This window comes from Lactuca sativa, chromosome 8, assembly GCF_002870075.4.
Source record: "Lactuca sativa cultivar Salinas chromosome 8, Lsat_Salinas_v11, whole genome shotgun sequence".
Lineage (NCBI taxonomy): Eukaryota > Viridiplantae > Streptophyta > Magnoliopsida > Asterales > Asteraceae > Lactuca > Lactuca sativa.
In genome coordinates, this window is record NC_056630.2 from 1218442 (window position 1) to 1290530 (window position 72089).

The 72089-nt window shown below is 37.6% G+C and overlaps 2 protein-coding genes and 1 non-coding gene across 11 annotated transcripts; all 3 read right to left on the minus strand.

Annotated features, from left to right (window-relative positions):
* Positions 1-21853: 21853 nt before the first annotated feature.
* LOC111915152 (small nucleolar RNA R71) lies at positions 21854-21960 on the minus strand. The gene has a single exon (XR_002858082.2). It is a non-coding gene; the product is annotated as a small nucleolar RNA R71 (small nucleolar RNA).
* Positions 21961-39272: 17312 nt separating this feature from the next.
* Positions 39273-42645, minus strand: LOC111915143 (uncharacterized). 9 transcript variants are annotated; one of them, XR_008225910.1, is made up of 6 exons: positions 41833-42193; positions 41627-41683; positions 41151-41208; positions 40939-41065; positions 40721-40796; positions 40545-40613 (listed from the first exon to the last, which is right to left on the minus strand). XR_008225910.1 is itself a non-coding variant. In XM_042897759.2 (6 exons), the coding sequence occupies exons 1-5, from the start codon at positions 41907-41909 to the stop codon at positions 40760-40762; spliced, it is 417 nt and encodes a 138-aa protein (XP_042753693.1). In that variant the 5' UTR covers positions 41910-42161; the 3' UTR covers positions 40545-40613; positions 40721-40759. The 9 variants fall into 9 exon arrangements, 3 of the variants coding, with proteins under 3 accessions (XP_052622990.1, XP_042753693.1, XP_023766590.1); XR_008225909.1 differs by having other exon boundaries at positions 40707-40796; positions 41833-42190; XR_008225906.1 differs by adding an exon at positions 41411-41520 and having other exon boundaries at positions 40707-41065; positions 41833-42190.
* Positions 42646-42846: 201 nt separating this feature from the next.
* Positions 42847-43939, minus strand: LOC111915142 (mitogen-activated protein kinase kinase 9). Its single transcript, XM_023910820.3, has one exon. It carries the CDS (start codon positions 43904-43906, stop codon positions 42959-42961), a length of 948 nt encoding a protein of 315 aa, XP_023766588.1. The 5' UTR covers positions 43907-43939; the 3' UTR covers positions 42847-42958.
* Between the last annotated feature and the right edge of the window lie 28150 nt (positions 43940-72089).

Consider the following 72089-nt stretch of genomic DNA (forward strand, 5'->3'; position numbering starts at 1 on the left):
TTTATTGTTTTAGGATTCAGCGGATGGCCGCAGGTAGGCGAAGGGGTGACCGTATACTTCCTTGATTGACGATCATGATTTCTGGGAACTCTGATATATAAACAATTTTGAAAACAAATTGTAATAATTGAATGGTTTCAATGATTTAAAATTTTTTAAATTGGCTCGAATTTTGTGGGTGTTACAAGTTGGTATCAGAGCCTTGGTTTGAGTGAATTGGAGGAACACTCGTGTGAATCCAGTCTCAAATTAGGGAAAGATTTTCGAAATGATTTTAAATGGTTTTCAAAATAAGTAAAAGAGGATGCGAAGTGTACGATCAACCGGAGCTAGTAAGTAGACCCCAAAATACCATACGGTTATTTGATATTGTGATATGTTAGAACAACATGCTAGTACTAGGCTAGGGTTCTTCAGGAATTGCATGAGTACATGCCTGTTAGCCTAGGGTTTTCCTTATATGAGATTGACATCATTGCTGTGGTTACTTGTGTATGCATCACAGTTGTATATACTTAAGATCTTATAGCCTGAAAATGTTTGATCTGGCCTTATGTTATGTTCTTATTGATTAGGGCTTAGGGTAGGATTGGATATTCGAAAGTCTATAGGGTCCATCGTTATGTATGGCTAGCATACACTAGTGCTGCATGGGTTGGTGGTAGTTTCATGGATGGGTGGGCAGTCAGAGGCCGGGATGCCAGTTATGAGATATTTAGCATTCCTCTAGGAGTGAGGATTTATCGCTCGATGTGTATATGTGTATTGTTAGGGCGTTGTGATGATACTTGGGACAAATATGGGTAGGTGTGGAAGGTAGTATGGGTCCGTACTACTGAAAGCACAAGACCCATACGCGTATCAAGGAAGTCACAACCCCTAGGGTTTTGGTTGGGAGTCGGTTCCCTGTTATGGTATGGATTATTCGAGACATCTTGAGATCGGATCCGGATCAGGATCGAGGACTGGCAGCCAGGATAGGCCAGTTTTGTCAGAGGATCGTGTCAGGGAGATCATCCGGGAGGAGGTGATCGAGATCCTTCGGGGATAGATTCCAGAGATGTTGGGTCTATTAAGACCGCCATGGTTGAGTGTTTCGATGAGCGCTATGCAGCCATTGCCGAGACGGTTGTTGCGGCAACTTAAACAATTGTAATGACGGCAAGGGGAGGAGTTGGTCGAGCTTCCCAGTTTTGAGTTATATTCTGATGAGCAGAGGGCTGTATTTATATGGGATCGGAAGGATGATCTGTACTCGTTATATTTCCGCGAGTTGAGTGGGGGAGACCAGCTCATGAGTTCTAGATTTGAGGCTCGGGGGTTTGCTCGAGTCCGGATTATGAGTTGCGGGGACTCCGAAAGGGAATGGTGATTATGTTTAGCTGGGATTTTGCAGCTGGAAGTGGAATGGTTAATTGATGGATTGGATTGTCTTTTGGTAGGGCAAGGATTGTGCCCTCTCAGCCTTTCGAGATTGAAGGAGTGAGCCGACTTGTGACCCCATGATCAGGTTGTATTCTAGCTCGGGGTCAGTTGGTTGCAGGAATAAGCAACATTATTCAGCACCGGTGAGCGTAGGACGGTCAACGTGGCATAAGTATTTGTGAGGATTGGTTTGCCTGGGATCTCTTGTATAAGATGGAAAGGATTGGTTGTGCAATCTATTGCACTTTCAGTATTGTAGACTATGTCTTGGGAGTAGTTTGTAGCCCGATTTAGAGCAGAAGTTGTTTCAGCTGCTGCAGTTCAGCTGTGGGCGTTTGAGCTGGTATGAGAGTCAGGGTGCGAACCCTGAAGAGAATGATTTCTAGAGCTCGAGAGCGGGAAGCTTGTTTGGGACACCTTTGGAAAAGGGGGTATTATGTGGGAGGCCTGTGGATAGGGTCCCACAGAAGGGTTATTCAGCATTGTTAGGATTCAGTGGTTGGCAACCGTTAGTGATTGACGGACATGGAAGGGGTTCCTTGCTGAGGTATTAGTTGGAGCATTTATTTGTTGATCTTCAGAACAAGAGTGTGGGGTCATTCAAGCATTAGTGGCCGACAGTTTCACTAGGATTGAAGAAGTGTTCATCTGGTTCTTATATGTGATCAGTTGGGATTATCTAGCAATAGAGCACTAGTGGGAAACAGTTGGTTGTCATCGGATCGATCGTTGGGAAGTGGGAAGGATTGGGAATCCTCCAATTTTCATGTGTTATGAAGGCTTAGGCGAATCGAAGTGGGGGAGTGTTACCCCGAGATGCGGAAGTGGGAGAGGTTTTGAAACAGGGATAAGTTTCACAACCCGATAGGGAGAATGGAGGCCCTAGTGGCTGCTTGGTTTGAGGGTTGTGTTGATTGGGGGTTCGGCAAAACTCCCCAGCATAAGAACACGTCTTCTGGGTGCTTGATCAGAAGTTGGGAAACCAAGTTGGAGTTCTAGTCAAGAATCGAGTTCAGTTCGAATATTCGGTCGAGGGCGTGCTCGACTCTGAGGTTATTTTTGGATTGATAGATTGAGGGTTTTGATAGCTGCCAGGGCTCAGCAGTGCATTCAACACGGGAGTACGGGTTATTTAGCGTATGTGGTGGTCACACGGGTCAGGGATCAGACCATGGATTTTCGAGTGGGTGGATGATAGACATGAGGCCTAGGGTTAGGTTGGGGATATAGTCCACAGAGTAGATCTGGAGTTCGAAGCCTCAAGTGGGTGAGAAGAGGATGCATGGGAGAGAGCATTAGGAAGGGGGTCCAGGGAGGTGCTCAACGGGTTAGAGCGGTCTGGATAGACTGAAGGCCATTGGGGCGTACCAGTCAGACCGAAGGCTCGGAGAATGGTCTAGACATGCTGAAGGTTATGAGAGTGGTCCAGATAGACTGAAGGCCTTGTAGGGCGATCTAGTCATGCTGAAGACTCTGTATATGTTTGTAGATCTATGCCCGAGTATTGAGTGGGCTGCTATGCTATAGCAATCAATAGGTATGTTCCAAGTATTGAGCATGCTGCTGGAGTGGGTTAAGGACTCCGGTGTATTTTGGTTGATCGGAAGTTGTTACTAGTGGTCGGACGGAGTTCAAAGGATCTTGGTGATCTCATCAGTTTGGAGTGTCTCCGAGGTTTCATCTTCTTGGATTACTCCAGTTGGGGACTGAGAGTGGATCTGAATGGGTATCCATCAGTTTTGGGAAGGTTTGGGATTAGAATATCCTATCATTCAGGTTCTGGGAACCGGGTTAGACCTTTCTCATGATCGTCAATGGCAGTTGGATAGGGTTGAGGCGGTCCTGCTCTATGCAGTAGGCCAAGATACCCGGTGCGGGCCGACTGTAAGTCGTAGGCACTATGGCTCGAAGGGAGCGGTAGGGTTGTGGCGGTAGGCCAAAAAACCCTAAGAATTTCGACTCGATAGTTGAATTGATTAGACATGTTGGTATTCTAACCCGAAGGGGGTGATTTGGGTTAGATATGAGTGGTGGGCCAGTAGTGATAGATATGTTGATGATGGTTTGAATTATTGTGATGTGTCTTGGGTTGATTTCATCTGTGATAGAGCCATAACGTGTCTAAAGTAAAGAAAAGATGGGTCACTAAAGACCAGGTAGGTTGGGAGGCTGACGTGGGTCATGTAACATTCATTATGTTGGCAGGAAATGGTGGCAGGGCGTGGAAGCAGGTCCAACCAGTCGGTTTCCTTTAGGGAAGACATGTGGGACTGCCGTTTGTGTGTGTGTTTTGGTTCAGTAATCGGTGAGGGGTCCGATATTCGGGTTGTGGGCAGACAATTTGGGACCAAGGAGGTTCGACTTCGCTTGAGAAACGTCATATGGTAGCAGGAAGATTCGAAGTGGGTTTATGGCTTGGGATTCATGTGTGGTGGTAGTTTTTGTATCGTTATGTTGCTCGTTGATGAGAGGAGCGTCAATTAGGCCCTTCGAGTGGTAGAGGAAAGTGGATATTCGCCGGGTCGGTGTGACATCCCCAAAATCTCGGCCAGAAAAGACCGATTTCATTTATGCTTTTTAAACATTTTCAGAGTAAATCCGTTTGATTTTAAAAGAGATGCGGAATTTGTCCCCAAAAACAAAACATGATAAAATAGATATTTATCAAAACATTTCATATAGAAATATGATTTCATTTCATAATCAAAAGTCGGGATGTCATGTTCCGATATAAATCATAAAGCATAAACGATAGCATTACAAGTCATTCAACAAATATATACATATACAAACTTGTAAACAAAAACATCTTGATGATTCGCCCATCTTAAGCTCTTGCGCCACTTCCTGTAATACAAATCAACTGAGTGGGTCAGGCTTGGGAGCCTGGTGAGCATATAGGGTTTTCAAACCCACAATAATTATATTTAATTACAACAATCAACAATAAACCCGATTACCCATTCCCGTTATCCTCACCTTACGTTCCTAAAAATAACGTCTATTATAAGGAACTTATTTCAGGATTTTCATCGGGACGGACATTACTGCAGAGGGGCTTCCTCAACAATAAGTGTCCTAAAGGCAACCATGTGGGGGATAGAGTACACCGGTGAACACGTCGTTCACAACACCTATAGGTAATGAGCCTGCTAGTGTTCCACAGGACAGTCTAGAATAGTCCGTGGTCGTCATCCATACTCTGCTGAATGACTAGAATAACACCAATAACACCGAGGCCTCTCATTTGTTTATTTCACACCAATTATCTACCCATGTTCTACCCAACATATTAGTAGATAAAAATATACATTTTTATACATTGTTTAAAAACCTGTATATCATGCTTTAATCAATACATATTCCACATAACAGATGAGGCACACATATAACACGTATTTCATAGAGAATATACATTCACACATATAACCACAAAATATAAACACGTAGCACGTATTTTATATTAAATACTTCATAATATTGCATTGGAAAGAAAATAACTACACACTCACGTCCTGTATTCTTAAATACGTTTAACGATTACTTGTATAATATCGCGTATTGAAAAGGGACTATACACTCACCTGATCAGAAGATGATCCGACAGCACTACGGCTTGCAGAAGTAGCGTCTCTCCGTAGATCTGGAAGATCTTCACAAAAACCGGACTCCTCGCGGGCAGAGCTTCGGCTCGGGAATAACGCTCTTCGGGATTCTCGGGGCTTCGGATCTCGCTTCGGGGCTCGGGAATAATACCGGGGCTTCGGGGTACAAACAGCATGCAAAACGAGGCAAAGGACTAGAGAGAAGGAAGAAATTGTGAATGAGAAAAGAGCTGCCTTCGGATCCCCTTTTATAGTGTTGAACCCTCGCACGTACGCGGAGCGTACGAGGCTACGCGGGGCGTACGCCTCGGTTCGTAAGCGCTTGCGTCATCGGAGGTACTCGAGTGCTGACTTCGTCATCCTTCGTTGTATGCGGGGCGTACAGCAGTACGCGGGGCGTACTTCGGATAGACCGGCTGACCCCTCTTCGGATAATATCGGAGTTGAAATTAAAAATAAATATTAAATATTTATTAAACTTCAAAAATTCATATCTCCTTCATACGAACTCCGTTTTCGACGTTCTTTATATCCACGCGAAGGTGAGACTACGCTCTACAACTTTCGTTTAGACTCCGTCGGCTTATTTTGACTTTTATTTTTATTAATTATTTTTAGGAGGCCCGGACAGGAAAACTTCGTTATAAAATCATAACTTCTTCGTCCGACGTCCAATCTCGCCTATCTTTTCATCGTTTCGCTACTAACAATGAGATCTTCGATTCTCATTTAGATTGTTTCAGCTAAAAACTGCTCGATCTCAAATCGAGTATTCGGGCTGCATATTGCCACGTTGAAACTTCAGAAAATCATAACTTCTTCATACGAAGTCAGATTTGGGCGTTCCTTTTATGCACGCTCTCGGTTTAACGAAATCTACGACTTTTGTTTAGATCGCTAAGGCTAAATATCGCTCTATCTTAAATTCATATTTTACGTCACTCGGCGTCGTGCCTGTTCTGTCGCGAAACTTCGACAGATCATAACTTCTTCGTTATAACTCGGATTTTGGCATTTCTTATATCTCCGGAATCCTTGTTTCAACCACTACAAATTTATGCAAAGATATCGGGCTTATCTCACACTTTAATTTTGACGCTTATTTTATTCTTAATTTAATTATATTATAATAATTAAGAACACACACCTAAATCAAATAATTCACATAATTCACAAATAATACATTTTTATTATTTCAAATTGAGGTTACAAAGGTTAACCTAGACTATTACATTGCCAAAAATGGCAAGCCCAGAAACACGGGCGTTACAATTCTCTCCACCTTAGAATGATTCCGTCCCCGGAATCACACACCAGCAAACAAATGCGGATAGCGACTCATCATGTCACTCTCCGTCTCCCAGGTGAGATTCGGCCCATTCGTGTGTTTCCATCAGACAAGCACTAACTCAACCATCTTACGTCGCAATTTCTTAGTCTTTCGGTCAACGATTGCCTCTGGTTCCTCAATCAACCTTTTGTTCTCATCGATCCTCAACTCCAAAAGTGGAATTATGTTGGGAACTTCTCCCGTGAACTTCCTCAAGTAACACACATGAAAAGTGTTATGAATTCCATTCAGTTCTTCTGGTAGTTCGAGCTTGTAAGCTTGGTTCCCAATCCTCTGAAGAACTTAAACGGTCCAATAAACCTTGGACTTAACTTTCCCCTTTTACCAAATCTTATAAGTCCCTTCCACGGCGAGACTTTAAGCAAAATTGAATCCCCAACTTCAAAAGTCATCGGTCTTCGCTTTTTGTCAGCATAGCTCTTTTGACGATCCTGAGCTGCTAACATTCTTTCCCTAATTATTTTCAACTTTTCTGCAGTTTGACGGACTATCTCCGGCCCCATAAACTGCTTTTCCCCAGCCTCAAGCCAACAAGACGGCGTACGACACTTCTGTCCATACAATGCTTGATAAGGTGCCATCTTTATGCTCGAGTGAAAACTATTATTATAGGAAAATTCTACCAAAGGTAAATGTTCATCCCAATTACCTATGAATTCCAAGGTACACGCTCTCAGCATATCTTCAAGTGTTTGTATTGTTCTTTCGCTCTGACCATCAGTCTGTGGATGGTAAGCTTTACTTAAACACAACTTGGTACCCAATTCCTCTTGTAGACTTTTCCAAAATCGTGAGGTGAAACGACTATCACGATCCGACACAATCGTTAGCGGAACACCGTGAAGCCTCACAATTTCCTTCACGTAAGAATTCGCAAGCTTTTCCATAGACCATTTCTCGTTGGCTACTATGAAATGCGCACTCTTAGTGAATCGATCAACAACCACCCAAATCATGTCGTGACCACTTTTTGTTCTGGGTAGTTTAGTGACAAAATCCATAGCAATGTCTTCCCACTTACACATAGGCACATGTAAAGGTTCTAAACTCCCGTATGGTTTCTGATTTTGTGCCTTGACTCTTGCACAGGTTACACACTCGGCCACATACTTCTCAATGTCGAGCTTCATCGTCGGCCACCAATAATAGGGTTTCAGGTCCCTATAAATTTTTGTGCTACCGGGATGAATCGAGTACATGGTTTTGTGAGCTTCTTCCATCAGAAGATTTCTGACTCCTCCTGTCTTAGGTATCCAAATCCGATCTTGGAACACCTTCAGTTCGTGACTGTTTACACCGAACATCAACGTTTTGCCCAAACGTTCCTCCTTCCGGTCATTCTTCTCAGAAGCTTCGCTTTGAGCTTTCGTTATACTTTCCAAAATAGTCGAGACAACTTCAATTCTCAACGCTCTTGGCCTTCTCCTTTGAAGATTGACCTTCCGACTGAGAGCATCAACAACAACATTGGCTTTACCGGGGTGGTAAAGTATCTCACAGTCGTAGTCTTTAAGTAACTCTAGCCAGCGTCGTTGTCTCATATTCAATTCCTTTTGACTAAAGAGATATTGGAGACTCTTATGATCAGTGAAAAGTTTGCACTTCGGGCCATAGAGGTAATGCCTCCATATTTCAGTGCGAAAACTACCGCTGCCAACTCTAAATCATGAGTCGGGTAGTTCTTTTCATGCTCTTTCAATTGTCGAGACACATATGCGATCACCTTATCTCTTTGGGTTAAAACACAACCCAATCCAACTCCAGACGTATCGCTATAAACAGCGAAGTCTTCAACCCCATCGGGTAGAGAAAGTATCGGTGCCTCGCATAGTTTCTTCTTTAGTCTCTCGAATGCTTCTTTATGCTTATCACTCCAAGCATAAGTAGCTCCTTTGTGGGTCAAAGCTGTTAATGGACTAGCGATCGAAGAAAAGCCTTGGATAAATCTTCGGTAATATCTGGCTAATCCTAAAAAGCTTCGGATCTCCGTGGGACTTTTCGGTTGTTCCCACTTCATCACAGCTTCGATCTTCGCTGGATCAACCATTATCCCTTCTTGGTTGACCACGTGATCCAAGAATTGGACTTCACGAATCCAAAAATCACACTTAGAGAACTTTGCATACAACTTCTCCTTCTTCAAGACTTCTAACACTTCTCGCAAGTGTCTGCCATGCGCCTCTTGGATTTTCGAGTAAATCAGAATGTCATCTATGAACACTATCACAGATTTATCAAGGAACGGATTACAAACTCTGTTCATCAAATCCATGAATGCTGCTGGAGCATTGGTCAGTCCAAACGACATAACCAAGAACTCATAGTGTCCATATCGCGTTCTGAATGCAGTTTTCTCTATATCCTGCTCTCTTACCTTTAGCTGATGATATCCTGACCTCAGGTCGATCTTTGAAAAATAACTTGAACCTTGTAGTTGATCGAATAGGTCATCAATGCTTGGCAACGGATATCTATTCTTTATTGTTGCCTTATTCAGCTCTCGGTAATCAATGCACATCCTCATGCTTCCATCTTTCTTCTTTACGAATAACACCGGAGCTCCCTAGGGTGATGAACTAGGTCTTATGAAACCTTTGTCCAATAACTCCTGAAGTTGCATCATTAGCTCCTTCATCTCCGTCGGTGCTAATCGATAAGGTGCTTTTGCAATTGGCGTTGTTCCGGGCAACAAGTCAATACGAAATTCTACTTGTTGCTCGGGCGGTAATCCAGGAAGATCTTCGGGAAGTACTTCCGGATAATCACACACAACAGGAATATTCTGCATCACCTTCTTTTCCTTCTTAGCATTAATCACGAATGCTAGATATGATGTACACCCCTTGGTCAAACATTTTCTGGCTTTCATCAATGAAATGATTCCAGAATTCACTCTGCGTTTGTCCCCATACACCATAAACGAATCTTTCCCAGGCGGGTTTACTTTGACTATTTTCTTCTTGCATAAAATTTCGGCATCATTGGCGCTAAGCCAATCCATTCCCAAAACGATGTCGAAACCATTAAGTTCGATAGGCAATAATTCCTCGTGGAACTTATTCCCATTCAAGTCAATTAAAATGTTTTTCATACGATGGCTAACAGGTACAAACTTGCCACTAGCAACTTCGACTAATAAAGCATTATCTAGTCTATCAACAGGCAAAGCTAGTTTTCTACCAAATTCATGCGATATAAAGGAGTAGTTGGCTCCATAATGTTGGGTCATCTAGTCTATCAACAGGTAGCTTCCAGTGTCATCTAGAATGCTCTCGCCTTTGGCTTTGGCGGAATGTTGGGTCTTGCTGCTTCCTTATTTTTCGGACAATCCCTTGAGATGTGCCCCTCCTCACCACAACCATAACAAACATTCTTGGTGAAGGTGCAGTCATTGGCATAATGCCCTGGCTTTCCACATTTAAAGCATGTGGTTTCCCCGCCACACTTCCCATGATGCTTCTTCTTGCACTTGTCGCACCATTTCGCCTCTACCTTTCCTCCACTTCCTCTCGAACTAGTCTTCGAGAATTTACTTTTCTTGCTGGACCCTGAAAATCCATCGATTTTTCCTCTTCTCACCAACCTCTGACCTTTCCAGACCTTTTTCCCTGATCTGGGTCTCAACATTTCTAGTAGCCCAGATGGCGGCTTTCAATGTGGTTGCTTGCTTAACCATTGGACCATAGTCTGCTGGTAGTCCAAGGACAAACTTGTTGACCTTAGAGAGTTCTGTAGGCACCAAATATGGGATAAACTTCATCTTTTCTGTGAAACTTGCAGCGTATTCAGTACCGCTCAATTTCCCTTTCTTCAGATTCTGAAACTCATTACTGATTTCCAGAAGGTCCTGCTCGGAGCAGTATTGCAGTTTTAGTTGTTCCACAAAGTCTTCCCAAGACATTTTTCTTGCTTCTCCCTTGGGCATAGAGTCAGCTAACAACTTCCACCAACTTAACACGCCAGATTTTAGCAGAGGGATCGCAAGTGCGGTCTTCTGCCTGTTGCTGCATTCGCAACTTTCAAACATAGTCTCCATTTTGGAGACCCAATCCATAACTTGCACCGGCGTCGGGCTTCCGGATAGACATGGTGGTTTGGATGCCATGAAATCCTTATACTTGCACCCACGACCATCATTTCCTGCATACTGGTTATTGCGTCTAACCACTGGTTGTTCGTCTTGACCAATAATCCCACTAAAGTTTTCTCCTTCAGACTGCCCTCCATTCTCCTTGGGCTCTTCCGCTTGAATTGACGGTTCTTCACGATTCTGCCTAAGCAAGCGCCTTGTTTCTTCCATCTGACGATCCAACATCATTTGAATCATCATTTGTACACCAGCCATTGTTATCAGCTCAGGTGCATCAGCTACGACAGGTACTTGTTGAATTACAGGTGGTTGATTCCTGTTTTCATCAGCATTTCCAACTCCGCTTCTTGTTCTCACCATTTTTGATCTACACACCGAATAATTTCACTTTATTACTCCAAACGATTACATGCTAGTTCTAATATCGTATACATAGGCTTAGAATCCTAAACACATAAACCTTCAGATCCGGTTGGCAACAAACCGTAGATCCGAACAAATAATATCATATATGGCAACATATAACATTTAGCACATAAAAGCATTTTAGGCAACTCTCCTAAAATAAGCTAGTGCTCGTGTCTAAAATTTATCAGACACACATCTCACAATCTCCACTTAGCATCTTAAGTTTAAGTCTAGAAATCCTACAAATTCCTAGTTCGCTTAAACTAATCCTCTGATACCAACTGTGACATCCCCAAAATCTCGGCCAGAAAAGACCGATTTTATTTATGCTTTTTAAACATTTTCAGAGTAAATCCGTTTGATTTTAAAAGAGATGCGGAATTTGTCCCCAAAAACAAAACATGATAAAATAGATATTTATCAAAACATTTCATATAGAAATATGATTTCATTTCATAATCAAAAGTCGGGATGTCATGTTCCGATATAGATCATAAAGCATAAACGATAGCATTACAAGTCATTCAACAAATATATACATATACAAACTTGTAAACAAAAACATCTTGATGATTCGCCCATCTTAAGCTCTTGTGCCACTTCCTGTAATACAAATCAACTGAGTGGGTCAGGCTTGGGAGCTTGGTGAGCATATAGGGTTTTCAAACCCACAATAATTATATTTAATTACAATAATCAACAATAAACCCGATTACCCATTCCCGTTATCCTCACCTTACGTTCCTAAAAATAACGTCTATTATAAGGAACTTATTTCAGGATTTTCATCGGGACGGACATTACTGCAGAGGGGCTTCCTCAACAATAAGTGTCCTAAAGGCAACCATGTGGGGGATAGAGTACACCGGTGAACACGTCGTTCACAACACCTACAGGTAATGAGCCTGCTAGTGTTCCACAGGACAGTCTAGAATAGTCCGTGGTCGTCATCCATACTCTGCTGAATGACTAGAATAACACCAATAACACCGAGGCCTCTCATTTGTTTATTTCACACCAATTATCTACCCATGTTCTACCCAACATATTAGTAGATAAAAATATACATTTTTATACATTGTTTAAAAACCTGTATATCATGCTTTAATCAATACATATTCCACATAACAGATGAGGCACACATATAACACGTATTTCATAGAGAATATACATTCACACATATAACCACAAAATATAAACACGTAGCACGTATTTTATATTAAATACTTCATAATATTGCATTGGAAAGAAAATAACTACACACTCACGTCCTGTATTCTTAAATACGTTTAACGATTACTTGTATAATATCGCGTATTGAAAAGGGACTATACACTCACCTGATCAGAAGATGATCCGACAGCACTACGGCTTGCAGAAGTAGCGTCTCTCCATAGATCTGGAAGATCTTCACAAAAACCGGACTCCTCGCGGGCAGAGCTTCGGCTCGGGAATAACGCTCTTCGGGATTCTCGGGGCTTCGGATCTCGCTTCGGGGCTCGGGAATAATACCGGGGCTTCGGGGTACAAACAGCATGCAAAACGAGGCAAAGGACTAGAGAGAAGGAAGAAATTGTGAATGAGAAAAGAGCTGCCTTCGGATCCCCTTTTATAGTGTTGAACCCTCGCACGTACGCGGAGCGTACGAGGCTACGCGGGGCGTACGCCTCGGTTCGTAAGCGCTTGCGTCATCGGAGGTACTCGAGTGCTGACTTCGTCATCCTTCGTTGTACGCGGGGCGTACAGCAGTACACGGGGCGTACTTCGGATAGACCGACTGACCCCTATTCGGATAATATCGGAGTTGAAATTAAAAATAAATATTAAATATTTATTAAACTTCAAAAATTCATATCTCCTTCATACGAACTCCGTTTTCGACGTTCTTTATATCCACGCGAAGGTGAGACTACGCTCTACAACTTTCGTTTAGACTCTGTCGGCTCATTTTGACTTTTATTTTTATTAATTATTTTTAGGAGGCCCGGACAAGAAAACTTCGTTATAAAATCATAACTTCTTCGTCCGACGTCCGTTCTCGCTTATCTTTTCATCGTTTCGCTACTAACAATGAGATCTTCGATTCTCATTTAGATTGTTTCGGCTAAAAACCGGTCGATCTCAAATCGAGTATTCGGGCTGCATACTGCCACGTTGAAACTTCAGAAAATCATAACTTCTTCATACGAAGTCAGATTTGGGCGTTCCTTTTATGCACGCTCTCGGTTTAACAAAATCTATGACTTTTGTTTAGATCGCTAAGGCTAAATATCGCTCTATCTTAAATTCATATTTTACGTCACTCGGCGTCGTGCCGGTTCTGTCGCGAAACTTCGACATGTCATAACTTCTTCGTTATAACTCGGATTTTGGCATTCCTTATATCTCCGGAATCCTTGTTTCAACCACTACAACGTTATGCAAAGATATCGGGCTTATCTCACACTTTAATTTTGACGCTTATTTTATTCTTAATTTAATTATATTATAATAATTAAGAACACACACCTAAATCACATAATTCACATAATTCACAAATAATACATTTTTATTATTTCAAATTGAGGTTACAAAGGTTAACCTAGACTATTACATTGCCAAAAATGGCAAGCCCAGAAACACGGGCGTTACAGTCGGAGTGTTGGGCAAACGAAGTGGCGACAGTGGTGTCGATCGGTCATCGGGAGCATTCCAGTCATGTGCTAAGGTCCGGGGAGGGCATACCAAACTCATGTTGCGGGCTCAGAGGGAATGCATACCTATGTTGAGGAACACGTATGGGTATTCCAGTCATAGGCTGTGGGCATAAAGATTGTGTTGGTTATGTCTGTTGTAGGAGCGGGTTCGGATTGGATGTATTGTTGAAGATTCGGGGGAGTTGCACTTGGTTGTGACGAATCAGATAATGGTGGATGGGACGCAAGGATAGATCCTTGGATCTCAAATATGAGTAGACCCGAGTTATGTTCATAGAGGTATTCCAGTCTAGGGTATTCCATCCTAGGGATGACCGGACCCTGTGATTGATTGGACCTGATATGTTTGGTATTCCAACCCGAGGGTTGACTGGGCCAAACATGTGCGGGATGCGAGGGTATTCCATCCTAGGGATGACTTGAGCCATCTAGGCATACCTGGTATTCCAGCCCGAGGCTGATTGGGCCAGGCATCAGTGTTCGTGTTTTAGTGGGTTGATTTTGTATGATATTGTGGGACAAATGTCCTGTCAGCGAAGAGGGTTCACTCCAGGAAAAAGGGAAAGTTGGGTTTCTGATACTTTGGACCATCAGAATTTTGTAAAAGTTGGCAAGGTAGCATGAATGATAGACCTTATGAAAAGGTCCGATTGGGATTCACATCACCTTTCACGTTTCGCACTTGCGAAGGTGTGTCATGGACCAGGAGGAGGTAGTATCTTTGGATGACATTCAAGTCGGTGAGCACCTGGATTTTATGGAGAGGCATGTGGCCATTCTGGAGAGAAGGGTGAGGGTTCTACGGGACAAGGAGGTACCTTTGGTAAGGGTACAGTGGGAGCACCAAAGAGGGTCCGAATGGGCGTGGGAGCCGGAGCCAAAGTGTGGGAGCACGATCCGAGGATGTTCACTGCAGCAGACTTCAAGGACGAAGTCTAGTTCAAGTGGGGGAGAATTGTAACGCCCCGAATCTCGAATACCAATTTATGGTTATAAATTCTCATGAATTCAAGGTCTACTCGACGAGTTGTTTGCCTGACTCGTCGAGTAGCAGCAGGTTTGGGCCATGTGTTTAAGTGACCAACTCGCCGAGTGGGAAGAGTGACTCGGCGAGTTGGAGCTGGAGGCTGAAACCCTAAATTCTGGGGGTTGGCACCCTATTTAAGGGATCATTAGCCTCCCTTAGTTCCTTTGCAGCCCCTTGAGAGTCCAGAAACCCTAATTCGTGTGAGTGTGCTCCATTTGTGTGTTTTAAAGCTTTGGAAGGTGTATCTTTGTAAGAAGAACTTGAAGAGCAAGTGACTAGTAGCGAAGGACATGTGGGGATCTGATATCTACCTCAGATGGCATCTTTTGGAAGGTATCAAGTCGTTACCTTGACCTCATTTCATTCTAGATCTCATTTGGTTAAAGTTTTGGGCTTTTCTAGCATACTGTGAAGCTATTTTTGGGTATGAGCTCGGATATGAAGTTGTAACTTCAGATTTGAACTCTCCTTGGTCTCTAAATCCGTAAAGCTATCAGCTTTGGCAAGCATGAACCCCTCCTTAAGTTTAAAACCCCATTTCAAGCTTGGTTTTTGCATTTTGAGTCATTAGAGCCTTGCATGCACGTAAAGTTTGCAACTTTACGTGATAAGCATGCCTTGGGAGCTTGGATCTATAGTATGGAGCCTTGGCATGGCTTAAAAAGCATCTGTATGGATGAAGGACTGAAGGGACTTAGAGAGTCGCATGGTAGACTCGACGAGTCATATGAAGATGGTCATGAACTCGATAGGTTGGATGAACAACTCGACGAGTCTGATGAAGATTGCCTTGGACTCGGCGAGTGGCATGGTAACTCGGCGAGTTGGCAAGTTATGCAAGGAACTCGGCGTGTAGCTGAGAGTACTGGACGAGTTGAGGTCAACATGGACTGTTGACCTTGATAGTTGACTTTGACCTCGAACTAAGGGTTGACCAGTTTGACTTTTGAGAGTAATTGATAAACGAATATTTATGATTTGGATCATTGATGGTTATAGGTGTTGGAGTTTGGGGCAATGTTTTGGGAGAGTGATTTCGTGGTTCCGTCCGGCATTGCAAGGTGAGTTATCCTCACTTTACTCAAGGGTCTAAGGAACCAAGGCCGGCCCTTTGATTTGTTATTTGAGATAGTTACTATTTGTATATGTTAGCTTGACATCCTAGTAGATAGGATGGTTATATGCTAGTATGATCTGTTAGATCGGTATCCTAGTAGATCGGATGTGGTTAAGCTTAGTGACCTATAGTTAGTCTGACTGTGTGCATGCTAGTTGGTATGCCAGTTAGGTAGATCTGTAGCACTACCTATAGTATGACGTGATTATCTGTATGTGTATTAGTTGTGTTATATGTCGATATATTATATGGGATGGGTTGAGGTGAAACTGCTTCGTGCGGTAACCAACAAATCCAGGAGCATTCTAGATACGAGCTGACGGAGACTCGTACTGTGGACTCGATGGCAAGCCATATGTGAGTTGTGGGCCCGGAAGGCAATCCAGACTCACACTGCTTGCTCAGGGTAACCCAGTCTGTAAAGCTATGGACCCACTACATGCTGTTAGCTGTATATGTGTTATGTGAAGTGTATCGGTATGTTGGCATTCCAACCTAATGGTTGAGGGCCTGGGGTATTCCATCCCGATGGATGATTAGACCCATAGTATGTTGTTCATTGTTGTATGTGTTGTTGGGTTTTGAGCATTCTAACACTCCTAAGTGTACATGCAACCCTAAATACCTTGGATCTATGTTTTCTCTATTATACATGCAATTATGAACATCCAAGGTATTATCCTAATCTAGCATACAAAAATAATGAATATAACAAGATAGAATACATACATCTTTGATGTAGAATTTCTTCATGAAGCTTGAGTGCCTAATGCCTCAAGTGTGACACCTCAAATGGTTCAGACAACACCAAATACACTTGGAATAACTTGAGAGAAACTTGAACACTCCTAAAATCGGCCAGCCCTTTCTTATTATTCGTAGTGGCCGATTTTTCCCAAAGAATATGATCTTATATCCTTGTTACAATTAGGGTAAACCCTAATTGTCATGGCCTTCCATTTCCTTGGATCCATGGGTTTAAATACGCCATGGATCATCCATGGACTATCCTATGGGTTTTAGCCCAACTTGATTATCCATGGAGCATTAGCCCACTATACAAGTATGGATGATTTACACAATCAACCCATATATTTAGTTAGTCTTCTTTTGATCACTTAATTAATTCTAGATTAATTCTTGATTAATAATAATTAAATAATTTTATTAATATATTAGAACTTATAATATATTAATAAACCTTAGGTGTTATTTCTCTCATTATAGTCTATCCAAGTGCATGATGCCATGCAACCCAAATGGACCATGCCGGGTCGGGTCAAGTCTTACCAATTATAGTTATGGACTTAGACATTAATCCAACAGTCTCCCACTTGGATAAGTATAAAACTATTATTGCAAGTATGACTTCAAGAACCGACTGACAATCGTAGCTCTCAAAAGCTTCCGTCGAACTCTGACTTTGCCGATGAACTTTGACCCTTGTCAATGACTTTTCCATTAGATAAGTAATCATATATTCCTCCATTCTGGATATCGTATGGACTAAGACATGGATTATCAATCATTCTCTATGTCCATTTGTTGTTTCCCGATTTCCAATTCATGACGACTGACTGATTGAACAAATCAAACCAGTCCTGGCTTGGCCAAGCACTCACATGTATCATCATTAAATCATCGAGGGGCCCACAGATATCGCTTTTATCCCAAAGGTAAAAGGAATGGATAAAATTAGACTCATACGGCTTATTCTGCTACTTGTTGAATCATACACAAAGGCACGTTTTATAGCATCGAGTTACCAATGCGTTTTCGTGCAATCAATGTACTATCAACTCATAGTAACAACTCATATCTCTAGGTTTGAAGAATATAAGATATTATCATCTCATGATCACTCGCGATAAAATCCATGAAGTGATTCAAATGAGTGCAGGTTGAATCCAATACTCAGAACTTATGAGCACTCATGAGTGTTGTAGCACAACTTTGTCCACCAACTTGGACCTCTACAAGCCAACCCATGACAGTCTTGATTCATATCTACTTCCAACATATGGCCGACTGTGGATGGTTTGAATAACTTAGTCATTCCGGAAGAATAACCTAGTTATTATGGAAGTCAAAACATGCAAAGTGAAACACAAGAATAAATGAATCTAATATGGTCTAAAAAATTATGAATATAAATAAAACACCTTTTATTTATCACCATATGATTGCACATTATTCATTGTATACTGTTTCAGCTATCAACTTTATTCTTGAATTTAAAACAATAGTTGTCCCATGCTCCAAGCATGTACACTATGTTTTCTAAACACTAGTCATGCCATACACCATGTATGAATACTATGTTTGTCTATGACCCTTACTTTGTGAAATAAACCAAATAAACAAACTTTCAATGATTCTAATTTCACACTCCCAAATCGAAATATGTTAGACTTTTTTAAACGTAAATGCATTACCCTCTTGCAATGAACGTGTACAAAGTCACAAAGACTTGTCAACAACCATTACATGGTATTCCAATGAAGACCTACTCCATGGACACAAAGCCTTATGTTCAAAGTATGCATTGCTTTAAACATGCTTCTTGCACTAAGTTTTTCTAATCTTACACAGATTGCTCCTATCTATGGAGACACCTCCATATTCCCATTTTTACTATCATTTCTGAACAAGAGTTGGCTCTTTTTAGAATATGTCAATATGGTCCTTCCAAAAATTAACAATATTCTTCCAATTGTCCGTGAGCAACCAATCTTTGGTAAACCTTAGATTGTCCTCAATAATTGCTTAATTGTTTTATTCATATCCAGTTCTAGACCTTTTCCCTTCTTAATGCCCCAGGCATCTGGAAAATTTTAGACATGATGAATATAGCACATGTGATCGATCCTATATCCGAAGCATATGGGACATGATTCATGATGCCTCACATAAAGACTAAACCAGTCTTTTGCTATAATATTTTCATTTCTATTTGCCAAGTTCTCATAATTCAGATTATGAAAAAGGATGCCGTAATCATAATCGAATTTTAGAACGCAAATAATGAACCCATATATAGAATTTCCTTATGTTGAGTCATTCCAACATGAAATTCATATATATTCTTGACTAAATTTGATTAAAATCTCAATCTAAGCTTTTAGAATTGAAAAGAAGTATAATTTCCTCTCCCTTAATTATAACAAAACAACTTTTTCAACCACTGTAGCCTCACGAATTGAAACTTTTGTTTTCTATAATTAACATTGCTAAGTAGCAACCTTTATCATAATTATCATGCTACCACTAACATGATGATTATTAGAATAACACTTATACTCCCACTAGCTTTGACATGTATTCAGAAATCAGCTGGACTTCTAGAAATCAATACTTTATTGACTTTCTTACCAAAGTTCAGATTTCTGATACTAGATTGCTTTGATAAAACTTTATCAAAATCATACACCTTGCCTTAGATAGCTCACAGGTGTATCTAAACAATTATGAAAAGGGATGCCGTAATCATAATGTTTAGACCTTTTGTCATTCCCACAATTGCTATCTACTCAAAATCTACTTAGTGAAAGAGTTTCGTTACCATCATTTTCATGAATCGAAGATAAACCTTATGACACTTAGATTTTATGGTGTAAGTGTTCATATCCATGTGAATTTGTCAAAACCATAATCACAGGACTAGGTTAGTGACAAATCCTAACTCATATGGATTGAACTTGTGCAATCTTTACTTCTTGCCACCTGGTAGCTCAAGGGCCTGCCATTGCTTCCAAGTAGCTATGCAAACAATTGAGAACATGTAGAACTCAAATGTAAAGCCAACTTAACTAGAATGGGCACAGAAATGTCAACACGATAGGTTATTGATATTGCCATATTTATACCTATTTTAGGCAATATTTAAGTACATTTTTATTTATAAGTTGGTAATTTATTTAGAATAATGGTACTTATGAGCTTAAATGTTATTTGCAGCCAAAAAGAAGACATTTTGAAGAAAAGGGACTAAAAGCGTTAAAGAAAGAAACTTTGGGAATTAAAAGATTAAAAGAGAAGAAAATCTGGAAAAAACGTTCTCACGACGTGAGAATTAAAGGATTCACGACGTGAGAGTTGGTTCTAGAAGATATGTATGCGGGTGAAGGAATCCTTGACGGGCACAATTATCTACAACTCATGACGTGAATATCTTATTATTCACGACGTGAACTTATGGATATTAGCAACTATATAAACCCTTGACCATTACGAATAGAGGAGACTTTTGGCTAGAAAAAGGAGTTCCAGAAGACGATTTTGAGCAGAGAAAAGTTCTGAGAAGAGGCTTTCAACACCAAAAAGAGTGAAGGTCCATAATTTAGTTTAATTTTGTTAATTAAGAACATGTTTTATATCACTTCAATGTGTGTTAGTTTGTTAGTTGCTATGATGAGCAGCTGAATCTAGCTACTCTTGTTTAGCTAGATGAAGCTTCTAACTTATGAATAGCTTAATTTTTATGGATTTACTTAGTTGGTAAAATTGCTTGTGTTCGATTTGTATTACCTATCATGCTTATGTTTGTTTCTCTAATTGCTTGATTGCATGTTCTGCGTAGCTTAGTGACCATTAACTGCATGAACTTGTTTACCTAATGATTTAGTGAACATTGAATTGTTAGAGCTAGGATCGACCAATCTTAGTTAGTATTTAGAGTAAATAAACTTAGCTATGTTAGAGAACGTGTACTGTGACTATAATTGCGTTTATACAACAAATCTTACATAGCATATTTACATTCATAATTAATTCTGTGTTTAATTGTGTGTGAACATACATAGTTTGACATGAATTAGTTAATTATTGGTAAAGTTAGAACTAAATTACTAATATAATTAAAACCAACTAGATAATCCATAAACATTAGCTAGCCATAAGAAAGAAGTGGATTCAAACTAAACAAGAGTGTGTTTTTACTTATTGAATTTGAATTAAGTTCATCTGATCTTGTAAAATCAGATAAAACCCCCTTTTAAACTTGTTAATAATTAGGTTAATTTAATAGTAAGTAAATTAATTAGTAACACCGTTCCCTGTGATCGACACCCGACTTACCCAAGCTATACTGTAATCCAACTAGGTACACTGCCTATAAGTGCATAGTTAGTTTAAGTTTGTTAGGTTTTGAATATTAAAATTAGTGGGTACTTTTGTGCACATCAAGTTTTTGGTGCCGTTGCCGGGGAACGACACGTTTATTAGTTTATTTAGTTGCATTAGATTAATCGACCCCTTTTTGTGGAATAAAATCTGCAAAAAAGGTTAATTGGTTATTTATTTTTGTTTATTAGCTTAGCTTAGTTGATTAGCATATAACAAAAAAAATTGTTTTCTGTATCTGTCACAGAATTCACGACGTGAGTTTGAATAAACTCACGACGTGAAAGCTGCAATTTCAGTTTTTAGTATTTTCTTATTTTAGTTCAGTTTTACGTTTTTAGTTTAGCGAGTTGCAGGAGTTCATGACCAGAGGCTTAAACACACCCTTGGTGCCACCACTTGAAGATCTCGAGTCTGCAATTCACAAGAAAAAGACGCCCTTACAAGAATTAAAGTCAGCTTTTTCAAGGAAGCCGGGAAAGAAGACAGGAGAGTCAAGTTCATCCGCGAGGCACAAGAGCAATTTTGAGCACTTGGATCAAACACCCGTCCAAACCGAATCCGAATACGATACCGAGCCGGAATTTGAAGAACATACGAGCGAACCCGAGAACGAGCCAAGGAACGAGATGACATCAATTGAAGAGATGTCCATGGGAGCTTACAAGAAGCGGATCCGAGAAGATATGGGTCCCAGTTTAGTCCAACCCGCAATACCTGCCACTGCCACATTCGAGTTGAAGGGGCACATCTTGACTGCACTAAAGGATATCCCATTTTTTGGGAAAGATCATGAGGATGCTTTTAAGCATCTAGATGAAGTCAACGACATTGTGGATTATTTCAATGTCCCAAATGTCAACAGAAACACCGTCTTGCTTAGGATGCTTCCCATCACTTTCAAAGGAGCTGCTAAGGAGTGGTTAAAGTCACTTCCACCGGGTACAATTACCACTTGGGCTCAAATGCGTGAGCAATTCCTGGACCAGTTTTTCCCTCCATCCAAGATAGCCAAACTCAAGAAGGCAATAGCCAACTTTGAGCAACAACCATGGGAGTCATTATACGAAGCATGGGAGCGGTACAAGGGCTTGCTCAGAAATTGCCCTCAGCATGATCTAAATGTGCAACAAGAGATGTCGATCTTCTATGATGGGGTCAACGTTATGACGAGACAACTCCTTGACTCTCAAGGACCTTTGACAAAGAAAAATCCAAGGGAGGTTAAGGAGCTGATTGAAGAATTCGCGAAGCACTCTCGCGAATACGACAACCCTAGGCAAGATGGAATCAAAGGCGGTGGAGGGGCCCAAAATGAAGAAATAGCAACTGTGATGGCTATGCTGAATAATTTGGATCGAAGGATAACACGAATGGACCAGTCAATACATGCCATAAGAGTGGGTTGCGAGAGATGTAGTGGTCCACACTTGACCAAGGACTGCAATTTAGATGAGTTTGGGAACAAAAAAGCTCAAGTGTGCTACTCAAGTGGGGATATGTTTGATGAGGACTGGAGGAAACCGAAGGAGTGGCTGCCATATGAAGAGTATAAGAAGCAAAAGGAAGAGAAGTATAGGCAGACAGGTCGAGGCTTCTATCAAAAGGAGCAGCCACCAGCCGAGAAGAAACCTGATCTAGAGACTATGTTGATGAAGTTTATGGAAGCTTCGGAAAAGAGACACGATGCCACTGATTCTGCTATTATGGAACAACAAACTTTAATAAAGAATCAGCAAGCCTCCATCCATAACCTTGAAGTACAAGTTGGTCAACTAGCCACTCTAGTTCGTGAGAAGTTATCCCCAAAAAATATCGAAACAAAGACCCAATCTCATGTAATGGCCATAGACACTGAAAAAGAAGCCATCTCTGAGTTCATGGAGGCATTGGAAGAAGAACCACAGAAGCCCGATCCAAAGCTGAAGAAGACCAAGCTCAAAAATCTTGAAGCTACTGAACTCCAGAATTCATGACGTGAACCATATAAGTTCACGACGTGGGCCCGTCATAAACAGAAAATTCTGTAATTGGTTCGGTTTATCAGCCGCCTTTGCCTTTTCCTTCCCAAGCTACCCTTAGTCCACTGGAAAGAGAGTATAGAGAGTTTGTCAAGCATGTGAAGGGGATCCTGATTAATACTCCCTTTGTCGTATCCTTATCCAAAATTCCCGAGCATCAGAAATTACTGCAAGATTTGATAGACACTCGCAAGCAATTAAAGAAGCATTCTAAGGTGGTTCTAAGTGAACAAAGCTCAAAAGCTGTGTTGGGAGAGACACTGAAGAAGATGGGAGATCCTGGACGCCTCACTCTTCCGTGTGAATTTGGCAACAAAATGAAGGTTAATGCTTTAGCCGATTCTGGGGCTAGCATTAATTTGATGCCTTATTCATTTTATCAGAAGTTAGAAATTCAGAAGATGAAGGCTACAAAAATGACTATTCACATGGCGAACCGTTCAGTGACACAACCCCGGGGTATCGTGGAGGATATTTTGGAGAAAATTGGAAAATTTGTTTTTCCAATAGATTTTGTAGTTTTGGATATGAAGGAAGATCCCGATGTTCCAATTATCCTTGGTCGTCCATTGCTTAACACTGCTGGAGCTTTGGTTGATATTCGCGAGTCTAAGCTCACCTTGAGGGTTGGTGATGAAAAAGAAGTTTTTGGGATAGAAGATGGCTTTCCAAAGGAACATGTTCAAGAAGAGGTGTTCACAATCAATGAAGATAATGAACTTGAAGAATTGGAAAAGCTTATGGAAGAAGAGATCAAGGCAGTTCATCAAGTCAAAAGAACAAAACCAAGAGCATCTGTTCCATTTTTGGTTGAAGTCATAGCTTACAAGAGTCCACCTTCTTGGGTGAGCAAAGAAGATGATGAGATGAAAAGTGATGAAGAGGAGGTCACTTCAAGAGTGACAAAGCCGGTGGTGAAAGAGGAGGAGGATGCTATGGAGTGCAAGGAAGAAACTAAAGGGACCAAACGCAAGCTTGAAGAAGAGGTGAAAGCTAAAAAAGAGAATTCAAAGAAGGCATACAAAAGGCGAGTTCAAGCTTACAAGAGGTGATTCAAGGAACAAAAGATCCTAGTGGTGGAATCTTCGGAGGACTCAACATAGGAGGCACGGAGTCCAGCTCAAGACTCCAAGAAAAAGAAGCGCTTCTCGGGAGGCAACCCGAGTTTGGTTTGCAAATTTTTTCTTTTCTTTTTGCATTTTAGTTTTAAAAACTTAGATCATGTCATCCAACTCTATTAGAACATAATTAAGTACTGAATGTAGGGACCTTAAAATGGAAGTAGTACTAATCGAGAATTTAGTTTAAAGTCAAAATTGATTTTTCCTTCCAGACCACATTCACGACGTGAAGTTTAAAAATTCACGACGTGAATAGTGAATGAACCGAGATAGATACTCCATGATATAGTTTAGCCCATTAGACTAACAAGCCCAAGATCAGTCCGTGAGTACATGGCCCAATTTTAGCCCAGACGCTATTCACGACGTGAATCATTCAGAATTCACGACGTGAATTTTTGAAAACACGGGACCACAGAATAAATCCCTAGAAACCAGTAAACCCTCATTTCTTTATTCTTCACGAAGTGGAAGTGGAAATTGGTCCCCCCTTGGTCCCATTGCTGCGATTTTAGCCGACAAATCCACACATTTTGTTTGTGCTTACATACCACTTCAATCAAAAAGTAACAATTTCTAATTATTAACCTTCATTTATCTTTAATAGTTGAAATTAGGGCTAGGGTTTGTTCTTATGTTAAATTTTATGAAATAGCTCTAAGATTCGTAAATTACCCTTGGAATGTAGTGGATTAATGGTTAAAAATGCTATAGGAGTAAACCCCAAACACTATCATGGCCGATTCATACAGAATCCAGAACGAATTTTCGAATCTGTCTACGAATTCACGACGTGAATTCCTAAGAACTCACGACGTGAATACTGAATCGAGAATTTTCTTTGTTTCCTTTATGTCTAAATTGTGGATTATTGTTTTGGCTATGGTTTTTCCTTGTTTTTGCAGGAATGGCTCCAAGAAGAGAGATTCCAGCTGGGGTTGCGGGTTTGCATCCGTTTTACAATTTTCCCGCAACAATGTTGTAACGACCAAAAATTTCAACCAATTTAAAATTTTCGAAAACAACCCGAATCCATTAAAGTTATTACAAAAAGGTTTTCAATACAATTTATTTTAAGTATTCCCAGAATCTCATCACAATAGAAACACGAGGAGCGGTACGATCACGCCTTCGCCTTGCCACGGTCTCCTGAAGAACTTGAAAAACATTAAACCACAACTGTAAGCCCGAAAGCTTAGTGAGATATCCCCAAAATACCAACCACATATACCATACACGCATAACATGCCATACATATCCGATCACAGAACAACCATGCACTTCGGGTCTACTGTGGAACTGGTCCGCCGCACCGGCCAACAGTCCACCTGGTCCACCCTCCGAGTCTAGCCATATACCTCGAGTCTACAGTGTGATTGGTCCGCCCACACCGGGCCTTCAATCCACCTGGTCCACTCTCCGAATCTAACAACATACATCGAGTCTGCAGTGTGATTGGTCCGCCCGCACCGAGCCTTCAATCCACCTGGTCCACTCTCTGAGTCTACAGTATGACTGGTCTATCCGCACCGGGCCTTCAGTCGGCCTGGTCCACTCTCCGAGCCTCGGCACGTCTGGTCCGCCCTCTTGGGGCCTACAACCTATCCGGACCGCTCGCTGGGCCTTCGGGACAACCGGTCCGCCCTGGGTATCTTGGCCTACAGCACAAAGCATGACCCGCCTCAACCCAACTCCAGTCCAAAAAACCATGTGCACATAAACATACAATCATATAGCAATTCACAGTCAACAAGCCGATCAAACAGATCACATAACATATCATCATCCTAACCAGGATACTGACCTAACCGGTCACTAGCATAGCATCACCCTACATCTCGGGATACCTATCTCAACCAGGTCTCTAACATATACCATCCTAGCTACCAGGATGCAAACATATCAAAGCAATAACATAACAACAACTACACGGATCTCAATCTGATAAGGGCCGGCCTTGGTGCCTTAGACCCTGTTGATATAGTGAGGATAACTCACCTCGAAACTGCCGACTGAACAGATAACCCAAGCTGCTCCGATCACTGATACGATCTCCACCACTGGACAACTACCAAAGCACTGAACTCAAACAATATCCAACAATTACCAAAATGCTCCTGGAAACAACTGGTCAATCCTTGGTCCAAGTCAAAGTCAAAGTCAAAGTCAACCCCTGACCGACTCTACTCGCCGAGTCAACCCGATGACTCGCCGAGTCCCCATGCTCAGAATTCCCTTTAATCCGCGACCCAACTCGCCAAGTCACCCCGAGACTCGCCGAGGCCAACAACTCAGGGTCCACTCACACACAACTCACCGAGTCATCCCTTGACTCACCGATTCACGACTCAACCAGAAAAGATTGGGACTCTTCGACAAGACTCGCCGAGTCCAAGAACAGACTCGTCGAGTCTAAGGCTATCTTCAACCTACTCGCCAAGTTGTTCTTCCAACTCGTCGAGTTCCAGGCCATCTTCATCCAACTCGCCGAGTTGTTCTTCTAACTCATTGAGTCCCAGCCTATCTTCAAGCAACTCGCCGAGTCCACCCATGTGACTCGCCGAGTACCACCGGGTCTGAATCCATACAGAGGCTTTCCAAGCCATGCAGATGATCCAAACCATAGATCTACCCTTCCTAAGGCCATCCATCATGTAAAGTGGCAAACTTTACGTGAATCCAAGGAGATCTAGGCCTTTTACACTCTAGGGATAGGGTTTGGGACAAATAGCTCCTTCAAACACTCATCAACAGGGAATTTTGTGCATTCAAGCCTTTCTCCATTCTAGATCTGAGGTAACAACCTCAGATCTAACCTCTAAACTCCAATACATTACAAGATATGTTTCCCCATAAACCCCAAAATGATGCATCTATATGAATACAGCCTAAGAACGAGATAATACCTCAAAAAAAGAAGCCCCAACAACAATGAATCCCGAATCTAAGAAAAGCCCCTTGATCCAAGCCTCCTAACCTTCAAGATTTCCTCAAAAATCACTTCTTCAAGCCTCCAAATGCACTTTGATCCTCTCACACTTGACAACTAGGGTTTCTGGACTTAAGAGAGAGTAGAGAGGCTGGGGGAAAGGATGTTATGTTCTTTATATAGGGCTCAACCTCCGGATTTAGGGTTTTCTCCACTCAGCACCAACTCGCTGAGTCCACCCATGCTACTCGTCGAGTTGGTCATTTAACACGCGACTGGAGTTGCGACCCTACTCGCCGAGTCCACTCGTGGACTCGCCGAGTCGCTTCTTCCCATTTTACTCTTTTAGCCCTTCAACTTACCCTTGTTATACCGAGATGTTACAAATGTCCTGAGATGTCTTGACCCGTTGGAACAACAGATTGGGGTGGCTCTACAACAGAGAAATCGCAGTTGCTCCAACAATCAATTGGACACGGTTGAGGGAAGTAGGGCTCGTAGACCGGGTGGGCCCATTTTTGACAAAGATATTTATTGGAGATGGGTATTCGTTTACCTGTTCTAGTTGGCATAATCTGTTCCGAGTACAAGAGCGGGTCTACAAAGAATTTTGTGTTGAGTTTTTCACAACGGTGATATTTCAGGAAACTGTTCAAGATCCACATTGGCCACATGCGTTGGTATTTCGTTTGGGGGGTGAGTACCGGGAGTGCAGCCTGGTTGAATTTGCTTGGAGAGTTGGACTATATGATCGACAGGAGGCTATGACTCTCGAGTTTGGCATGTTTTTGAGTGGGGCTGCTAGAGGTTATGCGGAGGGTGTCACAGGGTATTCTTTCTAGCATAATATTGCATCCTGAATGTTTAATTCCGGAGTGTCTCCCGAGAGCATTATTCGGTCCCCGATCCATCGCTTACTCCACCGGTTCATCAAAGTGACTAAACATAACTTATTCTTCTTATGGTGCATCTTACAGCCTGGTGTCTGTTGCAACATCCTGTATTTTCTAGCCCGTTTTCTGGCCGGGTCTGCCGCGAGCTCGCGCCCTGGGAGCCCCATTTGTGGAGGGCACTTGGTTACACGTTTGGCCCGCTCATATCATTTGGTTGTTCCTGATATTACTAGATCCATGACGTGTGTGGACGAGCATGAGTTTGGTATGGGGTATTTGGAAACTATGCGGGTGGTCAGAAATTTTGGGTTGCATTGGGGCATATTACCGTCAGATGGTGAGGGTGATGATGATGATGATCAGCCGACAGACCAACCTGCACCAGAACCGAGACCGAGGCGCAGGAACGTGAGAGGAAGGGGAGACCGCGGGCAGCCAATACACCCACCTGCTTCCATGGTTGGTACGCCTTTTGGGAGTGATATGGCTGGTTACTTTGACCAGTTATCGTTGAGTGTCAATTGGATAGGTGGCACTATGGAGAATGTTGTCCGACATCTTGGGGTGGAGCAGCCGCCTCATTTAGGGTATCATTACCCGATTTGCCCACGATGGTCTGAGTTTGGCGGACACGGAGGTGATGGAGCTGGAACCAGTGGAGCACATGATGATGATGATGATGATTGATCGTTATTTATTTTTATTTTGTTTGATTTGTTTTTGTTTGTTTTTTAGTTTGTTTTTATGGGATTGTAAGAACTACTTTGAATATTATGTTACTTTTATTCTTCGTTGTTGGTTGTTTCTCAAAAATTGCTAGGAGCGCCTTGAGAGGATAGCGAGTTATGAATGCGTACGTTTTTAGCCGGGAGTGTTTAAAGCCAAGAGTCGAGACCCATATTTTCAAAATAAGTGTGGGGTGAGTAAAGAGAGTGGAGAGTCAGCGAAAGAGTCATAAACTGATGAATTTAGAAGAGTCTTAATACATTAAGACATTAGAAGAAGAATTGGCAATGTTTTTCTGACTGCCCAATTTTCACGACGTGAACGTTTTCTTATTCACGTCGTGAGTCAGTTATCAGGAGGTTCTCAGAATATGCGTAGTTACGATTTCACGTCGTGAATTTTCTCAAACTCACGTCGTGAATATGAGATTTTTACAAGTTCAAGACCCTTGACATTTTAGTCTTCTATAGGTTGATGCTATTCTTCTTGTCATTATTTTCACGATTATTTTGGCTCATTTTTACCACCATACAATGTGGCGTATGCTTTCCCACATTGGTCGTTCTACTTTTGGAGATTTATACTACATTTGAAGACGATTGAAGGCTCGATTTCATGTTTTGCTGTTACATTCCTTATTTCGCGAGTTGCAGATCCAAGTTTCGATTTCTCAAGAGTCCATTTCAAGATGCACATTTTCCACACTTTTGGAGATGTTTACGCCACTATCCCAGGTGAGTCTGTTCCTTTTTCTTCCTTTTCTTTAACTTTGATTTATTTTATGCATACAATGAGGGCATTGTATGAAATAAGTATGGGGTAGGGGTAAAAAAGTAAATTGCTAGATAATGATAGAATTTGATAGTAAAAATTGAAAATTGAAATTTTTAATAATTGAATCTAGTAATAATAATTTGAACTGTAGTTGCTAGTGTTATGTGGGATGATCCGATAAAAGTTCAAATGTTTAGTTGAGCCAATACACGTTATAGTGCATTTGTGGCCTCCCTTATTTTAGTGAAATCATGGAACAAAAACATAACCCCACTTGGTATGAGGGATGCAATATGTTTAGCAGCCTAAACCTGAAATGTATCCAGGAAAATTATTATCATTAACCAATAAAGGTTGAGGTTGAGCGTCTCTGCTTAAGCATGTAGGTTTTGAGTGAAAAAAGTGAGGTACATGTAATGAAAAAAGAAGAAAAAAAGAATTACGAGAAAAGTTTGAAGAATTTTGGAGCAAATAAAGTGAAGATCAAAAGATCAAAATTCTAAGAATTCAAAAAGTTGAAGATACCAAGAAATCAAATCAAATAAGGTGGTGAATTCAAAGAAATCAAAGATCGAATTATCAAGGAAGTGAAGAATTCCAAAAGAGCTCCATAGTGGTATCATAGATTGTAATTCTAGATTATGTATGCTTAGGTTGCTCAACTAAAAATATCTTGAGGATAAGGAGGTTTTCTGCGGATGGATTCGGAGGGTTGCATAAAATGAGCATTGTTCGGAAAAAGTGGGCGAGTGTTTATGAAGATTGTGAGTATTTAAAGTATGGGGGGGTTACTTTAGGAAAATTTTAGACACAAATGCATGCGTTGAGGTCTTGGCATAATGGCTGAGCTGGAGTCGGATTGTTCTATGTGATGTTAGTAATCAAGGGTTAAGTTTAAATTTTCTTGAGGGCAAGCAAAGTCTAAGTGTGGGGTATTTTGATATTGCCATATTTATACCTATTTTAGGCAATATTTAAGTACATTTTTATTAATAAGTTGGTAATTTATTTAGAATAATGGCACTTATGAGCTTAAATGTTATTTGCAGCCAAAAAGAAGACATTTTGAAGAAAAGGGACTAAAAGCGTTAAAGAAAGAAACTTTGGGAATTAAAAGATTAAAAGAGAAGAAAATCTGGAAAAAACGTTCTCACGACGTGAGAATTAAAGGATTCACGACGTGAGAGTTGGTTCTAGAAGATATGTACACGGGTGAAGGAATCCTTGACGGGCACGGTTATCTACAACTCACGACGTGAATATCTTATTATTTACGACGTGAACTTATGGATATCAGCAACTATATAAACCCTTGACCATTACGAATAGAGGAGACTTTTGGCTAGAAAGAGGAGTTCTAGAAGACGATTTTGAACAGAGAAAAGTTCTGAGAAGAGGCTTTCAACACCAAAAAGAGTGAAGGTCCATAATTTAGTTTATTTTTGTTAATTAAGAACATGTTTTATATCACTTCAATTTGTGTTAGTTTGTTAGTTGCTATGATGAGCAGCTGAATCTAGCTACTCTTGTTTAGCTAGATGAAGCTTCTAACTTATGAATAGCTTAATTTTTATGGATTTACTTAGTTGGTAAAATTGCTTGTGTTCGATTTGTATTACCTAGCATGCTTATGTTTGTTTCTCTAATTGCTTGATTGCATGTTCTGTGTAGCTTAGTGACCATTAACTGCATGAACTTGTTTACCTAATGATTTAGTGAACATTGAATTGTTAGAGCTAGGATCGACCAATCTTAGTTAGTATTTAGAGTAAATAAACTTAGCTATGTTAGAGAACGTGTACTGTGACTATAATTGCGTTTATACAACAAATCTTACATAGCATATTTACATTCATAATTAATTCTGTGTTTAATTGTGTGTGAACATACATAGTTTGACATGAATTAGTTAATTATTGGTAAAGTTAGAACTAAATTACTAATATAATTAAAACCAACTAGATAATCCATAAACATTAGCTAGCCATAAGAAAGAAGTGGATTCAAACTAAACAAGAGTGAGTTTTTACTTATTGAATTTGAATTAAGTTCATCTGATCTTGTAAAATCAGATAAAACCCCCTTTTAAACTTGTTAATAATTAGGTTAATTTAATAGTAAGTAAATTAATTAGTAACACCGTTCCCTGTGATCGACACTCGACTTACCCAAGCTATACTGTAATCCAACTAGGTACACTGCATATAAGTGCATAGTTAGTTTAAGTTTGTTAGGTTATAAATATTAAAATTAGTGGGTACTTTTGTGCACATCAGTTATAAACCTCACGTCGTGTGTTAGTGTTAAACTACAAGTTTTTATTCTTGATCAGATCTTGAACTTCTTTTCAGGATCTTTAAGACTCCCACTGTCCTCTTGACATATAAGACTATCTTGCCAAATATTCAAGAGATAGTGTGGATTCTAATCAAGACAGACACTTAACACAATTAGCCTTAGTTGGTCTTTGTTTTATCCAAAACATCACAACTTACCAATTTCAAATGTACAAGAGTAGAAAACTTCTACTCTTACATTTGACAAGTGTTTTTTAAACCTTCTTTAAGACATGTCACTTAAGTTACAATCTTGGATTATTAATCTAAGAATTGTTATGGAATGAAATATGACTCATCTTCTTGATTTAACCACTTCAACAATTGATAGCTCCTCTTCTTAACTAGCAGAATGCACTTAAAGAATGAATTGCGATAAGGTCTCTTAATCATTAAGATGATCATATATACATGATTACTAAAGTACTCTCCCATCTTTTCAGATTTGAGAAACTTTTATCCTTTTGCCTAATTTGATTCTTCTTATTCGCTCTGTCATACATTGAAAATTTTCCAATGTTTCAGAATTATACTTAAGCTTGTAAGTATAATCATATTTACTAAACCTTGGTAAATCATGATGAATAGTCTTATCCATATTTTGTGGTGGACTTTGATAAGTGCACAAGAAAGTGTACTTGATCCCTTAGTCCTTCACTTGACTCAAACATCCAAGTGAACAAGTAGTTAGTCTTAATTTTCAAATGCTTGAAAGTTCTCATTCATCATGCTATACAACTTGTATGATTCCAAGTTTCTATCCAACTGAAACTTGGGTGATGAGTATCTTTCCTTATTTGGTAAATTTAGACATTACCACAAATGAAAGAATTAAATTCATATTTCCAATATTGCTATCAATGGAATCATATAAGCAACACTTCTTTTCCACAAATGCCATTGTAAGGATATTTTAAAATAAATAAAATTAAAAATTTTCTTTTATTTTAAAACTTTGCGGAAAAACTACCCTTACAATGCAAAAGAGCAAGAAAACTATGTTGTTATCTGTTCCTAAGCAATATATCATAACTCCTAAGAAGTAGCTCAAGAATCCGATCTTCAAACTATGTGATAGAAATCCATCTACGCGATCAGATTCAGCATATTCTTTCTTTCAGTTTCTTCACTTTTCTTTGATTCTTAAAACATCAACATGTGACCCAGTCACATCATGTATCAAGAATCTCAGAATAGAAACTTAGCAGAGTTAGATAGTGGACTTTACCTAAAGTAGAGTCGAACTTATTGACTTTAACATCCTTAGGTAAAATTTGGCAGCTTCGCAACTAATGCCCCTTCCTTTGGCAATATAAACAGATGGAGCCTTTGGTAATGGTACCGGTACTATCACAGACTTAGCTTTTCTCTTTATCATTTGATCAACCGAGCTGACTATGGCCGATCTCTTTCCATTGGGAAGAGAATGCTCTGGATTTCCAGTGTCATCATTGTCAATGTCCATAAAGTTTTAGGACGTTGATCTTAGCAAATAGATAAGATCATTAAGGGTCTTGTCATAGTCTGTTTCATAGGGGTCCCAAAGGAACTCACTATGTGACTTAGAAAGTGATTGAACATCCAACTTTCTCAAGACTTTGACACCCAACTATCCCGGCTTGTCAATATGTGACTTCATCTCCAAGATGTGATCACACCTAGACCTTGCCTTGCCAATAGGGTTTGAGTGACCTTGAACTTGTGGGTTAGGGAGAATAATTGGAGGAGGTGGAGAAAGTGAAGTTCCAAGAGATTTGGGAAGATCATAGATGTCTGAACTAGACATCTTTTGGGAGATATTCAAGATAGTTGATCTAAAGTCCTTAATATAACACCCAATATGAAATATTAAGGCTAGGACCCAACACAATATTTTATAACTCAGAAGAGGGATGCCGTAATCCAAGCTATAAAATATTTGAAGGTAGGTGAATGATGATTCACCAATTTCCTCCATGAAAAACGAAATAATTATTAGGTTTTTAATTGGATTTGAAACTCCTAGATCTTTTGAGATTCATTGAACTATTCAATGGCATGTTTCAATCTCGAGTGTGCCCTTCAGGTTTTGTGACTGGGATGCCGAGGATCACAAAACAAGGTGTGAATAACCATGCAAATATACTTGGTACCCTTAAGTGTTTACCCCTCAATCGATGTGCCGGTTAACCAAACACGCTCCATCGATACTATGATAAACATTAAGTTACCCTTTTCCTACCTTGTTAAATACGAGTTAGTATGCCGGTTAACCACACACGCTCCACTAACCGACTTAAACAAAGTGCAAAGTGTAATTTCATGGATTAGCACCTTATTCACATTTTCCTAAGTAACTAAGATTGAGTATTTATAAATGGTTTAGTTACTTAGTATTTATCATTAATACTTTTAATGAAGGGAGAATTCTAATCCTTATCCTACCCGTTCGGCTAACGACCCTCCACCGGTCAAGGAAGCGGTGGGTGAGAGTGGACACCCATTAAACTGCCATTTTATAGGCAGTAACCTTATACCCCCTTATAGACCGGCTTCGTGAATGAGGCCTACTAATGGTAAGATGACTTGCTCTTATACATATATATAAATATTATTAACTTATAATATTATAAAGTATAAGGGTTGAATTTTAACTTTTAAAAATTCTAAGGGCTTAACTTGGAATTAAAGTATTCATAAGAGAAAACTTTTTCAAATTCCAAAACTTGAGGGCAAGTTTTGAAACAATTCAAAACTAATTAATTCCATAACTTATGAGTTTAAAGTAGTTTTAATTAAAAACTCTTCAAGTTCCATAACTTGAGGACAAGTTATGGAAGACTTTAAACTAAATAATAAAAAAATAACTTTTTTTATTGTAACTTATGGAACTAATTAAGGTTACACTTATTTATTTATTTATTATTTAATGAAGAGACTCTTGAACCTCCATAACTTGAGAACAAGTTATGGAGTCATAAAACCATTTAATTAGAACTAGACTCTTCATTTCGTAACCTTTGCCAACTTTTATGAGTTTTATGATTCTTAAATGTGACTTTTCATATAACTTGAGGACAAGTTACAAAAACACACTTTGGAATCAACTCTTAGATTAAAATGGATTGAAATCAACTATTTCACACAACTTTTCTATTAATCTAAGAACAAGATAATTCAAATCATCAATCTTCAAGAAATTAGCATGAACATACAAACTAATACAAATCTTGAAATTATGACAATTATCTTAGAAATTGGATTAGCATGAACATTACCACATCAAAAACAAGTTTATAAGTCCAAAAACATCTTAGGGTAATGTTCCTAGTCCAATTCCAGCCAAAACAATCGAATATATGCTGTCAGGGGGTCCAACTCGTCGAGTGCACGAACCAACTCGACGAGTTGGATGCATTTTGCCTTGGACTCGGCGAGTCTGCTGTGCAGATAGCATCAAAACTCGATTTTTACAACTACTTTTGCAAGTATAACAAGAAAACAAGCCTAGGCTCTGATACTACTGATGGGTTTTGAGCATTCTAACACTCCTAAGTGTACAGGCAACCCTAAACACCTTGGATCTATGTTTTCTCTATTACACATGCAATTATGAACATCCAAGGTATTATCCTAATCTAGCATACAAAAATAATGAATATAACAAGATAGAATACATACCTCTTTGATGTAGAATTTCTTCATGAAGCTTGAGTGCCTAGTGCCTCAAGTGTGACCCCTCAAATGGTTCACACAACACCAAATACACTTGGAATAACTTGAGAGAAACTTGAACACTCCTAAAATCGGCTAGCCCTTTCTTATTATTCATAGCGGCCGATTTTTCCCAAAGAATATGATCTTATATCGTTGTTACAATTAGGGTAAACCCTAATATGATCTTAAGTGTTATTTCTCTCATTATAGTCTATCCAAGTGCACGATGCCATGCAACCCAAATGGACCATGCCGGGTTGGGTCAAGTCTTACCAATTATAGTTATGGACTTAGACATTAATCCAACATGTGTATGGTTGTGTGTATGGGTATTTTGGGGGTAACTCATTAAGCTTTCGGGATTACAGTTTCAGTTTATTGTTTCAGGATTCAGCAGATGGCCGCAGGTAGGCGAAGGCGTGACCGTACACTTCCTCGATTGACGATCATGATTTCTAGGAACTATGATGTATAAACTATTTTGAAAAGAAATTGTAATAATCGAATGGTTTCAATGATTTAAAAAGTTTTAAATTGGCTTGACTTTTGTGGGTGTTACAGTAGTGGTATGGGTGAAATAGTCCTCGTAACCAGTTAAGTTAAACCGGAGGGTAGGTCGGGCACCCAGATATGCCTGAGACGGGTAGGTCAGACACCCCGATATGTCTGACAGGGGTAGGTTGGGCACCCCGGTCTTCCTAACAGGTGTAGGTTGAGCACCCCGATATGCTCAGTAGGGTAGTTTGGGTACCCATATATGCCTGACAATATGTTTATTGTATGGTATGTGGCATGATGGGGGAACTCACTAGGCTTTGTGCATACAGTTTTCAATTTTCGTTTTTGATACTTCTTATTCGAAGGGAAAGGATTCGGCATGACTGCATCGCATCACACCACTATTTTTCCATACTATGATGTTCTTAGGATTTGTACTCTACCATTATTAAGAGTTGTTTTGAGACATATGACTTATGGTTTTTTATGATATGAGTGTACTCAATGATGTTTTTAATAATCTGTTTTATGAATTATTAAATTAAAAATGAAATTTTTGGTCTTGGATTTTGGGATGTTACAAAACTTCAGCAACAACGCCTACAAAAGTGATCAACTGAAGCATCGCTTGGTTGTGAAGAGTAAACAAAAATCAATATTCTTGGCCCTGTTTTGCACCCTAATAACTTGATTTAATTCCTATATTGATAATAAAAATTTAGGGTTTACCTTCTTCAATGGAGGCAGAGAAAACAAAGTAGATGGAGATGAAAATAGAGGGCGAGATGGTGAAGAATGACAGCGGGAGCATGGCAACGGCGATGATTTGACCGATTCATGAATGGTGGCAACCAGCTCGACTGATGTTGGATGCTGAATCAATGAAAGCAGAGGGAGGCAGAGACATTGCGAAGAGGAGTGGAAGGCATGGAGATATGAGACTGAAACAAATGAAGATGATATGCACTCCCATTTCGAACCCTAGAACGGAGTGGGATGTGTGCGACCAAGCGAAGACGAAGAGGTGGGAGGCTGGACATTTTTGTGAATGAGAGGCAAATAAAACCTAGCAAATGTTTTGGGGAGTGGGGGAGCGGGGTATCAGTTTGTGAGACTGTCCATTGAGAGGGAACTGAAAATATACTTAATATACTTTCCGTTAGAAATCCATCAGAAATTTGTCGTTGGTTAAGCTAGGGATTTAGTCTGTCGCTGATTCCGTTGCTAAAAGTTCAATTTCTAGTGTATATATATATATATATATATATATATATATATATATATATATATATATATATATATATATATATATATATATATATATATATTAGTTTATAACCCGTGAGAACCACAGTTATAAAGTTAAATAAATTATTAATTAAAAGATTTTTTTTATTTATATAAAATTATAATCGTTGGTTTAAATAAATATATGAAATTATATCACCTTATAGTACATATTAATTTTATTTTATTTTTTATTCTAATGTCATTAATTTAATGTAATTAAAGTGTGAAATTTAAAATTTGAAATTGCAATTTGAAATGAAAAATCAATTATCAATTATTAATTTAATGTAATTAGAGTAGAAAATTTAAAATTTAAAATTTAAAATGGAGAATTAATATGTTGACATGTATCATATAATATTAAGGAATATTTATAATATTATGAAACTTGTCAATAAGAGAATAAACTTATTCGTTTATTATAAATTAGAATAGGAATATATATATATATATATATATATATATATATATATATATATATATATATATATATATATATATATATATATATATATATATATATATATATATATATATATATATATATATATATATTAGGCGAATGTCCGCGCGTTGCGTAGAAACACCTATAAAGTTGAAGTGTTTAAAAATATATGTTTTTTTTAAATATAACAATAACGTTGTTGTTAAATTTGATATAATAATTCGTATACTAAATTATATAATATCTTGATTCTTTTGAACTATATGATAATATATACATCTATTATAGCTGCATAATCTCAATCGTTTGAATAACTTCTACCCGCGAGTTACTCATGAATAAAAATAAATATAATATAAGATTTAATGTTATTTATAGTTACTGTTATTGTTAATTAACTTTTTAAAATTTATTTGTTTAACATTTTAATTTCTATCATTATAATTATTTAAAACATCAAACATTGTTTTTTGATTTTAAAGGTAACAATATAATCATTTATATAGAGTTATTTTTATTGTTATTGTAAGTTATTTTAAGCTGCTTATTTGAAAACTTTTAACGATTATAAAAATAAATTTAGGAAATATTTTAGTTAAATTGAGATTACAATTTAGATTTTGCATTTAGCACTAAAATTGATCACTTTTTACTATTCACAAAATATTCATTGAATTTTTTAAGTGGAACTGAAATTTATATTTAAGTTGACACTATAATGTAATATTTAAATTAACAGTTTAAGTATTTTGTCCAAATTGTTCAAAAATTATAGCTTTTAACTGATAATGGTTTACAAACAACAATATATTAAATCTAATAAATTAAGTATATTATGTTAAAAGTTAAAGTCATAACTTTATAAGTAAAAGTAAATATATTATTTTAATATTGAAAGTTAGTTTATTAATGGTTACATTTTAGGTTTGATATTTATTTAACCTTGTTAATCAAATTATAATCATTATTAGAAAAACACTACAATTTACCACTTTTAACTATTTACAAAATATTTTTTGGGTTGTTTAAACTAAACTAAAATTCATATTTAAGTTGACCCTCTAATGTTATATTTAAATTAATAATTTAAGTACTTTATACAAATTGTTCAAAAGTTATAACTTTAAAATTATAAAGGTTTACATCCAACAATATATTAAAACTAATAAATAAGTATAATATGTTAAAAGTTAAAAAAAAACATAACTTTATAAGTAAAAGTAAATATATTTTTTTAATATTGAAATTTAATTTATATATGATTACACTTCAACTTTGAAATTTATTTAACATTATTAAACAACTTATAATCATCATTATTAGAAAGAAAATGAAAAGTTATGGGGGTTTCAAATGAATATAGTGAAAAGAAAAATGATTTCTTTATAATATATATATATATATATATATATATATATATATATATATATATATATATATATATATATATATATATATATATATATATAGAAACTAGGGAATAGTCTCGCTATGCGGGATTAGATACGCCACAAGAATGACCAATGGATGTAGATACTATTATCATATATCTCTCATGGAATTTTCTTGAAAACAAAGTAGATGCATTGGAATTAAAACACAAGTTATTTGGTAAACAATTTAATCGTAAAGTCTAGTCATTTGAATAATGCATTGAAGCCCTTAATTGAGATTGTTGCAAATCAAGCAAATCAGAAGTAATCTTACAATAAAACAAAGTAGATGCATTGGATTTAGAGTTTTTGGGTCCCCAGATGCTACAATATTAAGTTAAGATCAAGCAAATCAGAAGTAATCCTACATTAAAAAAATCCCTCCAACCTACAACTAATCATATCCTACAACAATTGGAACTATATGCTTCATTTCTTATGCATAGTCCAATAGGCTTACATTGAAGAAACATAGTGCGGATTACCACAGTTCAACTAATCTAGATATTAAAAATTAAGAAATTAAAATAAAAAGCAGTGAACATATATTTGTGAAGTTCTTTATCACCTTTTCTTTTTGTCATTTGCCATGTTAATCCATTATTGGGTTCAATTCCAATATCAGAAATATCCAAACCATAGTTTTTAATTAACTCCATATACCTGCAACAGCATATGCATATATCAAGAAAGTTAATTGCTATAATACATTATTTTTTTAGCTTAATTGGTCCTGTTCTGATGTCTCTCACACCAACTTATTCCTTAAGACCAAAGATCATATACAATTTAGAAAATGAATAAAAATGTTATCTTTTTTTAGAATTATACAAATTCTTTTAAATACTATGCAATAAAATCAACTTTAATCGCTTGATCATCATCACCTAAACAACAATGTTCCAGGTAGTGGCTTACCATCCAGACCTTTCTACATAAACTAGTATGAATTAAACATACTCAAGTAAATAAAACATCAAAAACAAATTTGAAATTTTAAAGAATTCGTGAATTTAAAATTAAACTCAATAGAATTTTAGACATGCGTTACCCGAGGTGATTGTGAATAGTGAAGGAGATTGAATACTTCACCTGGAAAACATAATTGATATGAAAATTAGTCAATTACAAAAAATACATCAAATTAGAAAAAGGGGCCAAAACGGTAAGATTGGAATTTTTAAAAAGTACATGACCACCTCTATCAGAATGACAATCTAGCTTCATGTTTTCACCACATATTAACCCATGAAGACTGTAACATAAGTACATATGGAGGTTAGTTGCTTAAGAAGGGCAAATAGGGAAAAAGAGAAAGAGATGCAAGATTCTTTAATCCCCAATTTTCACGTAGCAATACCAAGCTCCAAATTAAGAACAATTGCTTTTTCTCTGCCAAAAATCGCAGAAGGATAAGATAACAGCGAATCAAGAATCCTCAAAAGAAAAAAAAAATTAAAAATACAAAACCCTGCCCTGCAAAAATACATGGACTGGTTTTTTAATTTTTATTATTAGTTTATTAGTTTATTACTTTATTACCTCTCCTTTTCGAAAGATGGGAAGAATATCATCTTCTACTTGAGATTCATAATCAATATAAGTCAATTCCTGTGAATGTAAAAGTATATTACAAAATTAAAATCATGAATCGAATGATTAAGAACACAATCAAACAAAGATTGAAAGAGTATTGGTGTTTACATGTTAGGGCATACATGACAGAAAGGTGTTACATGATTCTTTAATACTCCCAATTAGAATAGATTCTCATAGAACTTTACAAGATCTTCCCTATTTTGAAATCGCATGAACACATGTGTATAATTTTCAAGATTTTGATTAGAGATACGCCCTAGAGGAAACAAAAAGTAAGGACATGTCAATATGACATGAATCAATGAAAAAGATGTAGATCAGATGCAAGAGATTTCACCTAATGAAATTGCAAGAATGCCACACATTTGGTATTGAAAAGTATAGAGAAAATCAAGCATGTCCTTTTCATCTTTATCAGATAAATGCACCTTTGTTTTAGTAAACATATGTGTTCTACAACTTTTCTGCAACAAAAGGAGCCACAATACATAACTGTAACTTGAGTTCATATATGAAATGAGGGAGTGGCCATGAAGTTTGATGAAAAACCTTGTTTTTTCTGCACTGTTGCTTGAATTCTGTGGTTCTGTAGCTGAGTTTATGACACCTACAATTTCATCAGAGAACAATTATTGAGATTCAATATAACTCATTTCAAAGCATAAACCTGGCAACATAGTAATAGAATGAAGAAACACATTAAGGAATGGGGTCGATAGGTCTAGAGCAAAATAGGAACTACAAAATTGAAAGTGTGGATGAGGCGGTGTAGGAATTAGAAGAAGGTTGAAGAAAAACGGTCGACTGACATGGTACATTCTGGTCTGAATGATTACATAAACTACCATCGACCTGACAATCTCTATCACACACGCCCAACACAACACCGATGGCAAGCAATAACGCGTTGGAACAGTATCTATAAAAATTAGGAATCGAATTTTAGGGCTAGAAGTCATAGAATCGAGACAGAGAGTGAGATTTAGGGACTGATGAAATAATGAAATAACAAAATCGATTCATACATTACTAAGAAGCTGAGTTGGTTAGGCGTAGTCGATGGTTCTGTGATGGAGGCATACCTGGTGGCAGTTGCAGAGATGAACATGGTTATTAGGACAGAGGTAGAAGAGGAGAACACAATATATTGACGTCGAGTAGGAAAACAATCATTTGCTTTCTGGCTGCGAAACAGAAGAATGAATTTGAAATCCAAATCGAAACAACCAACCTGAGCGCTATTTCTTTTTTGTGTTGGCCGGTGATGAAATTGCAAGATGTACGATAAATATAGAAGAGAAGATGCATATTTGAAGTAAATAATTAAAAGGCGGTCGATTGGAACGCATCAAGATTGGATAGATGAAGCGGTGGCAGTGGATAGGAACAATCTCATTATTATTGGTTAAAAATGGCAGTGAGGTAATATCTTGGTCACGAAGATGGTAAATGTTGAGGTTACCCACTATCTCGAAGAACACAAAGTAGTTTAAGGTCTAATATAAAAAAATTATTAAGCCAAAAAGACAACAAAAAAAACAAAAATAAAAATTCAATCCAATCACATGAAAGTCGTGTTCATATGTTACTTCTCGACTAGTAATCTAGTATAGATATATAATATAAAAATAATATTAAATGTTTCTAAAGATAAAAACGAAAATTTCCTTATAATATACCTACATAATTATTATAAAAAATAATAAATAAACTAAAACTTAGTTTTCTATCTTTACCATCATTTTGCCAACTAAAGAGTGGGTGGCCTCTTGCAAACTTCCAAACCCAAGTTCCCAATCCACCTTATTTGATAGGAGGACAAATAATCCTCACTAATAAATAAATAAAAGGTTTTTTTTTTGCCATATGTCATCTTTTTTATTTTGACACTTGTTATTTTGTGAAAATTTTAAAAATTTTATTTTCTATTTGTCATATTTTAAGGATTTCTATTTTCTTAAAATAAAATTTTCAAAAGATTATGTTCTGTTATGTAAAGTATTACATTATAAAATATTTCATATTTATATATTGATATTAAATTTTTATTTTTAATAAACCTGTGTAACATACAGATCTCACAACTAGTATCTATTACATCTTATTATTATAATTCTTGATAAATCAACATTTCTGGATGATTTTAATAAAAGATTATATTCTTATCAAATTTATTGTAAGATAAATTTCAGAATTAAATTTGAATTTGAATTTGGTTTTATATACAATTGAACTATTGAAGTAGTTGAAAAAACAAAGATCACGATGTTCCCCATATTTGAACTTTCATCATCATGTATATACATAAAAAACAAAAACTTAACATCCGTTCCGGTAAGGCTCCGGCGCCGTCCATCTTAATTTTCAGGTTGTTTACAAAATGGATGCAAAAGTAGCTGCGATGCTGTCCACCTCTTGCTAGAATCCTTCTGCAAACAACACTCTATGAAGCTCCGAAACTCGTCGGAAACTCCTTCCGGCAGGCTTGGTGGTTCCCCAAAACATATAGCACACATGAGCGTCGCCCAGTCAGGTTTCTGACCGGCCGGCAAGAACGGAAAATGACCCATGTAAAGCTCGAACATCGTCAGCCCCAAGCTCCAGATATCGCCGGAGTAACCATTATAGTTGGCACCGTGAGTGTCGGGATCGAACCGTTCTGGGCTCATGTAGGCGCACGTGCCGACGTAGGAATTGCAGGCGTCGAGCGTCCTGCACATGATCTTGCTTACTCCAAAATCGGCAATCTTCACTTCCATATTTTTGTTCACGAGAAGATTTGCTGGTTTGATATCTCTATGAATGATCTTGTGGGCATGGAGGTAGTTAAGTCCGTTGAGAATCTGACGAGCGATGTCGGCGAGTGACTTTTCCGTGAATGTTCCACTCCCACCGTTTTTCAGTAGCGAGTCTAGTGTCCCGGCGTCCATGTATTCCATCAGTATCGCAATATCCCCGTCAGGCTTCTCGAATATCTCATGACAGTGAACCACAAAAGGTGAATCGGTTCTTCGAAGAATTTCCATCTCCCTAAATATCTGCCGGCGCATCATCGGATCACTGTCGGCATGTACAACCTTGAGAGCGAAGACGTTAGACGTTTTCTTATGCACTACTTTGTAGACGGTGCCGCCGTTTCCGTGACCAAGAACTTGAACGGTTTCCAATTCGGCGACGGTGGTGGTTGTCGATTGTTGGGATGTGGTGGTGGGAGGGAGGGGTAGAGGGAAACGAGGGCGGCGCTCGGAGATTTCCTGCAACCGGAGGCCGAGTTTTGACTGGCGTCGTTCACGAACGAGGGCCATGTGATAAGAGTAAGATGAGCGAGGTTATCGGGTGGCAAGTATTAGGCCATATATAAGTGGGACGTGATTAGCACGTGTTTGTTTGAATTGTATAGGATAAAGATCGAGGAAAGCATGCGGATGCGCACGTGGGACCCAAATAATTCACAGATACATCTGAACATACCCATTATAAAATATCAAAAAAAATACGTGGATTTTGTTTTTATTCAGCATTTATGACATGTGTGCACTTGCCCAGTTGCCAAAGTGGTTCACTTTACTTCATTTACAATCATGCCCCCTAAACTATTTTGTCAATATGTTTTATCCCCCTGAAGTTTTTTTGTTTTTGTTTTTGTTTTTTAATTTATTATTATTATTATTTTTTGAAAATTTAGTATTTGTTTATTGGGTGACATTGATGTTTGGGAAATTGAGTAATCTAACAATGTTTTAGTTTATTAGTAAAAAATAACTAGTTTTGTATAAGGAATTATTATTATTATTATTATTATTATTATTTTGGAATGACTATTTCACACCGTATCAAAACGGACAAAACCCCTAATGTTATATATGGGACCCATACCCAAACAATGGTAATAAATATTTTAGAAAGTGAAATTTTGAAGCTTTTGCTACCATGGATTATACAAACCATGTGACTCTACTCTTTAATTTACTTGCATTTTACTTTACAAACATAACTCCAGAATGCGTAGATCATTTATGGAATACGAAGAACTAGTCTAAAATATCTAATTTTTGTATTTTTTTTTTTTGAGAAAACTGCAAATTTAGTCCTTGTGGTTTGCAAAAAAAACTTTGGATAGAATCCAAAAAGTTTCCAACTTGCATGAAAGGTCCAAAATCAAAACATTTCTGTGATTTTGGTCCAAAAAAACTTGAAAAGACAATTATGCCATTTTATTTTCTTTTTTGTATTTTTTTAATTAATCAAATACTATTTTCATTAAAAAATAAAGAAAAAAAGTATCTCCCACCCCACCCCACCCATCATTTTTTTTTCTCTCTCTCACACACACAAACACATTAAAGTTACAAAACTCTATGAAGAACAAAAGTTTTTTTGGATATGTCATCAAGAATTGACACCAAAGACTCATGTGTCTCTATCTTTTTCTCTAGATTTTTGGGATGAATAACCACCTGCAAATCATCTTCATAAACATAACTTACACACACATACACACATTAACAAAAAAACCCAACTGGAAAATAACCCAAATAAACCTTACATATCCATCTCCGATCGATCTATATATAGATTCAATTAATAAGTTCTCAGAAAACCCACTTTGATTGAGCACTTCCTTAAAATTTTGTTTGGGTTCTTCGTTTGAGAACCATGATCCGATGACCGGAGGTGGCAGACGAAACATCTAAAAATAGATATGTCTCATTTCTGTTCCGATTATTGATTCCACCATTATACATGGATTTGATTTGGAATCGACGGTATTACGACGTTTCTTTTGAAAACTGATTATCACATGGATTGGTAATAGAAGAAGGGTTTTAGAGAGAGAAAGAGAGAGGGGGTAGGAAAGATTTTGAGATGAATGAGTTTTAATTTCTTCTTCGGTACTTGTCGTTGGTGTGTATAGTTTATATGCGATTTCAACCACAACTTTGAACCCCGTAATCTTGTTCCTCAGACGACTTTCAATGGATGATTGCAGTTACTTCTTCAATTGAAAAAGCTTGGGGTAAGGATGTGCAAGAAATCGATACATATATATATATATATATATATATATATATATATATATATCTTTTCTGGACTCAATCATGTTTATGAGATTGTTTCCAACCGATGTGGGTGCTTTGCGTTAGAATGTGAATGTGTGTGTCTGTGTGTTCGGGTTTCAATTTCTTTCTATGGCTTGATTTTGGATTTTGTTCATCAATTTAGGGATATCTTAAGAATATGAAGTCCATGAGATTTGAGAAGACGAAGAGAGAGAGAGAGAGAGAGAGAGAGAGAGAGAGAGAGAGAGAGAGAACGGTGGGTGGGGCGGGGGATACTTTTTTTTATTTTTTCTTTAGTTTTTAATTAAAATCATATTAGATTAATTATAAAAAATATAAAAAAGAAATCAAAGGGCATAATCGTCCTTTCAAGTTTTTTTGGACCCAAATCACATAAATGTTTTGATTTTGGACCTTCCATGCAAGTTGGAAACTTTTTGGACCTTATCCAAAGTTTTTTGCAAACCACAAGGACTAAATTTGCAGTTTTTTTTTTCAATTTTTTAGACATATAAGAACCATATAAATACCTTAAAATGTGTTTAGCCTCATTTTTTAATGAGAGATAAATGTACATTAGCCATTACAAGTGATTCCAGAATGGTAGTATCACTTCGGAATATGAAGAACGATGTCCAAAATACGAAGATCAATTTCAGAATAATGGTTCTCAGAATAAAAATTCAATATTTGTTTATTTTTTTCTGATATTTTAAAATTAATTTTGATATTTGTTTCCATTAAACCAATACCCTGTATTTGTCTGAAGATCAGTTTTCATGGATGTTAAAACACATGGGTTTTACGGACGAAGAAATTTTATTCTATTTAAAGGATATTTTAGAATTTCGTCCGACAAAGGTAAAACCAAATTAAATTTTTGTTATAATATTTTGTATTTTTATGATAATATATTAAATTGATGTTGATTTTTTTATAAAAGAGAACTGAGCATATATCAACTAAACATGTGTCAATATTAAGGATATGCCAATATTTATTGAACACCAAAACATGAATACTCACATGTGATTAACAATTAACTTAAGCAGATTTAATAACAAAACAACGGATTAACACACATATTCACTTCTACTAACACAAAAATAAAATAAAAAGAAATTCCTTATATAATCATATATGATTAAAAGAGTGTTAAAAAGAAAATTTACCTGAAACACCCTAGTTTTGGTTATGATGACTTATTATCACTTGAAAAGGAAATTGTCAAGCAATAAAATATGTGAGTAACAGCAAAAACATTTATGATTATAACAGATGTCAATCATAAATGATTTAAAAAACTTTACAATAGAATGTATGTTTTCTTAATAGATGCTAATCACATATGATTGAATATATGTGTGTACATAAAAGATAGCAAGTATATGTGATTAAAGCACAGTGTGGATTGTTTATGTCTATAATAACCTGTGATTGATATCTAAAAGACGTGATTAATAAAAGTAACTACAAAGATAATTTTATGATAAAATTTGTGCTTCTAATTGTTAGGGCTAGGATCTCGTAACTACTTTGAGATCCTCAAGTCTAAGGATGCACAAAGGCTTAGGATCCTCGAACCTCAGGATCCCGAATATACTCCAGGATCCTAACTAATATTTTTATTATTTATAACGACCATATATTCTTTTGTATTTCTCACATGTGCATAAATAACTAGTCAAAGTCACACTCCCAACGAATAGTCGTCACAACTATGAAAAAGACCCGGATGACCAAGTCAAGCAATGACTATAAGTTGATCTCGGAGGATCCCATAATTTTCAGAGTTTTAGTTATTAGATTTTGACTATATAAAGTACTTGTATTCATCTCACTACACACGAGACTTAGCAGAACAATAGCATTTGTACTTACACTCTTTACATTTTCTCTGTAATCGGTCATTTCAATCAATAAAATCATCAAGGCAGGTGATCATTATCACCTCCAAAGGTTCTATATCGGTGATCCTAGCAAAGATCAAGGGCTTTCCTTGTAAACCACATGTGTAATTTTACTCTAACTTCATTAATCACTTCACTTACAACACCACAACCTCTCATACACTTTTGTTGATATTCACTTAGTTGATTTTTTACCAAAACAATTTGACGCCCACCGTGGGGCCGTGGTGTTCAAAATCCCTCAAGAAAATCATGTCTACTCAGTCGACTCTGTCTTCCTCCTTGATTCCTCCCATTTTCTATAAAAACCTTCCACTGCTACCAACAGGAGCTCCCAAGAAAGTCTATGAGACATCGAAGAAAAACGCGTCTCCGGTCACCTCAGGATCATAGTGTATTGATTTCCAACAACGAGATCTTTGCTATAATAAAGAGGCTAGAGCGACAAGTTTCCCAACAACAGGAAGATCCTTAAGGAAGTGGAAAGAATGAGGATGGAGATCCACAAGCCTCATGAGGCAGCGTCCTCAGTCTTGCAACCTAAGACCCTGAACTTTGACAACCCAGAATCCTCAAACATCTGTCGTGAGACCGAGGATCCTAACGAGAACTTTGCTACTCCTAATAACAGGTATCCTAGTAACTCTATCAATAATAATATGTTTACAACTAACTCAATGGATCTTGACATAGTTTTAAGCCCGATCATGGCTAAAGAGCTATAACAGCTAAGACAGATGATATCAAGCGTACCTGGAGTAGTTCAATCGATACCAGAGGTATCCCCCATAAGTCACATGATCTTTAGATTCATCCCAACGATATTTGACACCGAAGTTCCAAAACACTTCCAGACCCCTAACATGAAGCCCTAAGACGGAACCACGGATCCTGAGGAGCACGTAGCGCAATATAGGGAGAGGATGGAAATTATTCCCATACCCACTCACTTGAAAAAAGGCTTCCTGTGCAAGGGATTTGGTTCCAACCTCATAGTATCCGCTCTAAAATGGCTTCTTAACGTTCCTCCTTATTCGATCACATCATTTGCTGAATGTCCCAATAACCATCATGAGGAGGTTCTGCGTATGTGAGGTAAGGCTTGTGATGAGTTATAAAATAAATCTTTGATCGATTAGATCTTTGTAACAGGTAAGTAATGAACGTAAAGATAATAAAAACGAAACACAAGTATGAATCAGAATGTGTCAAAGGATTAGATTACTCGATCCTCAGCAGAGCTCAACTAAGAACTTCCACTGTAGAGGATTCTAGAGTTACAAAATAAGAACGATGAATATGCTGAACAATACTTCTCTAATCGTTTCTAATCCTCTTGTTCTAAGATGCATGCAAGCATCTATTTATACTAAACCCTACAAAACTCACGGATGGACAGGCCCATACCGGAGATAAACATGGACTAGCTAACGAGCCCAATAGACGCAACACTATACTGAACCTAACAATCTCCCCCTTTGCGTCAATTTGGAGCGAGACTATCGTTTCTTCTTGCTTGGACCAGCAAAGGGAGCCTTCTTTATTGTATCGAACAGACGTGTGATAAGTGCAAGGATTGTCTGTCTGAAGCGAATGTACCATTGAATCATGTCATCAAAGTACTTTATATCATCCGCTGTGTTCTGCTTGCACCGATGGATGATCCCTAAGACGTGTTCCAAACAGGCAGTGGTGTAGAGATGTTTGTCTGCCAAGGAAAAAAGACATTTCTGTCCTTCGTTTCTGGTAAAGATGACGGAGTTTCTCTTTGGGTCAATCTTCCCTATCTGCATCATGTTGAGATCACTGGCAGAGCCAACAGGAGATATAGTAGGCTTTTTCTTGAATACGCTCGCTATCTCCTGATCCATCAGAGCAACTTCCATGACATAGCATACAAGCATCCTCTTAAAGTGGTCGATGATCGGACCATATTCTGCTTCATTTGTAAGAAGGATGATGTGCAAGATAATCCAGTCATGGGGATTAAGGTTGGGAAGATCTGCAAGTGAGATGGCATGTTCGGTCTTGGCAGATCCCCGTAGTACCTTGAACCGAATGTTGGTGAAGTTGCCTTCCCTGAACGGCTTTAGGACCCGAACATTGACGATTTACTGAGCGCTCCAAGTTTGGTATTGTGGTTGAGCTGCCCTCAGATAAAATTCGACTAAGTCCCGATCAACATGTGGATGAGGATGGGGGAACTCAACAATGTTGTCAAAGGCATGAAAAACAAACGCCTTTCGGGTCAGTGGCATATCGAACTGAGAGTCGACAGAGTTAGAACAATCTAAAGAGATCACAGGTTCTAGCCACAAGATACTGGGTGTTTCGATGGCTTCTTTAATCAGTTTCTCAAGATTCCACGGAGGAAAAAGAGTTTTCCTGCTCTCGAGAAGATCGTGGGCTTCTTTCTGTCTTCTTTCGGCTTCTTCAGCCTCTTTAGTCACACGAGCACTGATGTCAGCCTCTTTATCTCGACCTTGTCATTTCAAAAGGTCAGAAATTGTCTCCTTATCATCTTCATCACTCTCCTCAACAATTTTCTTGCCCTTGTCTTTTACACCAGAACCTAAGGCTTGGCCTACTGGAGGAGGTTCGGTTGTGTGAGTTGCTGTTGAAGTAGGAGGCGGTTGAGACATATTCACTTTTTCTCCCCATTGTTTCGGAATGGATACGAAATCAAGGAGCCCTTCAATTTTACTTAGGAGAGAGAGGGCGGGAGCAAGCTTCTCTACAAGGTCACGCCTCACAGAATAATTGAGGATCGGGTCATGTGCTTCAAGGATGTTTGAGATAGCTGAGTGGACATCCGAAACACACGATTTAACCACCTCTCTTTCAGATCTAAGAGACTCAATCTCCTATTGAGAGTTGGAGAGTTGAGTACTCTTGACCTTCAGAGCGGTAGTCTTCCTTGCGAGAGCATCCATGAGAGAGTTCTCAGCAGCTAAGTCTTCTTGAAGCTTGGAGAGACGCTCCTCAATGGTTGTTCTGAAAGCTGAGTTGTCGTCAGAAATTGTTTGACGAAGTGAAGCGAACGACTTCAGCTCTGATGCGACTGAGTTAGCCAGCTGGTTGACAATGGGTTCCAGCTTTTTCCTGTAAAGATTTCAACAAGGAAGAAGCATCAGTGAATAGTTTATCGACTTTTTCGGTCACTGCCTCACAAGCTTTGGTTGTGGCGTCAATGGCTGCAGTGGCGGAATCAAGAGAAACTTGATGAGCTTTGGAAAAAGCATCAACAATTTTCTAAATGGCAGCTTCAGATATTGAGGACTGTGATGTGGAAGATGAGGCGATGAGAGAATCAATTTTGTCATGTAGCTCCTTGAGATGTCTCTTAGTGACAGGAGCATCGTCATCATCGTCACTTTGAACTTGAAACAGACTGTAGTAGACCGAATCAAAGGTCATGTCCTCCCCGCCAAGGAGTGGTTCTTCACCCTCTGATGCATGAGCAGGAGAAGATGGTGGTGGTGAAGCTGGAGGCTCGGTAGTAGTAGTAGTAGTAGGTTCGGGTTGGGTGGTGTGTTCGGTTGTTGGTGTGGGTTTGGGTGCTGAGGTAGATGTGGGTGTGTCAGTATGAGCCCCGGTATCAGATAAGTTGGTTCTTACTTCGGCAGTGGTGGTGGTTGTTGCTTCGGTAAATATAGGTGGTGGTACTGGGATGGAGGTGGATGGTATTTGAGTGGTGGAGGTTATGGGGGGAATGGAAAAAGGAATTGTAACTGGTGGAGAAGAAATTGGAGAAGTGGAAATATGAATCTCTGGTGTAGGCGATCGTGGTGGAGTGTTACCACGTTGAGATCCATCAGAATCAGAACCCTCTTCCTCAGATTCGATTGAGGACGAAGCGATGATTAGCTTTCGCCTTGGTTGGGTTTTTCGCTTCTTTATTGGAGGCTATTGGGCGGCTCTCGTGGGTTTCATCTTCTTGGGAGATGGGCCTTTTTCTCCCTTTGCAACCTGCTTGCCCTTATCAGTCTTCTTTCCTCTGGGGGCAGGCTTGTCAGCATCATGAATCGATTTGAGCATCTCTGGAGTAAGGTCTCTCGGACCAGACCGTCGGAACTCCTTGTATGTTTTAATAATCCGGCTTTCGGCAGGAACATCACCATACATTGTTTCAGGGATAGAACCGTTGAAGGGAAATTTTGATGTGTCAGAGACAATGATCTTCGTGGTATGGAAATTACCAATCGAAGACATTGGAGCACCAGCGACAATGGGGACGTGGTACTTGTCCATCACCCATTTAGTGACAAGTGTACAGAACCGGGCATATGAAATCTCTGAATGTCGAGAAGTGGAAGAAAGACTCTGAATGAGTTGTTGCCATAGGACCGACCCGTAGTCCATGTTGATACCATTGTAGATCCCGTACATGATTGATAGGAACAGACGACTTGCTCCGTCGGATCCAGCACTTCTTTCAGACAAGCCCTTGAAAAGCACAGTAAACATTCCATTCCACTGAGGGGGCAGGCACGATTTCTTGAATTTCGTAACCGTGGTGAGCACCTCAATGTACCCCATGTTGTAGAACATGTTGAACAGATGACCCATTGGAATGGTTTCAGGATTAACCCTCGACGAATCAGATTCAAACCCTAACAGCGTACGAAACCTCTGCTTGGAAATCGACGCCTTGTGCTCGAAGACATCGAATAAAATCCTGTCGACGACCTTGTCGTAGTGAGCTGTGGCAAAAATATGTGACAGGAACTCCATGGGAACTGCTTCAGCCCTGGTAAGAGCAGGAGAGATTGGCGAGTATTTCAGGCATTCGATGTGGGAAACATGAAAGCGTCGTATGCCTGAGGAGTAAGATCAATGATCAAACTCTGCTGGGGACGAATGGGCAAGATGTGAGAAGTTGCGTGAACTGATGAAGAATCCGCCATTGTTGTGATGAAGATGGGAGAGATGATGAACAATAGAGGTTGGAGAATTTTCTTGCTCTATGGAAAATATAGGTGCAGTAAAGAGGTAAACGGTGTTTACATTGCCTTTTATACTGTGGGTAAAGGAGAGAGAAGAATCTTTCCCAAATCTTTGATTAAAAAACGAAGAGTTTTTCGAAGGCGATTGACGCGTGACAGTTGGTGTTGCCGATGATTACGTAGGAGAGAGAGTGTCAGTCCCTAATTACATGCCTTCCCATCAGGCGCCATTTGGAGATGAAACGGTTCCAATTCGCACGCTTTGCCTTCTTACGCCATTTGAAATCAAATCGATTGGACTCCCGCCTGAGTCATCATTTTGTCATCTTATCCCTTTAGAGTTTAACGACATCTTTAAAATAAAATCGCCCACGTGGATCAATATCAACCACAACCTTTTTATAACAACCAATCCAATTAAAATGTCTTGAAATAAATGAAACCAGAATTTTGGAAAATCAAAAAAAATTTCGTGCTGAGTGTGTAAAAGAAAAAGAAATAAAGTAACACTTTTGAGGGATTAGGTGATGTCAATAAAGACACGAAACAATTGATCCCGGGCACGAATCTCTTCCTTCAAAGTCAAGAGAGACCTTAAAGTGGTTGTGTGGTTTCCCGTTGAATAACGATCAGACACTTATTAAGAAGTGTTGAAAGGCTTCTTTTAATTAGGCTTATGAGGGTGGCTTTCGCTTCGATTCATAATTCCCGATCTTGATATAAGATAGAAATCGAACGAAGTACTTGTGAGACCAATGTAGTCTGTTGAACAAGTAGGTTGGAGATAATTTAAGTGGCAAGGTAAACTAATGTATGCGAAATCTCAAAAAAAAATTAAAACTGGATCCCAAGGGAAGAAATGTTATTGGATTTAACAATTTCATAGGAATCACTCAAAAGAAAAATAGAGATTTCATGTTGTACCCCCATGGATAAGTCCGTCAATTCATTAGTGAAAGCTAGAGCAAGTTAATTGTTCACCGTCAATGCATAGTAGGTATTGAATTGTAGGTTTCACTTAGCACGTAGTGACACGAAGCTAAGATCATGAACACAGAAATTGTGCAACCATAAACCTCAGTGGTAATGTCTGAGAGTCTCAAGGGTTACGTTTGTGAAGCGAATGAGATGGAGAAAAAGTAATGTAGATGGTGTAAAGAGACCAAAGTACCTCTGCTGTGAAAAATAAGGACTAAGCAGAAAACTCTTATCTCATGTGAGAAGAGAGTTAGGTAGCTCATGATTAGAATAAATATGAGAGCCTAATTGGAAAGACAAGGTTTGTTTGTACCAAGTCAGTAAGACTTTTATTCAGAATCAGGTGAGGCTTTGGACACATACAACAGCATGCTTCTAGGGACACTTAGCTAGTGAAATGATTTACCCACAAAGAGACATACAAAAAGATAAGAGCCAAAATTAAAATAAAATAAAGAAAGAGAAAAATAAATAATAATAAAAAAATTATTTTTGGAGTTTTTGAATTTAAAAAAAAATATTTTTGGAATTTTTGATAAAAAGGAAAATAAGACATAAAAAATGAATACAAAAAATGTTGGAACCGAACTCGAGCGTTCGGTTTATTTCAGTTGAGAAAATTTTGGAACCGAACCCGAGCGTTCGGTCTATTTCGGGTGAGAAAATTTTTGGAACCGAACCCGAACGTTCGGTCTATTTCGGTTGCCAAAAAAAATAAGTTTGAAAAAGAAAAGAACTTTGACAATAAGATAAATGAATTTGGAAAAATAATACAAAAGATTTACAACCAAAGAAACTACCTTTGAGTGATAAGCGAAGATGAGATGATACAACCGAACCCGAGCATTCGGTTCATTTCGGTACAACAGAACAAGACCCGAACCCAAGCGTTCGGTTCATTTCGGCATACATGAGACCCGAACCCGAACGTTCGGTCTATTTCGCTTATTTTGATCTTGAGAGGTAATTTTTGGTACTGACTCCGATTCCATCATTCCTAGCCCTTGTAGAATTTTGTTGAAAGAAGCTTCAGGAAGAGCTTTGGTGAAGATGTCAGCCAGTTGATCAGTGGTTCGAACAAAATGAATTTCGACGTTCCCATCTTCCACATGATCCTTAATGAAGTGATACCTTAGTGCTATGTGCTTAGTCTTGGAGTGTTGCACTAGGTTATGACAGATGCTAATTGCACTCTCGGAGTCGCAATATAGTGGGATCTTTTTCATATTGAGTCCATAGTCCCGGATCTGGCTTTGGATCCAAATCACTTGAGATGTACAGGAGGCAGCTGCAATGTATTCTGCTTCAACTGTAGACAGAGATACACAAGTCTGTTTCTTTGATTGCCAACTAACCAACTTCCCGTCAAGGAATTGGCTGCCTCCAGTGGTGCTTTTCCTGTCTAGTCCACAACCTCCAAGGTCTGCATCTGAGTAGGCTTGAACGAAGAAACCTGAGTTTGATGGATACCATAGGCCAAGAGAGGTAGTTCGTTTTAGATACCGGAGTATGTTCTTCAATGCAAGCATATGAGGTTCACGAGGATTCGCCTGAAATCTAGCACAGTAACAAACAAAAAACATTATATCAGGCCTGCTAGCAGTAAGGTACATTAAAGAACCGATCATCTGGCGATATAGCGTAATATCGACTGCTGGCTTATCCAAAGATGGAGTGAGCTTGGTGCCGAACGCCATTGGAACTTTAACCTTTGAGTCTCCCATCATTCCGAATTTAGCAAGGAGAGTCTTGGTATATGCTTCCTGGTTAATAAAGATGCCTTCGGGTCCCTATCTAATATTTAAACCAAGGAAAAAATTAATCGGACCCATTAAGCTCATTTAAAATTTAGTCTCCATCAGCTTTCTGAATTCAGCTGTTAAGCTAGGATTCATTGAGCCAAAGATGATATCATCGACATAGATTTGAACAATCATATACTCTTTACCTAATCTCTTGTTTGAACTATGTTTTTACCAATTGATTTCGTTTTTGAGCTTGTTTCTACTGTAATCATGAGCTAAAACTCATAACTTCTGTTTAGGTAGATGAATTTGTGAACATGGATTGATTATTTGATTAGGATTAATTTTAATTGGTGATTATGTTTTATTAAGCTTGTTAAAGAACCTTATGTGTTAACAATAACTATTCTTCTATTAATAAATTAGTAATTAAGTTGTATGAACATCTCTTAGTTATTAATTTCATATGATTTATTGTGACCACATAGTTTTATGTCTAGGAATAACGAATGTGAAACTAGAATTAACTAGAAGATAGGTAAGTTAATGTGTGAGCTTGTTTGATGAACATCAGCAAGAGGTTAATTGAAGGGCCAATTTAATTAACAATTACAAGTCTTGTTTAACCCGAATCAATAACTAGGAAATCTGTTAATTTAGACAACTGGCCACTGCTTGAGTTAATTTGTTTCCTAAGGATTAGTAATAGCGAACATGAAACTAATCATCTTAGTCGGTAGCCAATGAAGAATTAATCCGATACATTGAAATCATCCATGGAAACAAATGAGTCGAACTAAACAGAAGTCCTCTTTATTATTGAATTTAGTTGATTTTTATTTGCTTAGCTCTTAGTTTCTTATTTTAAGTTTTAGTTAATTGTTTAAGTTTCTAGTCTTGCAAAACTAGAGAAAACCCCCTTTTTGTTATTTGTTTTATTTAGATAATATTAGCATTTATTTTAATTGTTTACCGTTCCCTGTGTTCGATACCCTACTTGCTTGAACTATATTACTAATCGATAGGTACACTGCCTTTCGTGTGTTTATTTTGTGTCTAAGTTAGTAGGATTAAAACTAGTTGGTTTTACACACATCAACTTGGTAGGAGAAACCTTTCGTTTTTCAGGTTTCTTAACCTTAGGTCCGGACGTAGTTGGCTTTGTTGGATTAGTGTCTAAGTCCATAACTATATTTGGTGTGTACTTGACCCGACTCAGCATGGTCCATTTGAGTTGCATGGTATCGAAACATTTGGATAGACCGTTAGTGAGAGGAGGAAATTTGTGACATATTAATATTTTATAAGTTCTAATATATTAATATGAAATCATGTTATTTAATTAGTATTGATCAAGAATACATTTGGACTTAATTTATTGATCAAAAGAGACTAATTAAATATATGCGGCACTACTAGAAAAACAGCCTTTTACGATGCGCAATGCGTGTCGTAAAACGCTCAGACGATGCGCAAATGCGTGTCAAGGAAGGCCCTGTCATAACGAGAGACGACACGCTTTTGCGCGTCGTCTATAGGCGACGCGCATTTACGACGCGCAATGCGTATCAAGGAAGCCCTTGTCATAAAGGAAGACGACACGCATTTGCGTGTCATAACCTTACGATGCATGTTTATGACACGCATTGTGTATCATTAAAGCCCCTGTCATAAATGAAGATGACACGCATTTGTATGTCATAAACTTCAACAACCATTTACGATATGCATTTACGACGTGCCTTTACCATATTCATTTACGCATAATACAAAAATATGGAAACAAATATATACAAAAATAATCAATTTGATCCAATAACATCATGTCAAACAAGTTATCAAAAATTGAAATACATTGATATTAATCTGATAGTACATTATTATTAAGGGGTTTTCCCTAACGGTATAACCTGATACTACATCCCTAACTATATAACCTAATCCTTCATGTCATTGGTTTGCCACCTGGTGTACCACATAAAAATGTTGAACTTGGTGTCATGGGCAGCTGACCACCGGGCATGGCTGGAAAGTAATTACTTGCTGATAAGATAATGCTTTAATCCAAGACGAGTCAAGAATTCCTAAGAAAAAGAATCAACTAAACAAGCAAAATCTTGATTGGATTTTTGTTAGAAGTTAAAGGTACAACCCTTTAGAAGGCAGCTGGTTTCCCAAGTGTTAGGTGTGGAGGCCTATGATCAATTGTCACCTAAAACAAAAAAATCTTGAGTTAGAAACAAACTTCAGCTTTATTTATTAGTTTTCCCTCCACCACTGTAGGCATGCTTCAAATTTGTTAGATCAATGTTGTTGAAACTGTTAGATGACAATGAGTTTCCAAGTAATCCTAAAAATCAAAGTAATGCTTCAAACTCTTTTCAGTTTTGTTAGAAAAAAACTTTCTGTTGAAGATCTTTATGCCAAATACATTGAATTCGTGGGGAGGGAAATATTCAAGCCTAAGTGTTAGAAGGAAAAAATGACACCCTGTCAAAAAGAAAGAAAATATGTATAAGTTGATTTCAATCCATCCCAATTTTCATTGATCAAACATTCAACTTTCATAGATTCAATTCAAATCAGAAACACACCTCAGCATCCAAATAACAAATAGATCCACCAGTGAAATTCCACCCAAAATATCCCTCGCTGTAACAAACAAACTCTTTTAATTGTGTTTTGATTAAGAATAAATGAAATACCTCAGAGCTTCATATGACCAATACCTCCTTTGAAGGACCCATATTATATACAACTCAATCATTATTCATTAATCATACAACTTAATCATTATTGATTGGATCGTTCCAATATGCTAACCATGTCACAATATTATCATGCCTGGTTTCCTTCCAGCTGTGCATGACATTACATTTATCTATTTTAATTTTTATATTTAATAATATCATCTAGTGGAAAAAAACAAACCTTTCACCAGGCATTTGGACATTCTGGAATTGGAGCATCCTTTCCGATGTTTATGGTAATATCACTTGGATGGATTCATTTTTTCAGCTTTCCCATCTATTAAATTTGTAATTATATAAATTTCTTTTCCAATGAAATAAGTTTAAAAACTTCATTCAATGAAGGGGTAAAGTCATCATTCAGACCTTTGGATGTTCCCCCCGCCCACGGAATAGCCCAGGTGGCTCAACTCTGAAATTACCAACCTACACCATCAAAAAAAAGTTATTTACTAAAAAAAAATACAGAGCATATTTTGAATATATATATATATATATATATATATATATATATATATATATATATATATATATATATATATATATATATATATATAATGTTTGAAACCTTAGTTATATGCAGCACACACATTGGTCCTCTTTGCAATCAAATAACTCATGATAAAAAAAAGAAAATTTTAATATAACAGAAAATTTTAATATAATAGAAATAAACTCAGAGCTTCAGTATTTGCAATTTTTCCCTCGCCTGCATCTCCTGTGTCCTCTGTAGCATGTGTGGTCGAGAAGACTTGAACACTTAAAGCCTTCTTTTGTGGATCACCCGCTTTTATATGTTCATCACAAAATTGGATCCTTTCTACCTTGCTCAACTGCTTCAATGCAGCCACCTGTCTCATTACATTACCAACAATTAACTTCTGTCTCTGGATTTTACTTTGATCACATAGAACCTGTCCGATTTTACTTCATAAGTTGTAATTTTCGCTATTACAGTCTCCAGTAAGATCTCCAACTTGTGACTGTACCTAGTCAAATTCACCTGCATTGTTAATAAAAAAAATTCACAAGTAAAGAGTAAGTGTCAAGAGATAAGATACTAGTAGTAATAGTAATTGTTAACAAGTTTTAAAATTTTTAATTAATTTCAACATGATAGGAGGTGGGTGGAAAAAAGAAGACAAATATGTAAATGGTTAGTGTTCTAATACATTAAGCCATGTTTTCTCGCTTAACCCATTAAGCTCATAAAATTCAACTTAGATTTAAGTTCATTCCTTTCCACAACTCATATTCTTCTTCATGTAACACAATTACAGATTGCAGAAGAATAATCATTAGATTGTATATGAGATCCTCTACACCATTAACTATACCATTAGATAGGACTAAAATTATCATGACAGCCCACTGCAACCACAATATTAAACTATTTTTCAATTAATATATCCCATTAAAAAATTAAAAATGGAATATTAGATTTACTGACGTGTACATGTGATATAGAACCCATCAAGTCAATACAACTGACGACTCCTTGTAAAAACAACTACATATAAGACAAGCTAAAACAAAAAGCATCATGCGCCATGGAACTAAATCTAAAGCAAGAACCAATAAAGACACAGTAATGTCATCAGAAATTTTGAGAAGAATTATAACATAAGTTACCTTCATGTCCTACAGGCGAATTTACTCTTCGTAAATGTGACAATGTAGATGCATATGTGAGGTGATTCAACACCTGTGAAACACCATCCCTAGTTCCAGCTGCATTTGCTTTCCCCTAATTCACAGTAGCAATGGAATATTTAAGCCCATTTGTTATTGTGTTTTCTTTAATTGCAAATTGTAGATTAATATCCTTCCCCTTGTTTACACACTGGAGATTATTCAATATAATGGATTCAAATTCAATGACCAGATAAAAAACAGGAAACAATGAAAATTGAAGAATTTGAGATTACCTTCTGAACATATACTCTTACATCTCTTGTTAACTGCCGAAAGTGTTGCATTAACACAAGAGGTGACAGCTTGTCAAATGCATATACATATGTAAATAATCCAAGAAATATAAATTATAAACCCACCATTCTAAATAGGCTCCCGAGCAATGGACCGCAAGATCCAGCCTTTTGTTTCCATAATGGTCCCTATCATCCTCAACCCTCCGACCAAGAGCACATAACAAAAGGCGGTGGATGATATAACTAATGCAATCAGATAGATGTTACTTCTACATATAAACTACAACACAAGAAGGCCATTCATGCAAAAAATAAGTTTTACCCAAAGTAGTATGATTTCTTTGTTTCACAATACTCTCCAACCCCAACATGAGGAAGCATTTCTTTTTGTAGAATATCACGGGCATGCCTGTGAAACAACATATCTTTTTAACACAACACATATTAAATTAAGACAAAAGGGCAATAAAAAAAATCATACTTTATTCTCTTCTTTTGCGTGGAACCAGCAGGGGTACTTCTTTTCCCAATGAAATCTAGTGCAACCTGCAATAAAACAAAGAAAAAGAGCTTATTGAGGTAAGATTACTTTTCATTATATATATATATATATATATATATATATATATATATATATATATATATATATATATATATTATAAACAATGATTGGGAAACTGAAAAGAAAAGGAAAAAGGGGAAGTAGCATACAATGCTTGACTTTGTATAACAAATGCTTCTTCTAGTGATGGTCTTAACAACTCCATCATCTGAGTATCTGAAAAATCATAACAAATGTGTTCTAATATATCTTTATCAGCAACAAATCCCAGTGCTTGAAACACGATAATGATGGGAATATCAACTCAGCTATATGGAATGGTAGCGAGAATATATTGACCAGAGGATCCCTGCAATTGTAAAAGATGCCAAGTAAGCAAGAGAAAGAATAATGTGCATCCATTTATTTGTATATTATAGCATCTCACTTTGTATATGGCAGGAGCTTCTTCCATACTAAATCTGCAATTATTATTATATATAATTTAAATTAATCACTAATTTAAACAGTTGTTGAGGAGAGAGTTTATAGAAATTACCAAAGCGTCCCTAGAGTAGTAAGAAATGCGCGGTAAGATTAGTATGGTTGTTGCAAACCAATCAGTAACAACATTCAAAACCTATACACTTACAACATTCAAAACCTCAACCTTTTTTATTTTTTTTCAACACAATTATTTATAAAAATACTGAAACCCTATTATTTACCTCCAAAAATGTGTAAATGGATAAAGATGCGTCTCCATTGATATCAATGCTTTTCAGAAGAGAACTATGACACCTCCCATAAGCTGTGATTGTACCCTATTGATGATTAAGTTGTGATTGTACCCCAGAAATTGAATCGCCTTCAAACTGAGGAAGCACACATGCAACTCAAGCAGTTAGATACCTCCCACAAGCTGAAAAATGAGCACCCATTTCACTGCAACAACATACAATACAAACATCAACCCCCCCCACCAAGCTCCTTGTTTATTATTTATTAAAAAAAATGTTACCTGCTTTGAAGGTATCTTCAACTTACGTTTCTCCCTGGTCTCCATACCCCAGCTTTGAAGGTATCTTCAACTTACGTTTCTCCCCAACACACATTCCTAATAGTCCCTGATCCCATCCTGGAATACAATGTTTTTGTTAACTTCCATAATATATATAAGAATTGAATTTCACAAGAATCAAATTGGGTCATATCATATGGTTTTATACCTTTTATCACCTGACCGGTACCAAGTTCGAATTCAATTGGGTCACCCCATTCAAAGCTGGAATCGAAAACAGTTCCATCAATAAGTTTCCCCTACAAAACAAGAGCTTAAAAGAATGTTCAAAGATATATATACAAATACAATCATTCATTAAGTGATACGGAAAACTAAGATAATAAATCAGAGAAGAAAGGGGATGGGATGGGATGGAGAAAGAAAGGAAATAACTATGTAGATGTATCTACTATCTCATCCGGTAATGAACTTTCACCCTATCATCTTTGTGTGCTTGGATTTGGCAAGATGCTGGTTCAAATTCAATTGGGAAACATCAAATGCTTGTTGTCTAGTTTAGATTTGGAAGTAATAGAAAAGAACCTAGTCGCATTCGTTTTCTCCGCCGTTGATGGCGGTTTGTGAAGACGATGATGTCATCGCGTACTGCGATGTGGCGTTCCGATCTTGAACCGACATCTTGAGATGGCGGAAGTGTTTGCTCAGGCACTTCAAGCTCTTAAAGATTATGAGGTTCAAAGCTGGTGGTGGCATCTTAGGGCTTGTAGAGAGAGAGAGAGAGAGAGAGAGAGAGGAGACGAACTGCTTAAAGGACTATTAGGGCTTTTTGGTAGAGGATTTTAGAAGAAGAAGAAGGAGATGGATCGGCGGGCTGTTTAATTTTTTGGTATTTCATTCTCTCTCCCCCTAAGAAAACGCGCATTCCTAAAGAAAAATATAAAGCGACAGTTTTAGACGACACACATCTTTATGATAGGTACCCTCCGTGTTTTTAATTTTTTTTTGTTGGACACTATTTTTAGGGCACACACAAATGTGTTCCCTCTATCCTTCAAATTTTGCAAAACTGACATTATTTTTTAGGCCATGCACAAATGCGCATCTTCTATCAGCGAGTGTCATTGTTTGCGCGTCATTAAAGGGATGTTTTCTAGTAGTGGGGATTGATTATGTAAATCATTCATTCTTATATATGTGGGCTTATGATCCAAGATTACTTATGTTGGGTTTAACCCATGTGGTGACCCATGGATACTCCATGGAGGTTAAAACCCATGGAGCATAAGGAATGGATAAAGTCATGAGTTACATGGTGTAACCCTAATAGCCACACTATATAAAGAGCCCATTGGTTGGTGAAATTGGCGCTAGTGTATACACAAGAGGGCAAGCCGATTTCTAGAGTTCATGTGTCTTCTTCTCATGGTTATTCCATGTGTTGGTGATGTTGTGTGAACCATTTGATTTTTCACATTTGGGGCATTAGGCTCTCGAGCTTCATGGAGTCAAGCTACATCAACAAGGTATGTATTCTATCCATTTTATTACCCAAGTATAAAATGATAGTATGCTAGTTAGGGTAATACCTTAGAATATTCATATTTGCATGTATAATAGAGAAAACATAGATCCAAGGTATTTAGGGTTGCATGTACACTTAGGAGTGTTAGAATGTTCAAAACCCAATAGTTGTATCAGAGCCTAGTCTTGTTTTCTTGTTATACTTGCAAAATCTGCTTAAAAATCGAAGTTTTTTTTTGCTGTCTGGGCAACTGACTCGGCGAGTCCATTAGGTGACTCGATGAGTCCATGCCTTAAAAGTGTTCAAAACGATCCAACTCATCGATTTGGTTCATGCACTCGATGAGTTGGACCCCCAAACAGCATATCTTCGACTGTTTTGGCTGGAAATAGACTAGGAACATTACCCTAAGTTATTTTTCAACTTATAAACCTGTTTTTTGATGTGGTAATGTTCATGCTAATCCAATTTCAAAGATAATTGTCAATAGATTCATGTTTTGTACTAGTTTAAGGTTTAGGCTAATTACATGAAAAGTTTGATTTAGATTATCTTGTTCTTATGAGCTGTTTAGATTAATAGAAAAGTTATGTGAAATTGTTGTTTTCAATCCAAATTAATCTAAGAGTTGATTCTAAAATGTGTTTTTGTAACTTGTCCTCAAGTTATATGAAAAGTCACATTTAAGATTCATAAAACTCATAAATATTTCCATAGGTTATGAATAAAGAAAAGTCACATTCTTTTAATAGTTTAAAGTCTTCCATAGCTTGTACTCAAGTTATGGAACTTGAAGAGTTTTTGGATTAAAACTACTTTAAACACATAAGTTATGGAATTAAATAGTTTTGAATAGTTTCAAAACTTGCCCTCAAGTTTTGGAATTTGAAAAGTTTTCCCTTATGAATACTTTAATTCCAAGTTAATCCCTTAGAGTTTTAAAAGTTAAAATTCAACCCTTATACTTTATAATATTATAAGTTAATAATATATATATATATATATATATATATATATATATATATATATATATATATGTATGTATAAGAGCAAGTCATCTTACCATTAGTAGGCCTCATTCATGAAGCCGGTCTATAAGGGGGGTATACGGTTACTGCCTATAAAATGGTAGTTTAACGGGTGTCCACTCTCACCCACCGCTTCCTTGACCGGTGGAGGGTTGTTAGCCGAACAGGTAGGACAAGGATTAGAATTCTCCCTTCATTAAAAGTATTAATGATAAATATAAAGTAAATAAAATGTTTTTATAATTCACAATCTTAGTTACTTTTGGAAAATGTGAATAAGGTGCTAATCCATTAAATTACACTTTGCACTTTGTTTAAGTCGGTTAGTGGAGTGTGTGTGGTTTACCGGCACACTAGCTAGATTTAAAAAGGTAGGCAAAGAGTAACTTAATGTTTATCATAGTATCAGTGGATCATGTGTGGTTAACCAACACACCGATTAAGGGGTAAATATTAAGGGTACCAAGTAATTTGCATGGTTACTTCACACCTTGTTTTGTGATCCTCGGCATCCCAGTCACAAAACCTGTAGGGCACACTTGAGATTGAAGCATGCCATTGAACAATTCAATGAATCTCAAAGAATCTAGGAGTTTCAAATCCAAGTAAAACCTAATTAAATTATTTCATTTTAATGATGAAAATTGGTGAATCGTCATTCGCATACCTTCAAATATTCTATAGCTTGGATTACAACATCCCTCTTCCAAGTTATAAAATAGTGTGTTGGGTCCTAGCCTTAATATTTTATATTGGGTGTTATATTAAGGACTTTAGATCAACTATCTTCAATATCTCCCAAAAGATGTCTAGTTTAGACATCTATGATCTTCCCAAATCTCTTGAACTTTACTCCCTCCACCTCCCCAATTATTCTCCCTAACCCACAAGTTCAAGGTCACTCTAGCCCTATTGGCAAGCAAGGTCTATGTGTGCTCACATCTTGGAGATAAAGTCACATATTGACAAGTCGGGAGAGTTGGGTGTCAAAGTCTTAAGAAAGTTGGTTGTTCAATCACTTTCTAAGTCACATAGTGAGTTACCTTTGGGACTACTATGAAATAGACTATGACATGATCCTTAATGATCTTATCTATTTGCTTGGTGTTGCTGAATCAACAATGATTTGGAGCTTTGGTAAAGAAAATCTGATTAGTAGATCAACTTTCCAAACCTTCAATGGACATTGAAAATGGTTGCACTGGATACCCACTAAAAGCTTTCTCTTCCCACTGGAAAGAGATTGGCCATAGTCAACTTGGTTGACCAAATGGTAAAGAGAAAGGCTAAGTCTGAGATTGTTCCATGTACCAAAGGGTCCATATGGTTCTACTACCAAAAGGAAAGGGCATTGGTTGCGAAGCTGCCAAATTTACCTGAAAGATCATAAGGTTGGTAAAGTCAATAAGTTTGACTCTACTTCAGGTAAAGTCCATTATCTAACTCGATTAAGTTTCTATTCTGAGATTCTTATTACATGATGTGACTGGGTCACATGTTGATGTTTTAAGAATCAAAGGAAAAGTGAAGGAAACTTAAAGAAAGAGTATGTTGAATCTGACCGCAAAGATGGATTTCTATCGCTTGATTGAAGATCGGATTCTTGAGCTACTCTTAGGAGTTATGATAGATTGCTAGGAAACATGCAATAGCATAGTTTTCATTTAAAGTTGCATTGTAAGGATTTTTTTTATAAATAAATAAAAGTTTGTTTTACTTTATTTTATATCTCCTTGCAATGGCATTTATGAAAACTTGATGTTTGTATGTTTCTAGCAATATTGAAAATATGAATTTGATTCTTTCATTTTGTGGTAGTGTCTAAATTTACCAAACAAGGAAAGATTCTCATCACCCAAGTTTCAATTGGATAGAAACTTGGAATCATGCAAGTTGTATAGTATGATGAATGAGAATTTCATCTTTGGAAAAATTAACACTAATTCCTTGTTCACATGTTTGTGTGAGTCAAGTGAAGGACTAAGGGATCGAGTACACATTCTTGTGCACTGGTCAAGTCCACCACACAAGATTGATAAGACTATTCGTCATGATTTACTAAAGTTTAGTAAATATTGTTATACTTACAAGTTTAAGTATAATTCTGAAACATTGGAAAATTTTCGATGTATGGTAGAACGAATGGGAAGAATCAAATTCGGCAGAAAAGATAAAAGTGTCTCAAATCTGAAAAGATGGGAGAGTACTTTAGTATCAGGTTTTTTGATCATCTTAATGATTTGTAAATAATATCACAATTAGTCCTCTAAGGAAATCGTAGTGCATTCTTAGGACTAAGAAGAGGAATATTGAATTGTTGGAATGGTTAAATCAAGAAGATGAGTCATACTTCATTTAAAAACAAGTCTTAGAGTCATACTCCAAGACTGTAAGATGAGTGACATATCTTAAAGAAAGGTTTAAAACACTTGTTAAATGTAAGAGTAAAAGTGTCCTACTCTTGTACATTTGAAATTGATAAGTTGTGATGTTTTGGATTAAACAAAGACCAACTTAGGCCAAGTGTGTCAAGTGTTTGTCTTGATAAAGAATCTGCACTATCTCTTGAATATTTGGCAAGATAGTCTTATATGTCAAGAGGACAGTGGGAGTCTTAGATATCTTGTAAAGAATTTCAAGATCTAATCAAGCATAAAAACATGTAGTTTAACACTAGAACACGATGTGAAGTTTATAACCTATCGTGTTGACATATTTCGATTTCTGTGCCCATTCCAGTTAAAGTTGGCTTTACATATGAGTTCTTAGAGTTCTCAATTGGTTGCAAAACAACTTGGAAAGAATGGCAGGCCCTTGAGCCGCCAAGTGGCAAGAAATTCAGATTGAGTTTAGTCCATATGAGTTTGGATTTGTCATTATCCTTCTCTTGTGATTATGGTTTTGACAAATCCACATGGATAAGAACACATACACCATAAAATCGAAGTGTCATAAGGTTTCTATCCGATTCATGGAAATGATGGTGTGGAAACACTTTCACTAAGTAGATTTTAACTAGATAGCAATTGTGATATTTGCATTCTCAAAGTCGTTAGTGGAGCATGTGTGGTTAACCGACACACTAACAAGGACTTGTGAGAAATGACAAAGGTCTAAACAATTGAGACTATGATTATGGCATACGTTTTCATAGTTCTGAAATTATTTAGACACACATATGTGCTATCTACTGAAAGGTGTATGATTTTGATAAACTTTGTCAAAACATTTCGTATCAGAAGTCTGAACTTTCGTAAGAAAGTCAATAAAGTATTGATTTCTAGAAGTCCAGCTGATTTCTGAGTACATGTCAAAGCTAGTGGGAGCATAAGTGTTATGCTAATAATCATCATGTCAGTAGGAGCGTGATAATAATTATTAGACAACGATGTTAATTATAGAAAACAAAAGTTTCAATTTGTGAAGTTGCAAGGGTTGAAAAGTTGTTTTTCTATAACTAAGGGAGAGGAAATTATACTTCATCTCAAGTATATAAGCTTAGATCGTGAGATTGTAATCAAATTTAGTCAAGTATATATATGAATGTTATGTTGGAATGGCTCAACATAGGGAAATTCTATATATGGGTACATTATTTGCGTTCTAAAGTTCGACTATGATTACGACATCCCTTTTCATAATCTGAATTATGAGAACTTGGCAAATAGAAATAGAAATATTATAGCAAAAGGTTGGTCTAGTATCATGTCTTTATGAATCGTATCCCATATGCCTCAAATATAGGATCGATTGCATGTGCTATAATATTGATCCTTTCTAAAATTTTCCAAATGCCTGGGGCATTAAGAAAGGAAAGGGTCTAGAATTGGATATGATTAAAAAGATTAAACAAGTGTCGAGGACAATCTAAAGTTTACCAAATATTGGTTGCCCAGGGGCAGTTGGAAGTATAATGTTAATTTTGAAAAGACCATATTGACATATTCTGAAAAGAGGCAACTCTTGTTCAAGAGTAATAGTCAAAAGGGGAATATGGAAATGTTCCCTTAGGTGGAAGTTATTCATTAAATCTGTGTAAGATTAGGAAACTTAATGCAAGAAGAATGTTCAAAGGCAATGAACTTTGAATATGAGACTTCGGTTCCATGGAATTGATATCCATTGGAATACTCTATAATGTTTTTTTTCAAGTCTTTGTCACTTTGTGCATAATCATTACAACAGGACCAATGCATATAAGTTTAGAATCTAACATATTTAGGTAAATGGCAGGAATTTGGAATTCTTGCATTTGCGGTAAGGAATTGGGATTGTGAAATGAGAATCAATGGAATTATGTTAGTATGCATATTTGGTGTATGGCATGACTAGTGTTTAGAAAAAACATAGTGTACATGCTTGGAGCATGGGACAACTATTGTTTTAATTCAAGTATAAAGTTGATAGTTTGAAACAGTATGCAATGAATGATGGGTAATCAATATGGTGATAAATAAAAGATGTACTATTTATATTCATAAGTTCTGGGACCATATTGGATCCGATTATTCTTGTGTTTCACTTTGCATGTTTTGACTTCCAGAATAACTAGGCCGTTCTTCCTGAATGATTAAGTTATTCAAACCATCCATAGTCGGTCATATGTTGGAAGTAGATATGAATAAAGATTGTCATGGGTTGGCTTGTAGAGGTCTAAGATGTTGGACAAAGCGGTGCCACAACACTCATGAGTGCTCATAAGTTGTGAGTATTGGATTCAACCCACGCTCATTAGAATCACTTCATGGATTTTATCACGAGTGATCATGAGATGATAATATCTTATATTCTTCAAACCTAGAGATATGAGTTGTTACTATGAGTTGGTTATACATTGATTGCACGAAACTGCATTGATAACTCGATGTTATAAAACATGCTTTTGTGTATGATTCAACAAGTAGTAGAACAAGCCATATGAGTCGAAGTTTATCCATTCCTTTTACCTTTAGGATAAAAGCGATATATGTGGGCCCCTCGATGATTTAATGATGACACATGTGAGTGCTTGGCCAAGCCATGACTGATTTGATCTGTTTAATCAGTCAATCATCATGAATCGGAAATCAGGAAACAACAAATGGACAGAGAGAATGATTTATGATCCATGTCTCAGTCTATATGGTATCTAGAATGGAGAAATCTATGATCCCTTATCTAATGGACAAGTCATTGACAAAGCTCAAAGTTCGACAACGGCTTTTGAGAGCTACGATTGCCAGTTGGTTCTTGAAGTCATACGCAATAATAGTTTTAGACTTATCCAAGTAGGAGACTGTTGGATTAGTGTCTAAGTCGATAACTATATTTGGTATGCACTTGACTCGACTTGACATAGTCCATTTGGGTTGCATGACATCAGAAGATTTGGATAGATCGTTTGTGAGAAAAGGACATTTGTGACATATTAATATTTTATAAGTTCTAATATATTAATATGGAATCATGTTATTTAATTAGTACTGATCAAGAATAAATTTGGACTTAATTTATTGATCAAAAGAGACTAATTAAATATATGGGGATTGATTATGTAAATCATTCATTCTTATATATGTGGGCTTATGATCCAAGATTCCTTATGTTGGGTTTAACCCATGTGGTGACCCATGGATAATCCATGGAGGTTAAAACCGATGGAGCATAAGGAATGGGTAAAGTCATGAGTTACATGGTGTAACCCTAATAACCACACTATATAAAGACCCTATTGGTTGGTGAAATTGGCACTAATGTATACACAAGAGGGCAAGCCGATTTCTAGAGTTCATGTGTCTTCTTCTCATGGTTATTCCATGTGTTTAGTGATGTTGTGTGAACCATTGGAGGTGTCACATTTGGGGCATTAGGCTCTCGAGCTTCACCGAGTCACGCTACATCAACAAGGTATGTATTCTATCCATTTTATTACCCAAGTACAAAAAGATTGTATGCTAGTTACGGTAATACCTTGGAATATTCATATTTGCATGTATAATAGAGAAAAAATAGATCCAAGGTATTTAGCATTGCATGTACACTTAGGAGTGTTAGAATGCTAAAAACCCAACAGGCTTGGCCTCTTCCGATATGGGCTCAACTGAAACTGGGGCAGGTTGTATTGGGTCGAACACAACCGAAGTCCATAAGTGATGTTTAAGATAAATGGACTCGGAAGGAATAAGGGCCAACATGTGGTTCGGAAGTCATCGAACCAGACCAAAGGAGGATTGATCCGGAATCCTATAGGCCTTAACTACTTTGAAAGAAGCACATACCTCCAGAGGAATGGTGTTAACCGGAAGTGGTTCGGACAGATCTTGGAAGATTTGTTGGAGCGTTAGTGCCCAAAACCTAGGGCTCAAAATCTTGTTGTCCTTTCTATTGAAGGCGAATTTGCAAAAATCTTGCCATAAGACTTCTGGAATATCCACTGCATTGTCGCGTCCGGAGTAGATGTTGTAGACGACGTTTAGCCAGTCCTTGCTCAACATATCAGTTCCTCCATGCTTTCCGGACATCCCTTTGATGATGAAATGCATTAGCACGGTCCAGAGTCCGGAAACGACGGACTTCTTGAAATCTTTAGCCCTGTAGTCTTGATTGTAACCGATATAGATCAAAAACGTCTGAAACGCTGCAGCCGTTGGTTCTTAGACCTGGAAACCCCTTGTGTTTGCTTTCACATCGATTGCCTTAAGGAAGGTCGATTTGTAGATGGGAACAGTTCTGTCACCGATGATTGTAGTCTCGAGAGCGCCATCTTTAAGTTTGATACTGGTAAATGCACGATGAAGATGATGAAGTGGTAGTGGAGGTTTAGGGATTTTAGTGAGAGGAATGGAGATGGGATGATTTACAATAAACTCGATCCTTATCCTAATGGATTCATTGTAATCCATGGGATTGAGAGAAAACAGTTGAGTGGTGTCTCTTAGAAAAGGTTCTTGATCGACAGATGCTGATGAACCCTTGGAACCCTTGGTTTATTTCTTTCTTGCAATGGATTTCTTGATGGTGGAGGCAGTTTTAGTGGATTTCTATGAAGAAGCCATTGTTACAGGATATGAATGCTTGAAGAACACGAAGAACACAGAGAGAAATAAAGGGTTTGAGGGTATTGGGCGCATAAAGAGGTAAAAGAGGGTTTTGATCGGTATTTAAAGGTAAGCAAAGTGGTTCGGGTCGTTAGATGTAATAATGAGGATCCGAACAGAAAATGGGTCGCATTAAATGGTAAAGAGGTTTAAGGGGGCTAAGTTGACCTAGGAGGTGAAAGTTGAAGTTGTTTGTGGCTAAAAATGGAAAACACAATCGTCGAGTTCATAGCTACATTTATGGGGGCATGCAATTGTGTCATGAGAATCTAGGAAGATAGTGATGCATTTTAGCCAAAAGAACATCCTATGTGCTCATGCAAATCCTAATGCTTGGATCTAGGTTTCTCTATTGTACATACATTCATCCAAGACTATAAACCCTAGATCTAGCATACAATAATGATATTAATATCAGAATAGGGTTTAGATCTTACCTTGATTGTTATGTAGAAATAACAATCTCAAATCCTCCTTGTAATTAGCTTCTGAAAGCTTAGAGTCACAAGTGTCACTCCTCTAATGGCTCACAAACACCAAGAGCAAGAGGATGAAGAAGGAGAAGAGAAGAGGCACCCAAAAAACCGTCTAGAAACCCTAAGGAATCAGTTTACCACGTTTTTGGTGGCCTAGGGCTCCTTAAATAGCGAGGATATTAGGGTTATCAAACAAGGAAAACCTAATTTGACTGTTTAGGCCCTAAGCAGCCCATAGACTCCCTCCTTAGAGACCTTGGACGATTTCTAATGGGTTTCACCATAGAATTCGTCCACTCCTCTAATATGGAGTCCATTAGCCCAATATTCAATTATCACACAATTGATAGTTCTAGTCCCCTAAGTTTAATTAATCTCTTTTAGCCACAAAATTAATTCTTAATTAATTATTGACTAATATTAATTAAAAAAATATGATTTCTCCTTTAATATATTATTCTCATAATATATTAATAAATCATAATTAATCATCTCTCTCCA

Coding starts and splice junctions, on each gene's coding strand:
- LOC111915143 (XM_042897759.2), bottom strand. CDS start 41,909: ATGCATCTTCTCTTCTATATTTATCGTACATCTTGCAATTTCATCACC. Junction 41,684..41,832: donor AAAAAAGAAATAGCGCTCAG/GTTGGTTGTTTC, acceptor AACTGCCACCAG/GTATGCCTCCATCACAGAAC. Junction 40,858..40,938: donor CATTCTTGCAATTTCATTAG/GTGAAATCTCTT, acceptor TGTTTCCTCTAG/GGCGTATCTCTAATCAAAAT.
- LOC111915142 (XM_023910820.3), bottom strand. CDS start 43,906: ATGGCCCTCGTTCGTGAACGACGCCAGTCAAAACTCGGCCTCCGGTTG.